The 66,377-nt window shown below is 37.1% G+C and overlaps 2 protein-coding genes across 6 annotated transcripts; both read left to right on the top strand.

The window, feature by feature from the left end:
- The first annotated feature begins 13,426 nt into the window (after positions 1–13,426).
- On the top strand, positions 13,427–31,768 carry LOC132608944 (lysine-specific demethylase JMJ26-like). Of its 5 annotated transcripts, XR_009570625.1 has the most exons (16): positions 13,427–13,892; positions 15,066–15,165; positions 15,257–15,398; positions 15,628–15,691; positions 15,768–16,485; positions 17,807–18,136; positions 18,283–18,669; positions 23,033–23,105; positions 26,168–26,253; positions 26,521–26,640; positions 27,089–27,150; positions 27,867–27,930; positions 28,012–28,188; positions 28,266–28,986; positions 31,340–31,386; positions 31,535–31,768. XR_009570625.1 is itself a non-coding variant. In XM_060322755.1 (15 exons), the coding sequence occupies exons 1-14, from the start codon at positions 13,603–13,605 to the stop codon at positions 28,971–28,973; spliced, it is 3,321 nt and encodes a 1,106-aa protein (XP_060178738.1). In that variant the 5' UTR covers positions 13,427–13,602; the 3' UTR covers positions 28,974–28,986; positions 31,535–31,768. The 5 variants fall into 5 exon arrangements, 4 of the variants coding, with proteins under 4 accessions (XP_060178738.1, XP_060178739.1, XP_060178737.1 ...); XM_060322755.1 differs by lacking the exon at positions 31,340–31,386; XM_060322756.1 differs by lacking the exons at positions 31,340–31,386; positions 31,535–31,768 and having other exon boundaries at positions 13,428–13,892; positions 15,780–16,485; positions 28,266–29,178.
- A 2,609-nt stretch (positions 31,769–34,377) lies between these two features.
- Positions 34,378–43,905, top strand: LOC132609487 (lysine-specific demethylase JMJ26-like). Its single transcript, XM_060323492.1, has 14 exons — positions 34,378–34,797; positions 36,367–36,466; positions 36,555–36,696; positions 36,996–37,059; positions 37,122–37,839; positions 38,680–39,009; positions 39,156–39,542; positions 40,272–40,344; positions 40,449–40,534; positions 40,798–40,917; positions 41,388–41,449; positions 42,444–42,507; positions 42,591–42,767; positions 42,845–43,905. The coding sequence occupies exons 1-14, from the start codon at positions 34,502–34,504 to the stop codon at positions 43,550–43,552; spliced, it is 3,327 nt and encodes a 1,108-aa protein (XP_060179475.1). The 5' UTR covers positions 34,378–34,501; the 3' UTR covers positions 43,553–43,905.
- The last annotated feature ends 22,472 nt before the right edge of the window (positions 43,906–66,377 follow it).

The raw sequence follows: 66,377 nt of genomic DNA, 5'->3' as shown, positions 1-66,377 counted from the left end.
ATAATTAATTGGTTAAATTTTAATGATAAACCCAAAAGAAACCAAAACCTAAAGGAGCTCAAAGTGCTCAGCAAGTTTGCTAACGTCAGTGTATTATTGCTTTTCTTTATAAATCTACTATATCACATACTTTTAATAAGAAAAAAAAAATTATTCACCTAATTTTTTTTGCTAACTACTTTTCGCTTAGGGGCTCATAAATTATTTTCATGATACCTCTTCTAAACTTTCATGTTTTAACAAATTTGAGGTTTATTTGCCGGTTCTAATAAGGAAAACGCCATCAATTGTTTCGATGTTGAAGGTGACAATGAGACTACAAAATTCACTTATATCCTCTCACAAGAGTTGACACAATTAATTAGGGTGGGCATGATACGATAGATATAAAATGAGTTTGACTTCTCCTTAACCGAGATATTAAATAATAATAAGTTTCTTACTTATAGTTTATTTAGTCAAATTTTCAAAATCTGTTTATTTTTAAAAAATATTTTATGCTATAAATGCTTTTCAAAAAAAATATTTTTGGAGAGTTTCAGTTTGTATTTAGCTAATTAATTTGGGAAATATTTTTTCCAATATTAGAGCAACAATTTATGCTTGGCCAAGGTACTAAAGTGTTTTCTCTGGAAAGTAATTCTTTTTTCAACTTTTGCTATCACTCAAAAACACGTTTAGTACTAAAAGCTTGGTCATTAACTTTTCAAAATATGCACTCTTTCTGTAAAAAGGACACTTTTAATTTCCAATAAATTTGGCCAAACAAACTTATTCTTCTATTAATTCTTGTTCCTTTTTAACCTACAATAATCACTCTTTGTAAGAGATATTAACTAAAGGAATTCCTCACATATTCTCTTCTTCTTTTCCATTATTTTTGTACTAAAATGTTTCTCTGGAAAGTTACACTTTTTCCAGCTTTTGCTACCACTCAAAAACACTTATTTTAGTACTAAAAGCTTGATCAAACACATTAACTCTCTAAAATATGCACTCTTTCTAAAAAAAATAACTTTTAATTTCCCAAAAAATGGGCCAAACAAACTTATTCTTCAATTAATTCTTGTTTCTTTTTAACCTACAACAATCATTCTCTGCGAGATATATTAACTAAAGGAATTCCTCACATATTCTCTTCTTCTTTTCCATTTCTTTTTATCATACGACAGTTTCATTAAAAAAAAAATCTGAATTTATAATTTTATTCAATGTAGAATGCATTTATGAAAAGGTAATCGTAGGGTCTTCGTATATTTTGGTTTACGAAGGAAAAGAAATGTTGAAATAAGGCAAAAACTTCGGAAAGAATTAAAGACTTCCAAAATTATGCGACTTGACTTTTTGTATATCAACCATGAGCCTCGTATTGAACCCTTTTAATAACGCCATTAATGTGGCACATATCCTAAAACATTGAAATAATGTATGGTAGTTTTCCACGTAAGGTTCATTTAATTTTATTTTTTATTTTTTTAGTTGATAATTTGGATAATCCTTCAATTATGTAATCAGAACATGTTGTAAAATCATTCTAAAAGAGTTAATACACAATATACCAAAAGATGAAGCAAGAACAATAAAGAGATAAAGAGAGAAAAGAGATGAGAGCTTTCTTATTCATCCAAGTATGTTCAAGTGTGTACAACTATTACATACAACCCAACTATATATAGGAATACATTGAGAACACCAAAGAGTGTGTCATAAACATGGGTAGTAACTATTTGGGGGTTATAGAAATAAAGGGTGGGAGTAGTGGTCATAAAGTAATGGGGGTTATTTCTACAAATATGAACATGAATTAGTGGGAGTTATGTGTAGAGATGTAATAGACATCCACACATTAATATTTTCATAACACTCCCCCTTGGATGTCTATTCTTAGATAATATGCCTCGTTAAAATCTTACTAGAAAAAACCCAGTGGGAAAAAACCTAGTGAAAGAAAAAGAGTACACATATCTTGTAATACGCATTATTTGCTGCCTCGTTAAAAACCTTGCCAGGAAAACCCAGTGGGACAAAACCTCGACTAAGGGAAAAAGAGTGCAGCGCACATTTTACTCCCCCTGATAATAACATCATTTGACATTTCGGAGATGACGCATTCAAACCTTGTATATCAGCTTCTCAAATGTTGAGGTTGACCATGTTGTCGTAACAAATCTGCTAAATTGTCACTTGAATTTCTTGAATATCTTTTCACCATTCCTTTGAAGATCGTGCGTGAAAATAACTTTCAGCGAGACGTGTTTTATTTTATTCCACCTTCAACGTATCAATTCTTTTAGATGATGCCTTTCAATGATCTTATATATCGGCTTTCCAAGTGTTGATACTAGTCATGTCTTTGTGACCAACTCACGATGTTACATCCTTGAGCTCATCCCGAGATCAATATGTCATTTGCTTGCTTTATGATCATTTTTATCCTTGCATGATTTGTGTAAATAGCAAATAATTGACTTTAGAAGAACAACATAAATACGACAACACCCATATATAAATAAAGAACTTGCGTGCCATCGGATGTTACATAAAGCATATAATCTTCCTTCCAGCACATTAATAAAAATATTATCTCATGAATTATAAGAGTAAGAAATTTAAGTGCACCAATTACACAAATACATGGTACTTTCTGACCATTTTCATGAGATCGAAATTGATCTTTCTTAATGTTAAGCGATGTCATGGCCATTGGGGTACTCAATGGAATCACTTTAAAACTTTTTAAATCCTTGAAGGATTTTCATATAAACTTCATTGTCTAGCTAGACATGACAACAATTCATTATATGCATTCAAATATTTCATGTATTGCCAGACTGGTAAGAAACCTCATTGCATCCACCACGGGAGAACTTATCTCTATACAATAATGCCAGGATTCGCGAAAAACCTTTATGCCACAAGGCACAAGTCGTACTTTATATCTTACGACTTTATTATTCATTTTACTTTTCGCAGAAGAATCCATTTGTACCCTACTGACATTATACCTTGAGGTCCTTGGACTATAGGTCCAAAACATCACTATTCCAAGTGAAAAAAAAAAAACTTTAACTGCGCATTTTATTTGGCCAATCATTATATATGTCCACATTCTTTGACAGATTTGAATTCAAGATCCTCGTCACCATTATAATGTTGAGCGCTATGTTATTTCAAAGATACCGTCGACGGTCATTTGATATCGGTTCCAATGTGACATAATTTATCGAGATCTCTTCATTTTTCATCAATTTCAGGTACCTCAACCTTTCCCAAGGTTTTATAAAGTATTTATGTCGTAGTGCTCTTTTAAAGCACCTACCTCATTATTATGACCATCTTTATCATTTGCTCCTCTCCTTCTTCAAGGAGTTTTATCTGTGGAACCGATTGGTCTATCGTCATAGACATTGTCCTTCAAGGACTTTAGTTCTAATTGGAGCATTTGCAGCTGGAATATAATAGTGTCTTTTGGGTCAACAAATGCGTCTGGCAGTTAACTTGAATTATCTTTTCGACGAGGATCATAACTATGATAATTGATTAAATATACATTATTTCTAGCCACCTATCATCTCTCCCCCTAATGTTAGGAAATCTAACATTTACCTTCCAACCTTATTTAGGGACCCATCTTTGTGCGTTGTGGTGGAGCAATTAAATTCATACATTTACGCACATTCAAACTGTTAGATGAGAATTATTTGGTTCCTGACCCTGAACCAATAATAGGGGAACTTATTATAACTTGTTGGCTAGATGCTTACAAGTGCTACTACATATTAAATAACCTATCTCAAATCAAATTTCCTTTTGGGAGATTTGTTCTCATAACCAATTGTTTAGCTATAATTGGAGACATACAATTTCTGCTAAACCAACTTGGATACAAACCAGCATATCAACATAATTTTCATAGTTTAGAACTGTGCTCTTAATTTAATAATTTGAGCAAACAATCTTGCAATAACCAAATCACAAATTGATACCAAATGCACATGTGATCACAACACCATATAATAGTAAACCGGTCTACATAGCAGGTGATTGGGCCCATACATATATCACCTTTTATACGTTCCAAAATCATGGGATACAATCCCAACATTAGCTGGTAAATTAACCAATTTGTTATCATGAGAACAAGCAGCACAAGAGAATTCTTGAAGAATATTTTATTTCTTCAATATATAACCACATGAATTCTCAATTATTTTCGCATTAGATCTGAACCGGGATAGTCAACCGGTCATGTCAACCTCCATAGCATGTGATTCCATCATGCTTATATTTATGTGGTACAAATTCAAAGGAAAAATGGGCAACATTTCACATACATTTTGTTCCCCTGCTATAGTTGTAGTAATATGAAGTTATTAAAACTTCCCATAACTTATAGTCTCAATATAATTCATTTCTGGCCAATGTCTTTGAAACTTAAAAAGTTTCTTTTGAGACTTACTACAACACCAATATTATGGACAATTTCATTCCTCCGGGTAGTAACATATTAGCTTTTCCAGAGCTCCCAATTAATTATGTACACATATTTCATAATACCATCTATATGGAAAACATCTCCTTTTAGGGAGTAATTGTCATTATAGTCACGGCCAAAATCTTTATAAGCAAGATTTATTTCTTGTCTTTACCCTTTGGTAATTCATGATAGAACACGCCACAATATTTGTGACGTACTAAAAATACGTGACGAATGACCATTTATGTCAATATAAATTTTCTTTACTTTTCTCAAACCTCCCGTAGAAACGAGTTGCGGTATTTATCCAACCATACATGAGCACGTCCTTATCCATAATGTATATATTCACATTTCACTTTCAAAATGGGCGAGCATTCACGATGCTCATCACAAGTCACAATATTATGCTCAAGGAATGGACTATAGTTATATATACGTGCTTCATAAATTTTCATTATAAGCCCATTGTCTTTATCATATTCATAGACCCACCTCGACATCACTTTGAAATTGTATCTTTTGCTTTAATGGAGGATTTATAAAATTCATCAAGTTAGGTTGCACGACAACCGTGTGCCCAAATGACCTTTCATACCACATCTTGATGGAAAAAATTACCTTCACCTTTTGAAGGACCATTTTAGAGAACTCATAATGTTCTTCCACTTAAATTACCACAATGACGATTAACATTATTTTGTCCTTTGCCACGTCCACATTCATTCGTTTAACCACTTATTTTCATTTAGACTTATTATGAACTGCTACCACATTCCCCTCACGGAATGGAGCATATCAAGTGGGACGGGCTTCACGATTTTTCATCAAATGCACATTATTTTGCCTTAGTCATCATTACATCATCAATATAGTGCATCGGGACTCAAACCCAACGTCTTATCATACAAAAGTGTGTTAGGCCATAAATCGATGGGACTTGAACCCATTATCTTATGTTATCATCATAGTGCACCAGGACTCAAACCCGATGTCTTACCCTCTTAGTGCGACAAGACTTGAATCCACCATCTTTCCCTCAACCAATGACATAATAGCCAAAGTACAATAGGACTCACCCTTGAGCCTTTAAAAATTACCACTTCATGATTATATGTATAAGTGAATTAGAAATGAAGCAAATGTTATCAACTAAAAAATAATTAATAGACCATCTTTATGCAGATTGTTTAATCTACTGCACTTATCTATTGTAAATATTTCTAAGGTATATCAATACTGGACAACAGGCCAAGCAGAATAATAAAATGGCAAACAATAAAATAATTAGCTTGATAAGTTGTCCAGTTTCCCTTTTGTTTATGTTGATAAGTAAAATATTTTTAGAAAAGAACTTACTCAATAATATATACAAACCTTTGAGGAAAATTACTTTCCTACATGGTTCAAAGAATCAAGAGTTATTGGGTTTCATTACTATAAATCAAGGAATCTGCGAAGGCAAGCTATTGATATTAATTTTCTTTTATAAACAAAATTAAGTAAACTTTCCTGGAAGAGCAAAAGAAACCGTCAAAGCCTTAATACCAAGTTATGGCATTAAACCAAGGAAAAGCAGAAGGCTAAAATCACCTTACACATTTGAAACGGAGACACTGAATGGTTTTGACAAATAGGGGTAGGGAGGCACCAATAGGGACACAAACTTCACTAAATCATAGTGGTCTTTCCTCTAAATGCAAGAGAGCTTATCAATAGTATGAATTTGAAACAAACCTGAAATGATCATGTTAATATACGAATTGAATGTTTATGTATTTGTGTTACCAATTACCATACGTACTGAGCCTTCCCGAAAGGCTTTTGCTGATCTGCTAGGCATCGCATTAACATTTAAGAGAATTATCAGTCTGCAAGCACCATCAACAAACCATCGTTCTTGACAAAGAGTGAGCATTTCGTGCTGATAACGTGTTGTAAAATCATTCTAAAAGAGTTAATACAATATACCAAAAGATGAAGCAAGAACAATAAAGAGATAAGAGAGAAAAGAGATGAGAGCTTTTTTATTCATCCAAATATGTTCAAGTGTGTACAACTATTACATACAACCCAACTATATATAGGAATACATTGAGAACACCAAAGGGTGTGTCATAAACATGGGTAGTAACTATTTGGGGGTTATAGAAATAAAGGGTGGGAGTAATGGTCATAAAGTAATGGGGGTTATTTCTACAAATATGAACATGAAGTAGTGGGAGTTATGTGTAGATATGTAATAGACATCCACACATTAATATTTTCATAACAGAACATCAATTATGTAAATCAGAACAATAGCTATTACATGAATCCTCGTGCAAGTAAAATTGATTTGCTAACTAAATACTTCTTCTTATATTAATTGAACTTTAAAATCTTAAATATTGAATAGTCCTAAATAATAGTTTGAGAAAAATAGTCATAATATGACATGAAAAAATCATTAGTATTCAAAGAATGAAAAACAACATCACTTAGACGAATTGAACTCAAATTTTCGCATGAAAAAAACGAATAGCAGCTTCAATCTCTAAAAAAAAAAAAAAAAAAAACACAGTCAAATAGCAAAAATATATTGTGAAGTATAAAATTACAAACTTGATTGACGAGTGTCTGGCGTATATATATATTTTTACTCGTACTCTGTCAAATTATAGTATAGAAAGATGTTGAACCCACAGAGATTGGTTTATCTATTCTGCAGACGTTTCTTATTTTAATTACTATTTGAGAATATCAGAAGAGAGTTGATTGGTGAACTAATTAACTAAAAATATGTAAATAAAGCAATGGAGAAATATTTTAATTTTTCACAAATGTAATAAAAGGTGTTGGGATCCTGACCTCACTTGATATTTCTATTATAAAGTAAATTCTTTAATCTTCAATTTCTATTTCTCATAAATGTATAAATGCCTCTCACGATTACATTTATATATTATTAGTTAAGTTGAAGAATTAATCGCACTCCTCTTGGTTATACAAATTAATTATCAAAATAGTACTATTAAAGCACCAGAAATATATGCTTGAACTGAAACGTGCTCGTTATAGTAAGTCCCTTTCGGTTACCTTACTTGCTATAACTAATCAATACACTTATCTGCCTCTCTCGATTACAAATAAGTGTAAAATTAATTATAACATAAAAGAGATAGATGTCACTAAATAAATATTAACATCTATCAATACGACAATTAACTATGTTACTTCTTCCGCCTCTCTCGATTACAGAATTAGTAACAAATTAATTGGTAGTATAAATTAGATAAACGTTAACAAATAAAATAACATCTAACTGTAAAACATATAAAATTTAAATAGGAAGCTTCCGCTCAAACATGTGAAATTGAGGAATAATATTATCTACTATTAACTAGAAATATCAAGATCCGTCATTCTTCCAACTAGGGGTGCTTATTGGGCGGATCGGGCGGATAATTATGCTTAACGGTTCGACTTATCGGTTATCGGCTTTTAAATGTACTAGTCCGCTAGCCAACCGATAAGATATCGGTTGGTTCGGTATCGGGTTAGCAATTATCGGGCGGTTATTAGACGGTGTATCGGCTAAATCTAAGAGAAAATGAATTTAAAATCACTAACACGTAATCCAGCTTCCACCAACAAAATTAAGATCACTACTTCCAATTCTTTTGCATAAGTGCTTTTGCAAAGATAAAATGATGGATTGTGCAAGCATATGTTTTTATTTTGCTTGAAATCACAATATGTAATCCAGTTTAATGATGGATTCAGGGGAAAGAGTAGTTAGTTTACTTATGCACTGTGCAAGCAGATAGTTTAATTTGTACACCTACCAAATTGCTTGATTAAAAGATAACAACTAACAGAAAATACCAAAAGGATGATCAATTGCAGCTAACTAATGGAGTAGTACTGATTTCATATTCACTACAAATTCCAACTTTGCCTGCATTTCGAAAATTGAAACTTTCTGAAGACAACTACAGTCTCACTCCACAAACAATAAATATGGAGTGCAAAATGAGTATCCACACAAATATTCCAAATTTACAATACAGACCACCAACATCACTCTCAATAAATACTTTATATACCTAGAGGTTAAAATATAAATATGATAATTCTTAACGGGTTAACGGTTTACCCTATTAGGAAATTGAGTAATCCGCCCCCGCACCGATAAGCCGTTAACTATAATATTTTAATCCGTTCACCAACCATTAATCCAATAACCCAATACCAATAGCCCAATAAGGCAATTTTGCGGTTGGGTTATCGGTTACGGTTCGATTTTGAACAGCCCTACTCCCAACACAAAAGAAAGTTATTCCATATTGGAGTTAATACATCTAATGGAAATATTCTTATCCATTAATAAGAAAATATAAGAAATATTCAAGAAGAATAATTCCGCTATTTAATTAAAAGTTGGACCTAGAATAATTTCCTAAAATTAAATAACCAAAGAAGCTATAAGGAAAAGGCTCTCAAATGGAAACAAAGTATTATTTTGCTTCCTCTCTGTTTTTCTCCCTCTAAGCAGCTTCAAATGTTGATATTTATAGAGTTTCATTCTTTAGCAAAATCTTCTCGTGTGCACACAAGCTTTTTGCAATACTTTTCTTCCAATTTAGCTTTCTTAGTTTCAATTTTGATGGGTCCCACATTAAGGAAAATTTGCACAATTGTTTTCATCTTTGCCGCACTTCCTTTTTCTTTCTTTTGCTTTTCCTTTTTTGGATCTTCTTCTTCATTTTGCTTTCTTGATTTATTTATTAAATTATGATATTTCCTGCAAATAAAATATAGAAATATTAATATTTAAAATTAAATAACAACTTAATTTATATATGGATTTTTGTCTTATCATTGATCCATTCTTGAAATACATAAAAATACGAAACCAATTGTGCAGAGGATTCATGCATGGAAGGTTACAAATAATTACAAGAGAAAATAGCCAAATGAGCCTCTAACGTTTGGCCGAAATTCCAACTGAACACTCAACCTTTGCGGGGGTCCTATTACCCCCCCGGACAAATTTAAAATAGAATATTTACCCCCTTAAAAAATCACACCCACATATGTGTTTGCTAGTGAAGCGCACGCGCTTGACACTTGGAAATTTCATTTTTTTTTTGTGGATCTATTATTCTGTTTTTTAATTTCTTTTTCGTTCCTTCAATTTCATCTTCAATCATACAATCTTTTTCCAGAATTCAACCGGTGTTCATACAACTCTATTTGGGTTCAAGAAATTTTTCAATTTTCAAGCCAAGCTTTGAAGCTTTTTTTAATGGCTTCCCATGGTAATTTAACCTCAATGGCTTCCCATGGTGATTTAATGTCTTTCCACCAATTTTGACTTCCAGAAGTTCTCCAAGTTTACAAACAATAACAAGAGTGAGATTTTTTATTTCAAAATTCAAACAGTGATTTTTTATTTTTATTTTTGTTTTTGGATTTTCATATTTTTTCGATTTTTTTTTTCAAATTTGATTTGGGAAATGTGGAAAGAAAAATCCCCAATCAAGGGGAAAAGCTTGAGTCTTGGAAACCCTTTCCATACTCATTTATAAAATTTGGATTCTTTTTTACTGAAAATTTTGGTAGAAGGAATTGTTGAGGGTTCGTGAATGTCACGCCCCGAACCATGGCCTGGGCGTAACACGACACTCGGTGCCTGACTGCATGTGACCGAGCGAACCACATGACTTGCTAAATCATCATGGGGCATACATGAGCGGAAATATAACGTGAAGTGCATGATGAATTTTTATAAAACATAGTAAGTCATAATATTAAACATAAGTACTTGGTTAAGTCATGAATGCGGACAATATCATAAATGAGCCAACCGGCTAACCAACTCTGGAAGTCTAACATGACACATGTCTTGTCTATGAAACCTCTAACATGAGTCTGAAACACGTAACATACTTGCTGGGACAAGGCCCCCAGCATACCTTTAGATGCAAAACTAAATAAAGAAAGACAATGTCTAAACCCCGAATGAGATGGGGCTCACCAATAAGCTGGTACGTACAGATCCTAATGAGCAGAGGCGTCGTCCTGTAAATCTGTACCTGCATCGTGAAATGCAGGCCCCCGGGCAATAAAAGGGGACGTCAACACATTGAATGTACTGGTATGTAAAGTAACTGAAAGAAATAACATGATAAGAACTGAAACTGAAAACCTGGATATAAACATAAGCATGAGCATGGATACATATATATATATATAACATAAGTAAAACATGATAAGTAGGGAGAGCATTTCATAACCCGATAACATGATATCACCACGTGGGTACGTGAAGTCTGGTACCTCGCCGGACCAGCAGAGCCCCCATACCTTGCCAGGGTATAAGGTGGTAACGTGCCTGATGGATCCATTCAATGTGAAATTAAGGAATCGTCCTAACTGGGCGGAGCAATCCTTGTCCTACGGTGGCTACGTAGTTTCAGGCTATCTGAGCCTTCTCGGTAATTCGTGCAACTCCCAAAAACATGAATATGATATAATTGGCTAAGAAACCCATGATTTTCTTGAATTAACTTGTACTTATATTGTAATCATGATTTCACGAAATAACTTGTAAACATGGTTTTATGAAATAACTTGTAAACATGGTTTCATGAGAGAACTTGTATTTAGCATGTATGTATCTTGAGTCATGGCATGAAGATAGTTTTATAATACAATTGCATGAAAACTTGTAGACATGTAGGATATTCATGAAATAAGCATTTTTATTTAAAAACATGCATGCAATAACCCATGGAATACAAGATATGGGTTTTCATGGATTACGGACGGATTCTCAATAATCATAAAGAAATATTAAGAACTCAATGATAGAATTATAACAATTCATACATAATATAATCATGGACATGGACCTAGGGTTATCATGAGCATGGTATAGAAACTCTAATTTTAGTAGAGAATCATAATTTATGGATTATGAGGCGTGGGGAAGAACAATGATATTCCCACACATAGATAGTAACTCTACATACCTGGTAATGCCCCAAACTTAAATTAAAGACTCTAACTTTGAAGAGGATTTCCCAAATCTTGAATTCTTGAATCTTGAGATGGGTTTTCTTGAAAACCCTAGTTTAGGAATGATGATTTCTTGTTTAGACTATAAGGATATGTATTAGAATTGACTTGAAATAATTAGAGCAGGCTTACCTTGGTATTCTTGATGATGAAAGAGGGTAGGAGGTTGTTCTACGGCTTGAAGGAATGAAAAATAATGATTTGAACTAATATGGACGAATATATACTGTTCTGGAAAATTGAATTTTACGCCCAGTTAAATACTGGCCGTATTTTGAAAGACGGGCCGTATTTTGAAATACGGTCCGTATTCTGTATGGACTACACTACGTCTCTTCAGTAAAATGGCCATAACTCTTTGCACAGATGTCTGTTTGACCCCCATAATATACCGTTGGAAAGGTATTTCAAAGCTCTACAACTTTCATCAAGGAAATTTTCCCAAATTCCAAATACATTTTGAAATACGGGCAGTATTTTGAAATACGATCCGTATTTAACAATGTAACATTCAAATGCCAAATTCCAGAATACTCAGAAATCTTTGGTACCAGTTTACGACTTGAAATACGACCCGTATACTGAAATCCGGTCGCTGTTCATGGGTGTAAACTCCCATCTTACAACTGAACAGGAAAATTCCAATTTCCACATTCTTTATCTGATTTTCTAAGTCTAGGATCATGGTCAAAACTTAGGTTAAAGGTACGAGGTGTTACAGTGATGATGGGGGTTGTGGTGCCGTTGTGGTGGTTGGGGGTGTTGTACTTTTCCGGAGATGGGGTCCTTTGTTAGTCGGGGGAAAAAAAAATGAGAGAGGCTCCTCGCCAGAGCAGTTTGGGGTGAAGCTCGCCGGAGCTATGAGTTCGCTGTGGTGATGGAGAAAAGGAGGGAAAGAGAGAAGAGGAGGAGAAAAGGGGCAGCGACGGTGAGTTTTGATGGTTTTGCCGGAGCTCCGCGGTGGAGGGTCGGCGGCGGCTATGAAAATTTGGAGGAGGAGAATGCTTTAGTGAAAAAGAAAATAAAAAAGAAAGGGAAATGTTTAAAAAATTCAAAAAATTAATATTAAATAAAATATACTTATAAAAATAAAAATTTAAATTTAATAATTTATTTTTGCCAAAGAGAGGGAGATATACTTTCGTTGCCACTTCATGCCACCTCAGCATTTAGGGAGCAATATATTCTATTAAATTAGTCCAGGGGATAATAGGACCCCCGCAAAGGTTGAGTATTCAATTGTGATTTCAGCCAAACGTTAGGGGCTCATTTGACTATTTTCTCTAATTACAAACTTGATTCATTCTCAAACTACCTATAATCAATTTGTGAGAGAAAATTTGTGCGGAACCTTTATGATCTATTGAATATTAAGATAATAATATGTAGTACAACAAATTTTTACAATTATGCGAGAAACATACAACAATAAATAGTCTAAATTCCAAATACAAAAACATAAAAAGAAATTAAATACTTACTATTAACAAGGGGTGCTACTTTATACTCAGGAAAATGAATTTTCGGAATAATGTTGAACCTTAAAAATAAAAATAAAAAAATTCAAAAATAGATTATGTTAGATTCTCCGTAAAGTCAATAAAAATATATTATTAGCTTTGCTACATGATGAATTGCAGTGGATATGAGGTAAAGATTTTATAACCAAGAAAAATGCTCCTGGACGCAGGAGTCCCTTGGTGCTCGTCCTAATATATAAACAAAAAGACTCCTAAACCTAAAAGGATTTTTAAGTACTACATATATAATTAAATAATAATTTGAAGAAAATAATAAAGCACTTTTAATTAAATAATAATTTGAAAAAAATAATAAATTATAATTTTATTTATTGTACTTTTAATATACAATAGACTACCTCGTAATTGGGAATAAAGTCCATTTCTTGAACAGTCTCTATTTTTAAAATATGTATCTGACTCTTGTACTGTACTTTGTGTTGGAATTTGGGAGCCTGACAGTAGTAGAAGTGAAAAGAAGCTAACTGTAGCTAAGCAGTTTCTTGGAAAAAAAGAAAAAAGAAAAAGAAAAAAAGAAAAATGCAAAACAAACCAAAGAGAGGAAATGATATGATCCCAGTTGTGATAATAGAAAACAGCAGCAGTGAAGAAGAAGATGATGTTGATTACGATGGTGACGGTGATAATTCCAAGAAGAGGAAGAAAATGGGGTTTTCATGTAGAGCTAACCAAACTACAGGTGGAGAGAATAGTAGGAAAAGGGAGTCCAAAATGTGGTGTCATCAGTGTAAGATGAGTGATAAAGACAGAATGGTGTGTTGTTCCAAATGTAAAGTTAAAAGATTTTGCCTTCCTTGCATCACTCGATGGTAAGTGAAGTCTTTTCTTTATTTATCTTCCTTATCACGAGGAGACTTGATTGGGATTTTTTTAGCCAAAGATAGACACTTTTGATGATGTAGCCGATTTTGGAAAGAATATAATTTGCATAAAGGCAACGGGGATGGGCAGGGGCAGAGAGAAGGGGTTTGGGGAAGCTGTCTCAGGAGCAAACAGTAGATACGAGACGGTTAAAACATAAATGGGGCAGGGCAGGGCAAAATTGTGGAGAAAAGCTAAATGGAGCAGGGTATGTCTAACGGAAACAGCCTCTCTACCCCACAAAGGTAGAGGTAAGGTCTGTACGTCCTATTCTTCTAAGACGCCACTTGTGGTACTACACTGGGTATGTTGTTGTTGGGGCAGGGCGGGCTAAAACTTTAGAAAGTTTAAGGCACGCCCTTCCCGGTCCCACCCCACTCCGCCTCTGTACTTATATCCCCATTTTTTGCTAAATACTTGTGTGTGTTTTGTCCATGGTAGTATTGATTGAGTATTGGCAGTATTAATTTTTTGGTCATTGAAGTTGTAAGCATATGTAAAGTTGCCTCCAGGTGACCAGGAGGTCACAGGTTTGAGCCGTGGAACAGCCTCTTGTAGAAATGCAAGATAAGGTTGTGTACAATAGACCCTTATGGTCCGGTCCTTTCCTAAACTCCGCGCATAGCGGGACTTAGTGCACCGAACTGTCATTTATTTATTTATTTTTTAAGTTGTAAGCATAATGGCCAATTCTTGAAGATTTGGATCTTTGACAATGATGTGATATGATAGTGTTTATGGGAACTCTTTGGTGATATATATCCCAGTGAACAAGTTCCTAGACTTGAGCTCACCTTGGTGGATGTTTTAGAGAAATATCAATATTGACACTATAGTTTTTCTGGTGGTTTTGAAAGACCTATTCTAACAACCTTGATAACTTTAGTACTCCATCAAGGTTGATTTCGAGAAACTTTTACTCATCAAATTAGACATTAAGCAACATTACGTGGAAGTAACACTTGGAAAAAACTTTCACCTGAAGCGATGTGGTACCATGCTGATATACGTTGTAAGCTAATATGAATTGAGCTGTCTAATTTTATTGTTTTAGCAAATTTGAGTATAAACAGTTTTTAAGCACCGGTAATCATCAAGTTTTCTATTTCTCGTCTATGTAGGTACCCTGGGATGCCAGAGGACGCCTTTTTAAAAGCTTGCCCTGTATGTCGTAACCTTTGCAACTGCATAGCATGCTTGCGGTTGGATGGGTTAGCTAAAGTAGGATTCTTTTAATTCTTCTCCGTGTCTAATGCTCTAAAATCATTTCGTTATTGTTGCAAATTGAGTGGTAATCTTGTTTGCAATACAGCATTTGACGAATGTAGAAGTGAAGTTCAGTGATGAAGAAAAACTCGAGTACTCTAATCACATCGTACGATCACTTTTGCCTGCTTTGGAACAATTTAATACAGTGCAAATGATTGAAAAGCTGATTGAGTATCAGAGTCAAGGTATTAAATCTCTCTATTTGATGGTAAGAAGGTTATAGATTTATAAACAGGTTGTGTCATTTTATAGATTGTCATATACTGTTGGTAACACAGATTATTGGTAACAGATTATATCATTAATTCTTATTAAATGGAATGATATCCAATTAAGAAGACTATGAGTTTTGCGGCTGTTATTCTTTGAGCAAAAAGATTGTTTCATTGAGTACCATTTTCTTTCTTTGGGCAGCATTTCCAGATTCAAATGTTAATATACAAAAAGCAAAATACGAGAAGGATGAGCGCATTTATTGGTGAGCATTCACATTTACCTTAGACTGCAATTAGTTGATAAATTCACAGAATAATGAATGCACCCGTTATTTGCAGCAACTATTGCAGTGCTTTTATTGTTGATTTTCACCGGAGTTGTTCTAGCTGTTCCTATGAACTTTGCCTTACTTGTTGCAAAGAGTTAAGGAATGGCAACCTGCAAGCAGATGCATCCGAAGTGAGGATGCAATATATTGACAATGGACCAGGTTATTTGCATGGTAAAGGTTGTAGCATAACTTCTTCAGCTAAGAATGGAACTGCTGAAGTTAAAATAAGGGATAAGACCAAAGGGGCAATGGCATCTAACTGGAAAGCCAAGGAAGATGGTACCATTCCTTGCCCACCCAAAGATATGGGAGGTTGCAGTAAAGGAACCTTAAAGTTGAGATGTATATTTTCTGAGAATTGGATATCACAGCTGTTACAGAAAGCTAAAGAAATAGCACGAAAGTGTAAATTGAAGGAAATGCATAATGATTCAGAACTGCACTACTCCTGTTCAAAATCTAAGGGTGCAAATGGTGGCAAGCTACGTAAGGCAGCTGCTCGAGCAAATTCTGATGACAACTATGTATTTTGTCCAGCAGCTGTGGATACTCGGCGTGCAAATTTCAGGCATTTTCGGCTTCATATGCTTAAGGGTGAACCAGTTGTTGTAACTAACGTTCTTGATAATGCATTGGGATTGAGCTGGGAACCTATGGTAATGTGGCGTGCTTGCCGACAAACCAAGAAGGCTTCTGATGTCTTAAATTGCTTAAATTGGTGTAAGGTTTGTCAAGTCATCTATTCTTAAACTGTGAAATAAGCTAATGTTGTTACATCTTATGCTATGCCTGTATATCCTAATGCCCCACAGGACTAGGCAAGCCTATTAGATGTCATGATTGGGATCTATTGTGCTATTTATGGTCTCTTTCTTGTTCTTTGGTAGTTTCTATTTGATATAGTTCGGAATTTGATCTCATTGTTATATCTGTCAGCTTTATGACATGTTCATTACATCGTGTGGGAGTGAAGTTCCCAAATCAACTAATTATTAGAAACTGGAGTGAGAATATTTTACTCCCAAGAGGACAAATGTTTAGATCCAAAACTCAAACTAGATACGTTCTGGTTACTTTCTGGATGACTTTGTGGTTTAAAAGAAGCATGTCAACAAGCAGGATCACTTAATCCGCAGATTAGTGTTATTTTACATTACTTTGCATGGTGGGTAACTCCTGCTTCTTGACATGTTGCTTTCCATTAAGTCTCAAGTGCAGAGTCTCATTTACAAATTCTAAATGATATGTAATTAAAAAATGACTATTTGAATTGTGTAAACATGCTATCAAATCAGAAATAATTGAGGCGTAGGTTATGGTACATTATGTTTTTTAATGACAAGGGAACCCGCAGCCGCTACCCTTCGGGTGCTTAGGGGGTAAACCCCGCTCCTATGCAATAGCCCACAAACCACACAAGAGAGATAACCTGCACTAGGCAAGCCCCGTGCGACGAGCTCAACCCAGAAGGCAAATCTCCTGCTATCATAGGCAGGGGGTTTCGAACCTGAGACCTCCATTATGGAAGCCCCATGCTCAACCAACTGAGCCACCCTTGCGGGTTGACAAACCCACAAAATTAGCACCCAAAAAGTCTGACTTGGCTTGCACTTAACAACACCGTTATCTGCAGCCTATTTTTGTAGTAATATGTAATGGAAGAATATTGTCGAAAGATAACATCACAATTTACAACTACATGCTATATCTAATCTTGATGATCACTGCGTACACTATGTATGCAGTGAAAAGATAGGATTAGAGATTTTCTTAGGACAACTACAACTCTATTCAGAAGCTGAAAATGAATTGTTTGGTGTTGTAATATTTTTGGTGTAAACAGGAATACATGGAAGATCTAGATTCATTTATGGATGTTTTGGAATCCTTGTATTTTTTTTAATTTAGGACTAGAAGATCTTCCCTGTATTCCCTTTGTAAGTATGGATTCCTGCAATTTTGAAGCCACGAGTTTTCTCAAAAACCCGTACATTATGTTTTCCATGTTCTGACTAGTTTACTTTATTTATTTTGGCTACCATGCAGTTGGAAATGAACATACACCAGTTTTTCAAAGGATACATGGAGGGTCGTTTTGACAGTTATGGGTGGCCTCAACTCTTAAAGTTGAATGACTGGCCGCCATCAGGTCTATTTGATGAGCGGCTGCCGCGTCATGGTGCCGAATTTTCTAGTTGTTTACCTTTTATGGAATATACGCATCCTCAATATGGCTATCTCAATCTCGCTCTAAGACTTCCTGATAACTGTTCGAAGCCAGATTTGGGGCCTAAGGCATACATTGCTTATGGTTTTCCTGAGGAGCTTGGACGTGGAGACTCGGTCACCAAACTACACTATGCTGTGACTGATACGGTATGTTTGACTCCTTCAAATATTAACATGCACTCTGATCTTTTGGGTGCATTTTGGATGAAGTTACAAAAGAGAAACTTAAAGAACAGCCATATCCAAGTTCCTGCTCAAGGTCTTATTTTTCTTTTAAATTATGTATGTTTTAGGTCAGTGTGTTGATGCACACTCAAGCAGTGGTCCCAACAGTTGAACAATTCTCGGCCATAGAGAACTTGAAACAGATTCACAAAGCGCAGGATCAAAGGGAATTTGGAGCTGATGCTAACAGGATGCATGAGAGTAAAGCTGAGAATAAGAAGTATAGCCAGGAAAGTGTAAAAGCTGAGTGTGAAACAAATACAGAGGGAGAAGAATACCAATACAGAGAAGATAGTATTTCTCTTTTTGGGCAGGATATGTCTGAAGGATTTGCAGAAGCCGATGGTGGTGCTTTATGGGATGTCTTTAGGAGGCAAGATGTTCCTAAATTGGAAGAATATCTCAGGAAGCACTTTAGGGAATTTAGACACACATATGGCTCACCATTGCCGCAGGTAAATATAACTGGACAACTTTCCTATTTTTGTTTTTGATAAGGAGTGGGAATCTTTCATTTTCTTCTCCATTTTGAAATTTCTAGAGTAATTTTATATTTATCCATGTGTTGCCTCCCCCATGAATATTAGTGCATGTTTTCATTTGATGTTGTTGAGTGCTGTGTGATAAGAAGGTGCTACTAAAACTCAAAGGCAGGTTCTACAAAGTGGTTGTGAGACCGACTTTGTTGTACGGGGCAGAGTGCCGGGCAGTCGAGCTCTCACGTCCAAAAGATAAAAGTTGCGGCAATGACAATGTTGCGATGGATGTGTGAGCACACCGGGCGAGATAGGATTAGGAATGATGATATCCCGGATAAGGTTGGAGTAGCATCAGTGGAAGATAAGATGAGGGAAGCGAGACTGAGATGGTTTTGGGCATGTGAGGAGGAGAGGCACAGATGCCCCCGTGCGGAGGTGTGAGAGGTTAGCTATGGATGATTTCAGAAGAGGTAGGGGTAGGCCGAAAAAGTATTGAGGCGAGGTGCTGAGACAGGACATGGCGCAGGTTCAGCTTACCGAGGACATGACCTTAGATAGGAGGTTTTGAAGGACTCAGATTAGGGTAGAAGGCTAGTAGGTAGTCGCGGTTTCGATCTATAGCTGTTGTCCTTTATTTCTTGCTACTATATGTTGTTTCTTGTACTTTGATTATGTCACGCCCCGAACCATGGCCTGGACGTAACACGGCACTCGGTGCCTGACTACATGTGACCGAGCGAACACATGACTTGCTGAATCAACATGATGCATGACATAAGCGGAATATAACGTGAACGCATGATGAGCCTTTATAAAACGTAGTAATTCATAATACTTAATAAAGTACTTGTTTAAAACATGAGTGAGCCAAAATGGCTATACGACTCCAAATGTCTGGCATAACATAACTGACTGGTCTAGTCTATGAAACCTCTATCATGAGATGGGGCTCACCGATAAGCTGGTACGAGTAAATCCTAATGATCAGAAGCGTCGTCCTGTAACTCCGTACCTGCATCGTGAAATACAGGCCCCCGGGCAATAAAAGGGGACGTCAACACATTGAATGTACTGGTATGTAAAGCAACCGGAAGAAACAACAGGGGACATGGAATAACATGATAAGAACTGAAATCGGAAACTTGGACATGAACATGAGCATGAGTACATATACGTATACATAACATGAGTAAAACATGATAAGTAGGGAGAGCATTTCATAAACCGACATATCATATCATATCATATCACCACGTGGGTATGTGGAGTCTGGTACCTCGCCGGACCAGCAGAGCCCCTATACCTTGCCAGGGTATAAGGTAGTAATTTACCACGTGGGTACGTGGAGTCTGGTACCTCGCCGAACCAGCAGAGCCCTCATACCTTGCCTGAGGTAGTAAGGTACCTGATGGATCCATTCAGTGTAAAATTAAAGTATCGTCTTATCTGGGCGGAGCGATCCTTGTCCTACGGTGGCTCCGTAGTTTCAGGCTATCTGAGCCTTCTTGGTAATTTGTGCAACTCCCAAAAACATGAACATAATATATTTGGCTAAGAAGCCCATAACTTTCGTGAATTTACTTGTACTTGTCTTGAAATCATGATTTCACGAAATAACTTGTAAACATGGTTTCATGAAATAGCTTGTAAACATGGTTTCATGAAATAATCTTGTAAACATGGTTTCATGAAATAACTTGTAAAATAGTTTCATAAGATGACTTGTCATAGTCTTGCAAACATGTTCTTGATTCATGAATAATACAATAGTTCATAATCATATATTTGTAGTTGACTTGAAAACATGTTTATAACTTGCAAAATAACTCATGCAGTTTCATATGAACATAATGAGAACACATGAGGAAGAATTCATGATTCATGGATTAAGCTAGGATCCCTAATGTCCGTAATGGAAGATTAGGAATACAATAACGAACATAGATACGGAATTCATGTACATACATACATAATTACGGGCTACCAATATGTTGGGTTTAATGCCCTAGGATTTGAACTTCATAGATTTTACGAAACGGATCATGGGGAAAAACGTAGAGGTTCCCACATGTAGATGGAAGTTCTACATACCTTAACCTCCCGCTTTTGAGCGTATCACAATGTCTTTCAATCCCTTCAACTTCAATCTATAGCAATACAAGTCATAGGGATTCTATATTAGCAACCATATCCATGTTTTGTTCATCTAAGCATTTTATCAAACACTTAATAGGCATGAAGCTTTATAACCCTCATTAATGGTGTTTTCTTCACCAAATCCCCATCCTTTTACTTCTAGCTAATTCTACAATCCCATTAGATGTAATTAACATCATTTTTCATCAACCATATGGATACAACAATCCCAAGTCAACAATCCAACAATTCTAGCATAATTCATATAATCATCTTCAACAAACCCAATTATTATTCTCCCAAGAATTCATCAATTCACAACTATAAGTGATTAGGGAGTAGAAATATTACCTTTTTGGGTAGTCACCACGAAATCAACACCCCCAACTCCGATCTTTAGCTTAAAATGACGACCACAACTTGTACTACAAATTATCCTTCACGAACTTTGGGATTTGGGGCCTTAAAATTGGTTGATTTTCTCCTTCTTCTCTCTAGATTCCCTTCTCTCTCACTTCCTCTCTCTAAAATCTGAATTTTGGAGAAAAAGTGGGCTGCTAGGGTTTTATTTTCTATATATACCAAGGGGAAAATGGGTTGACCCAACTTGAAAACGAGTCGGGACTGTTCTGTCTTAAAACGTCCATATCTCCCTATCCCGACGTCGCCTGTGAACCTACAACCTATGGTTGGAAAGGTATTTCAATTATCTACAACTTTCATTCTTTGAGTTTTCCCAAATTCTCAACTTACGATGGGGTTATGGCCTCCCGAAGTCAGGTGACCCGAAACTCAACTGCGGACCAAAACACGCCCATGTTACGGTCCCGTAACACAAGGGACGGACCGTAACGTGGCGTCGTACCTTGTCGAAAATTTCCAGAAAGTTTCTGGAAATTCTCCCTGTGTTACGGTACACGGTACACTGTTACGGTCCGTAACACAAGGTACGGCCCGTAACACAAGGGACGGACCGTATCCTGGGACCGTATCGTGAACGAAATTTCCAGTGAGGTTCTGGAAATTTCGTCTGTGTTACAGCTCACTGTTACGGCCCGTAACACGAGTTACGGTCCGTAACGTCACCGTAACGCAGACGACTTTTCCAGCGAACAGGCTTCACTCAAATGGGCATAACTCTTTGTACAGATGTCCGTTTAATCCTCATAATATACCGTTGGAAAGCTATTCAATAGGGCTACAACTTTCATCAAGGAGGTTCCTCCAGATTCGCAATGGATCAAGGAGTTATCGCTGCCCGAAATAAGCCTATCAACCATTTTTGCAAACGCTCAAACCTACAGTGTTTTCACTAGACTTCTAATGATATGAGCTTAAACTTAGTTCCAAGATGTGGGGTGTTACAGATTATCTTATTTATATGTGGTAGCTACTGCTCCCTTTTTTAGACTGCTCTATTTTGACTTATTCGCTTTCTTTAGTTTCATTTGCATTTTGCTTTGAACTGCTTGTGCTTATCTAACCTTTCTCGTTGTGTTTTCTCTTGAGCCGAGGGTCTTTCGGAAACAACCTTCCTATCTTCCGAGATAGGAGTAAGGTCTACGTACACTTTACCCTCCCCAGACCCCACATTGTGGGATTTTACTGGGTATGTTGTTGTTGTTGCTGTCTCCCGGCTTGTCACAGCTCCATAGGACGAGTTTACTTTTGAGTCTCTATTTATTATATCATCTTTTACTTGAAAAAGGCAATTAAAGTTAAAGCTCGACCTCTATACTCATCACTAAAGACTTTTGAGACCTTTTCGTTTAGCTTTCTCATAAAAATGCTAATTCGTGACTCGGGTTTAACTAGCAACCAACCATTTATTAGTATACTGAACCATTAATTGAGTGTCTGATATTTTACTATGTGATGGCCTTATATTTTTCTGTCTTGGTGATTTTTATTGTAATTGCTATAATGGTATGATGTCAGGTATTGGTAATTCTCATAATAATCACTTTGATGCTTAGTGTGAAGATATGTAATGTACGTTATAGTACTCTGGCTTTGTTGAATTGATGTTAGCTATGCTATGGTTTCTTATCGTTTATGGTTCAGAAATTACATCTCTTAGCTGGCCAAAGTTGCAATGGAAATTTGATGCTGCAGTAAACTCCAATATATTTCACCTAATATCCTCATTGATTAATCCGAAAACATATTGATTAAACTCCAATATAATTTTTTTCCATTACAGGTTGTTCATCCCATTCTTGATGAAACTTTCTACTTGAGCACTGAGCATAAAAGGAGGCTAAAGGAAGAATATGGTCATCTTATTCTCTTATTCATTGACATTTCGTTGCATGTCTCTGTCAATTTGCTGAATGAGTCTCTCAGATTTGAGAGTTCTACAATTAAATAGAAAGAATGTTGATTTTACATCCCTAAAGATATGCTGTATTCCTATCCCTGAATATCATCTATTCCTAGCGGTAACATCCTCGTAGATATGATATAATCATTCCTACATATCTTTTATCTCTAAGTATGGAAAGCTAAATCTGTACAGATATTACATATTTATATGATGATATTCCTAATATCAGTAGACACAATCTGAATAGATATTCATGATCTGATCATTATGCTTACTTCCGCCCTCAAATTGATGCCGGTGAATCAAGAAGCATCAATTTGCCTACCAGAAACTGATGACGTTGCCGTGTCATAGATTTTGTGACCACATCAGCTATCTGGAGATTACTAGACACATGTCGAAGAGTAATGACTCCCTTATCTACAGCTTCCCCAATATAATGACAATCCACCTCGATGTGTTTGGTCCTTTCATGATAAACCGGGTTAATGGCAATCTGAATGGCACTTGTGTTGTCAGCGTGGAGAGGTGTAGGATTAGATTGAGAAAATCCAATCTCTGCAAGTAGACCACGAAGCCAAACAATCTCGGAGCAAGCAGCAAACATGGCTCGATATTCAGACTCTGTTGAAGATTTCGAAACGCGAGTTTGCTTCTTGCTCTTCTAAGGTATCAAGGAATCCCCAAGAAACATGCACCAACCTGTGACGGAGCGGCGAGTATCAGGACATCCAGCCCAATCAGAATCACTTAATGCATCAAGCCGTATTGGAGAACCACTAGGAAAGAATAATCCACAAGTAGATGTTCCCAAAAGATATCGAATGATGCGATGAACAACCACCAAATGTAGATGAGGGGGAGCCTGCATAAATTGATTCACTTGTTGAACTGCAAAAGAGATATCAGGCCGTAATAGTAAGGTAATTTAGGCTCCCAACTAATTGCTGAAACAAAGTTGGATCAGGAAGAGGATCTCCTTCCTCATGACAATACTTTACATTCAATTCCAATGGAATATCTATAGAGGAAAATTCTTGAAGACCAGCCAACGCAATCAAATCCTGAGTATATTTGTGCTGGTTTAAGAATACACCTAAAGAATCATAATGAACTTCTAACCCCAAAAAGTATGGAAGAGTGCCAAGATCTTTCGTATGAAAAGAATCCTTAAGCTGCTGCTGGAGGCTAGTTATTAATGAAGAATCAGTTCCTGTAATAATAATGTCATCTAAATATACCAAAAGAAGAACACAACCTGTAGATGTTCTATGAAGAAAGAAAGAAAGATGAGTCATATTTGCTCTACTCAAAAGAGAATTGAAGCAAAGTAGACCGAAACTTGTCAAACCAAACTCTAGGAGCTTGTTTTAATCCATACAAAGACCGCTTCAACTTGCATACATCTGATGTAGGGGATGAGAACAAGCCAGGTGGAGGTTTCATATAAATATCTTCTTTGAGATCACCATGGAGAAAAGCATTTTTGACATCCATTTGATGAACGGGCCAGTTTTGTGAAGCAGCAATGGCAATAATAGTTCGCACCGTAGTCATTTTTGCTACTGGTGCAAAAGTCTTGTCATAGTCCACACCATACTCCTGTCTGTTACCAAGGACAACCAATCAAGCTTTATACCGATCAAGAGTTCCATCAGAATGAAGTTTAATAGAATAGACCCCTTTACATCCAATTGGGCAGACATCTGAAGGACATGAAATAATGTCCCATGTGCCATTTCCTTTAAGAGTCAAAAGTTCTTCCTCCATTGCTTTCTGCCAACATTCAATCTTGGAAGCTTGTGAGTAACAAGTTGGAACAGAAATGGTGGATAAAGTAGAAGAAAAACCATACCAATTAGGAGCACGGGATACCCTGTAGATCGCCGAGTAGGCCTCAAAGAAATCTCAGGTTCTGGTTGTGGAGCAGTCTTGTATGGCCTGAGATTAAGAACAATCAGAGGATCAATTGACCCTAAAATCCATGTCATCACCTGAGCATCTTTAACCTTCCATTGGCCTAACTTTGTTGGATCAGTAGGAGCAGGATCTATTCCATCAATTTGGCCCCATAATTCTTTTCCAGTGACAAATAGTTGAAATTGAAATTCCAGGAAAAATAATTTTTTCCAGTGAAACGAACATTGAAGGATTCAAAATGATGTGACGTCATGTTCTTAACTAGCTAAGAACACCAGAAACGCAATGATCCAAGAAAATAACTAGAATGACCAAGACCAAAAGCCCTAGATGTGTAGGACTGACTCTTGATGAACAATCAAGAGAACAAAAACTTCCAAAACAATTTTTTTTTTGAAAGAAATCACAGATGAAAGAACTAAGACTCAACGGTGAAAAGTTGGCTCTAATACCATGTCAATTTGCTTAATGAGTCTCTCGGATTTGAGAGTTCTACAATTAAATAAAAAAATGTTGATTTTACATCCCTAAAGATATGCTATTCCTATCCCTGAATATCATCTATTCCTAGCTGTAACATCCTTGTAGATATGATATAATCATTCCTACATATCTTCTATCTCTAAGTATGGAAAGCTAAATGGAAAATACCTAAACATGCCCTTAAACTTGGCCTCAACTAGCAAGTATGCCCTCCAACTTTGGGTGTGCACAAGTAGGCACCTCAACTTGTATAACATTAAACATGTAAACACAAATGCTGACGTGTCACATAAATTTTGAAGGGTCATGTCAATGTCATGTCAGCATTTGTGTTTACATGTTCAACTTTATACAAGTTGAGGTGTCTACTTGTGCACACACAAAGTTGGAGGGCATACTTGCCAGCTGAGGTCAAGTTTAAGGGTTTGTTTATGTATTATGCCAAGCTAAATCTGTACCGATATTACATATTTATATGATGATATTCTAATATCAGTAGACACAATCTGAACAGATATTCATGATCTGGTCATTATGCTTACAATCTCATGCCAAAGGCAGTTTCTGAGACTGCATTTGTATTCACTATGCTGTCATTTCCTTGTGCAGGCATTGAACCATGGACTTTTGTTCAAAAATTAGGTGAAGCTGTTTTTGTTCCCGCTGGATGCCCTCATCAAGTCAGAAATTTAAAGGTATGCAGTTAATTCATCTCTGTATCCCATGTCATCCTATCGTCCTTTTTATAGCAAATTTGTGTAGTATTAGGGAAGTTCAATAGCACATAGAACCATCATTTTCTTTTCTTTTCCAGAAACGTCTGCTTTTAAATCCCTGTCATAGTCTTTAATATTTCTTTAGCTGATATGATTTACAATAATAGGATCTTAGCTTAGTGAACCATAAGTCTGGTACTTTTATAAGCTCAGATCGATGACTTCTGACGTGTTCATCTTTTACAGTCCTGTATCAATGTTACTGTTGATTTTGTATCTCCTGAAAATGTGAATGAGTGCATTCGTTTGACCGAGGAGTTTCGCAAGCTTCCCAGAAATCATGGTGCTAGGGTAGATAAGTTGGAGGTATATGGATCCTTATATCTTCTTTTTACTCCTTTATTACTTTTTTTTTTTGGGGCGGATAAGAAGTGCTCTTGACATGCTTCTGCTCCTCTTAAGCATCTGTCACTAGAAAAGTTTCTTGCTTTTGGATATTGTGGTATTTTCCTCAAAAACATGGTCAAGAGAATATCAATAAATGTGGATTTTAACCAGAAGCATCTAAAGAGCACCACCTCGTCGAAAAGTTTATGGAAATGTAAAATTCTAGTGCCTGGAAGTATAATCGTCTTGTGTCACATGTTCTTGTTTCATTGTTGATGACCTTTTTCCGGACCTTGTTTTTATTCATTGGTTTATTTATGATTTTTATTATTTTGTTTTTGTTTCGGTATTGAAATATTACAGTAATCTCGCCGAAAACAGTATTTGCATGTGTAAAGATTACTTTAATCTGCCTGTGCCACTTCAGGTAAAGAAAATAATTGTTCATGCGATGAGCCAAGCAGTGGATCAATTAGAGAAGACTTTATTGTAAGATTGCTGCTCCTTGTTTTCACTAAGTTATGCCCTTATTTGTTTAAACATGAAACTTATATATTTCACTAAAAGAAGATCTTATATAACCTCTTTTTCTCCTGTCTCATAAAGTTTTCCTGCCATCTCTCTGTGCCCTGCGTAAATCATTTGAGTTTAGGTCTTATTCTGGATATGCTTAAAGCATAAGTTCATTCATACTATTGTCAGCTATGGAGCTTTTATCATATGGTGTTCTCATTCTGGACATGCTTCTATCTTATGTCGAAACACATAAGACATAACCATTTAAAGACAAGGTAAAAGATGCTAATTGCGTTACGTATTTGTTGGGAAAAACAGTTGGGAACTCTCCTCTGTGAATTTCAAAAGATAAACACCTAGAACCTCCGTCCCAATTTTTGTTTCACACTTTCCTTTTTAGTCTGTCCCAAAAAGAATGACACCTTTCTATATTTAGAGATAATTTAACTTTAAAATTCCTGTTTTACTCTTAATGACTTCTTTGGCACCGCGAGGTTCAAAAGTTTTCTTTCTTTATTAAACTCCGTGTCCAGTCAAACGAGGCCATATAAAATGGAATGGAGGGAGTGTTATTTGTTGCTCCAAGGAAACCCCAGTTGTGATGCCATTGCTTCTAGTGCTCTTCAGAATGCTAAGTACCCTTACATTTTTTTTATCTTTTTCTCTTTTCCTTCTCTGGATTCATGTAGGAACTCCGAAGCAAGCATCGCTACAGGATTATCCTCATCAAGTGCGATCAGGAAAAGTATAAATGTGAGCCACAGACTCAACAAGTTCATTTCTATGTCAAACTTCATTATTTGGCTTGATTTTTTTTCATATCCTCTTTTATAGGCTGTGCCAGGACCAAGTTTGCCAAAATCTCTCTCCTTTTCTGAAGATCTATCCAGTGGCAAGACAGCTAAAAGAGAAGAATATGTTGCTCCAAGTGAGGATGAGAAACCAAGAATTGCTGAAGCTAATCTACATTCTCCGCTTCCTGTTCTTGATCATTTATTGTCAGCAAACAAGGTTTACTCAATTGATTACTGATATCTTTTCTGGTTTAGATTACTCAACTTACCTAGAACTATGATTTGTATTGGCAGGATCACGAAAGCACATCAGTTCCTAGTGAAAAATTGAAGCAGTTCATCAATATAGAGGACGTGGAATCAACTTTCCACACGGTTAAATCATTCTTGAAGTCTATACCAGAGCAGTGCTCGAGCCAACAATCAGGACTCAAGAGCAACACTGCTTCAAACCAAACACTAGCAAGGGTAGCATTTGAATGCTCAATCAGACTGTCACTGGAGGCATTGGCTTATGACCCAATGCATGAAAAAGAAATGTATGGTGCAATTGCTGCTTTAAATGAAAATTCCTCATCATTCTTTAGCGATGAACAAACCAAGCAATTGGTAAAACTTAAGTATGAATTCCCTGTCATGGTTAAGAAATGGAGGGACTTGGCACGAGCTGAATCAAGTTTCCAGGAATTCTTGACCAGCTTCGAAGAGGATAGGAAAAAACTGGATGATTGGATTAGATCAGAGGCAAGGTTGAAGTCGGAGTATGTTAAAAAGGAGCAACAAGCTAGAGAATTGGAAGCAGCCCTTCAAACTATAAAGAACCGGCAAAAAGAAATCATGGATGAAAGACAAGATGCGTCTCTAGCAGCTCAGAAAATCATGTTGTTAGCTCAAGAAAAAGCTGGCAAGGTAGAAAGCACTAAAACTGAATTGGTAACAACAAAGATGCAGATGGATGGCTTGCAAAAATATTGGTCCAACTTTCAGTCTAAATTCCCCTAGGTGTTACTTTCAGGTCTCTCCTTCTATTGTCACAAATCACAGTTGTTTAACTTCCTTGGCTTTATGTTTCCTAGGACTAGATGTATTTTGGAACGTGGAGATTTAGTCCATGTGTACATATAAATTGTGCATATAAACGTGGAGTTTTAGGGTTTTAGGATGCTATAATGTTGCCATTGTTTTGTCAAAGATTTTAACTTCAGGATTTTAGAATGCCGCAAATTGCTCTGTCAAAGATGTTAACTTCAGGGTTTTAGAATGCTAAGGGATTTTAGCGTGTTTTCAATTGTGTGCATTGGAGCAGAGATTGGTTAAGTAAGCCAGTTTTGTATAGTCTTAAGCGCCCGTTCAAATTTGTCGAGTTTAGAATTGCAATCTTTGTGCTAATAAGAGAATTGGGGTTTAGCGTCCTATGTAGTTAAAAATTGTTCAAGAATAAAGTTGTGAATTTTTGGTGAAGTTCGACCAAATATACCAGTTTGTAATGTGGAATTGGGAAATTTTTAATATTGATCTCAAATCCATGTCCTTCTAGTGAGTTAAGAAATGCATGTTCTTGTCGACTCTTAGCCTCTTATCCTAGTACATCATACTAACCATTGGATTTTATTATCATGGAGCTGGGAGTTGGCACCACCATGTTAATGTAGTAAAGTATTATATGGTCAACTTGGCATATTTTTGCACTTAAATTCACCCATTGGGATTGTGACTTTAGTTTCATTACTTTAAGCATCTTCTGCTTGCTATAGAACTCAAGTGTGCTTATTGGTTATTTGTATCAATACCTGCAATAGTCTGATGTTGCAATACGTCTTCATTATTACAAGTTAGTTTGACATATCATGAGTATATTGATAGTACAGATCTATAAGTTTAAATATGAATTAAGAAATTTTTCTGTAGCTTCCCTAATTCTTTGGCTCCTTCTTCTGTTATGTGCATGAGGTCCTGTACACGAAAAATGCAGCTTCTCCTACTTGGAACTTGGGTCTAATTTTGCCATCTACTCTTCACGTCCACTTGGTTGGGAGTAACTACTAAGTTCTGCACAGATTGTTTCATTCATCTGTGAGCTCTGCACATGTTTATTCTCACATTCTTTTAGAGAGCATTGATAGTTATTGAAATCGGAGGTTTAGGATGCTTTTGCCAGGTATATTGACGGTTTAGTAGAAAATTTAGTCCCAGATTGTAGTTTAGTCAAGCAGGTGAAAGTTAGTATTCCATGTTAGCTCTGCATAATGTTAACTCCTAAATATTGATGGCACATACTTTATGCCATTTGAAAAGGTACCGTCCTGCCTCCACTCTCATATCTCTTGTTTGAAGGACTATTTATCACTCCTCTGTTCAACAACTTCCCAATATTTATTTAACTGCCATATATGTACCACATTTTGGCAATTTAAGGCCTGATCTGTTTGTCTTTGGTATCTCTATTAGAGTGAGGATTTAGTTTATTTTAACACAAACCAAGATGACAAGAGTCGAAAGTTCGCAGTCCGTCTATATTAGACGATTAATGTTGTTATCTTTCATGGTCAAAGAAGTAATTTTCAGACCTTTGAAATTGGATAATATATAGTAGTATTATTTTGGGAGCCTAATTTTATATTTACCAAGTGCAATCAAAATATTTACACAAAAGGCCCTCTTATCTCATCTTATCCACGGGGAATGGAAGCAGCTGTGCTCTGAAATCACATGGATAAAAGAAGCAGATTTGGTTGGGTGGGGGTGGGAGTTGGGGGGGCTGAATTCTCACATTTGTTCTGCCTTGTTTGTCTAGTTGTCCCATGGTTTTGGAATTGTGGATGATGGTACCTGTTTGAAGGATAAGGAAATTGAATGACCAGATTACAAGTTATTTGCATATTCTCTCTTACAGAATCTGAAGGAGACTATTGTATTATACAGCAAGAATTTCAGAAGTGGACACCTAAAGCATGCTCCTGAGCGCAGTATCTTTGCATTCCTTGCAGCTTTTGTTTTGCAACGTTATATGCAGGCAGATTCATTCACATATTCTTTTAGGGATTAGAAAATGATAATGGAGGTTTTAGGCTGCATTCATCTGCTGTATTTGATGAGTTTGTACAAAATGTCGCTTCTCTAAGTCGTTTAGCTCCATCAGGTTAACGTTATCTGCTACAATTTTCCATGTTAGCTCTGCATAAAAGTTGAGTAACTCCTAAAGTTTTAATGGGACGCAGTCTGTCTGCAATTTGAGAAGTTCATGTTCTAAAAAAAATCATGTCCACCCCCACCCCGGGATGCAGAAAGGTTTAATTTTCCTAGTCATGTGTATAAACAGAGTATTTTAATCAATCCTCTGATCAGCAAATTTCTGATTTATGTTGCAGTAACGAAACTTGATCAGGCATTGCTTAATGGAAACAATATTGCTATCGTGAGAATAATCTAACCTTTCCGAATATAATCTTTCTTCATTTGTGTCCTTCTCTTTACTGATTTTTGTTTCTTTGTTATTCTCCTGTCCAAGCATGAAATATATCGATCCAATAACAAACCTTTTCTTTTCTTTTTCCCTAATGCAGCTGGTTCCGGTGGATCACCACCTGATGAGTGATAATTGCAATGCAATTTTTTCAAGCGGTGTTTTCAGTATTTATTTTCAGTTATTTCGCTGTACAAGCTTACACTGAATCGGCATTGGTTCGGTTTTAGTAAATTATGAGTGTGTTCAGCTAGGCTCTACTACAATTGTAGTTGCATTATTTCGAAAACATTATGGTGATATTGAAATGGTACTTTGACACTGTTGTTGCTAAGTTGTTAGCTTTAGAGTATGGAGTTTTTTTTTCTAAGAATCGTAAGATCAATTGGATCTTTGATTTCTTCGTTTTCTTCTCTACGCCGAAAAATATTGTGTGCGCCCTTCCCAAGATAAAAATATTAGGGTGATATCTTCTTACTTATTGAGTATCATTGAATAAAGTTGAGCTTTGCCTATGACTGACTGGTTTTCTAATTGAATGTCCAGAAACTGAGATATATTGAGAATGCAAAAATTTTGTTCATCAAATTTACACCTTTCTTATAATGGTTTTGCATCCTTTTACTTACCTTCCAACTAAAAGATTTCCAATCATCTGCCTAAGCCTTGACTATCTATAGTTTTAGGAAAGGCTTAATACCTAGATGGATCCTTAAACTTGGCATGTTTTGTAAGATAGGCATATAAACTTATAAGGTGACCAGATAGACACTTAAACTTACTCAAAGTGTATTTTTCAAGTTTTTCAGTTGTTTTGAAAACAAAAACTATATTTTTCAAACACTCACAATTTTCATGGCCAAACAAGCCCTAAATATATCACAAAATATTTTTTTTTTAAATGCAAAAATAAGGCAAACGCATATACATGAGACTATAAATGTGCACTTAAACCAATAAATACTCGCTAATCGCAATTTTGCAGCTTTCAATTAACTCGGATTTTTTTTTTACACTTGAATAATTAAAAAACAATAACTTTAACCAATAAAAATCCTTAAAAAAAGAAATTTCAAATTAAGAAATTTCTAAGTTCAGTATTTCAAGTGTAAAAGAAATTTCAAATTAAGAAAACTGTAAAGCCGAGAAGAAAATCCTTAAAAAAAAGAAATTTCTTAATTTGAAATTTCTTTTTTTAAGGATTTTTATTGGTTAAAGTTATTGTTTTTTAATTATTCAAGTGTAAAAAAAAATCCGAGTTAATTGAAAGCTGCAAAATTGCGATTAGCGAGTATTTATTAGTTTAAGTGCACATTTATAGTCTCATGTATATGCGTTTGCCTTATTTTTGCATTTTAAAAAAAATATTTTGTGATATATTTAGGGCTTGTTTGGCCATGAAAATTGTGAGTGTTTGAAAAATATAGTTTTTGTTTTCAAAACAACTGAAAAACTTGAAAAATACACTTTGAGTAAGTTTAAGTGTCTATCTGGTCACCTTATAAGTTTATATGTCTATCTTACAAAACATGCCAAGTTTAAGGGTCCATCTGGGTATTAAGCCTTTTAGGAAAAGTAAAATGATACTCCCTTGTTCCAATTTTACTTGTCCTGTATACTAAAAGTAGATGTTCACCTTTACTTGTCCAGTTTGAATAATCAAGAGATAATTTACCATTTTATATCCACTTTACCTTTATTATTAATTATTGGGTTAGAAACTTCAAGAAATTGTTAGTGGCTGCATAACTTTTAAAGTATGTTTAATTGATTTCAACCATTAGACAACTTAGTAATAATTAGGGGTGATATAATAAAATTGTCATTATATTTATGGCTCCTTATGGGGTATGCCAAGTCACTACATGACAAGTAAAAATGGATGGATGGAGTAACATTGACAAATTAACCTTTAACTAACGTCATTAATTAATTTTCCCTTCTCTCTATTTTCCCTAAGTTCTATTTTAGATTAGGGACACATGACATGGGTTAGAATTAATGACTAAGATTTAATTGACTAAAATAAGGCCCTAACCATGATTTACATAGTTAATAACTTATCTATAAATACATATATTAAAATATTTTCTCTCTTTTCCTATTTTAATTTCCCTACACAATAAAATATTTTTGCTCTTTTACCCTGATTCTTTCTCCCACTTAATTTTTTTTTCCTACGCAGAAATAGATCCTATTAATCAATTGGTGATATTTTTCATGTTTCTCAATTATGATGTTTACTAATTCACTGACTATAGACTCCATTATTCAATTGGTAATCATATATTTCTGAAAGAGGGTAAACAAATTCCCTTCGTTTTCTTTATCCACATAGCAGGGTTGAAAATCCCTCTGTCAAAATTTGAAAGATATCTATAGCCATGATTTTTGGGTGTTGCAAAAAAATTTACACCAAAAATTGCTTTGGCGCAAAGAGGGAGAAAAGAATGAGTAAACTGATAAGGAGCAAAGATGTTTTACTGTGTAGGAAAATTAAAATAGGAAGAGAGAAAATATAACAATATATTTATGTTTAAGTTTTTAATTATGTAAATCGTGATTAGGGCCTTATTTTAATCAATTAAATTTTAGCTATTAATTCTAACTCATGCCATGTATCCCTAATCTAACGTAAAACTTGAGGAAAATGGAGAGGAGCCCACTTTATTTATTTTGGAATGGAGTAAGAAATAAAATTAGTATGGACGATTAATATATCCTGGCCAATCAAATATGGTCTTGCACGTTTCATGTGACGCATATTGGAATTCAAATGAACCTATAAATTAATCAAATTATAAAACGTGACAGACGATCAGAATATATGCATAGTAACTTTGAAAATTATGAAAAAGAGGTTTCATTACGATTGTCACACTGTGACACAAGCGTGCTTAAGAAGATTAAAATTTGTACCTCGTAGCATGCAACTTTATTGTAAAAGCCCGCGCAAAAGACGCTTAGTCTTTCACTCTACTTTGCATTGGGATTTGGGAGTAACAAATAAAGAGAATAGAAGTGAAAAGAAGCTCAGAAGTTTCTTAGACAAGAAGGGGAAAACAAAATGAAAAACAAGCAAAGAAAAAGAGAGGATATGATCCCAGTTGTGATCATAGAGAGCAGCAGTAGTGAGGAAGAAGACGATAATGATGTTGATTATATTGGTGATAGCAGTGATGAAGATAGTTGTGGTAAGTCGAAGAAGAGGAAGAAAATGTGTAACCAAACTAGAGGTGGAGAAAGTAGCAGGAAAAGGGAATCCAAAATGTGTCATCAGTGTCAGAGGAATGACAAAGGCAGAGTGGTGTGTTGTTCCAAATGTAAAGTTAAAAGATATTGCCTTCCTTGCATCACTCGATGGTAAGTAAGCATTTTCTCTAGTTGACCCCATTTATCTTGAGATGAGACACTTTTTGATGATTAAGCCGATTTCAGGAGGGAATAGAATATTTGACTATCATAGATTTCTTGATGAAATTCTGAGATGATCTTTTGCATAAATGGCAATGGGGCATGGCAGGTCAATGACTAGTTAAGCTCCCGTTTGGCCATAAGTTTTTTTCAGTAACAGTGTTTGGTTATAAAAAGTGTCCAGTTTTTGACCATTTTTTGAAGATGAATTTTTCAAGTTTTAGAAAGTGGTTTAGACTAGTTTTTGAAGTTTTCTCAACTTCTTTTAAAATAAAATGCATGTCCAAACAAAATTATAACTTCCAAATATCATTTTTCATCTCATCTTCAAAAACACTTTTTTTTTTCAAGTTTCAACCAAATCTATGTCCAAACACTAGCTTAATGGGCCAGCGCAAAAAAATATTCAGGTCATGTCCGCGCAGTAGCCTTTGTACTCGCAGCCAAGTGTTGTACCTCCCTTTTGAAAAGAGCAGCTTACACACATTGGAATTAATTACCAAATCTATGGTTGTGTGCTATGATGGGTAGCTGGTGATCTCAAAGAAGTTGCTTTTCTTGTTTGAATAGTTTTTCAATGTTTAAGAGTGGTAGGTGTGTTATCAATGATTTTCATTTGCTTGTAAAGTGTATGCAAAGAATGAGGACTTTGCAGCACAGATGCAAACACACAGAGGTAGAGATGTAAAACTAATATCTGCAAATAATGTTTTGGAGATCTTTTTTTTTGTGCTCATAATTTTTTCCTTTCGATATGTTAAGTGATCTAAATGGTACTTTGAAGATAGCTGCTTTTTGTCTTTGTACGTGGCCTATGCCAAATCAGTTCTTAAAGTTGATGTGGAAGTAACACTTGGAAAAAGTTTTCACCTGAAGCTATGTGTTACCATGCTGATTTACGTTGTGAGCTAATAAGAATTGAGCTGTCTAATTTTATCGTTTTAGCTAATTTGAGTATAAAACATTTCTGAAGCATTGGTTGCTTATTTTCTAAGCTATTCTCTTTATAAGTACTCATTTTCAGTTTTTTCTAAGATATTCCTGGTACCATATGGTTATATTGTGTTAATTGTGCATGTAAAATCTGTAATCTGGTTAGAGATGAAAAAATAGTGCTTTTCTAGAGGTGGTAAAGGGGCTCAACAAACTCCAGTTTTCTCTTGTACACAAGTAACTTTGAGATTTGAGATGTGCAACTTCTTGGATAGTAAATTAGGTTTTGCTTTCTCCTGCCTCATAATTTGTTTTTGCACTTGTTTGTACAGAACAGCCACCCAGTTACGCCATTTTTTGACATGTTCAAAAGATGTGAAGGGTTTATGTAGCGTCTTGCTTTGATGAATTAGCATATTTATATGATCAATTTCAATCAAAGGTCTAGTTTAAATCTGTTAATAATTTTCCTTCACTCAGCATTTTTAGCTTAGATACCTGTTTATGTAAGACCTCCTTCTATCATGTTAATTGTTACATGTATAAAATATATATAATTTGTTTTTCTATTTGTCCTCTATGCAGGTACCCTGGGATGTCAGAGGAGGACTTTCTAGAAGCTTGCCCTGTATGTCGTAATATTTGCAACTGCATAGCATGCTTGCGGTTAGATGGGTTAGCTAAAGTAGGATTCTTTCAATTCTTCTGTTTGTCTAATGCTCTAAAAACATTTAGTTATCGCAAATTGAGTGGTGCCCTTGTTTGCAATACAGCATTTGATGTATGTTGAAGTGAAGTTCAGTGATGAAGAAAAACTCGAGTACACTAAGCACATTGTACAAGCACTTTTGCCTGCTTTGGAACAATTTAATACAGAACAAATGATTGAAAAGCAGATTGAATATCAGATTCAAGGTATTAAATCTCTCTATTTTATGGTAAGATAGATTTATAATAAAGGGGTTGTGTCATTTAATAGGTTGTCATATACTGTTGGTAATACAAAATGTTGATGTGAGTAACTCAATGTGATTTGGCATATGCTGGCAGCATTTGGTGAAGACAAAAATCTCTAAGTTGAATTGTTTTCACTTTCACTTTTTTAGATAAAAAGGCTGGTCATATGTGCATTTTATTCAATGACAAGAAAAAGATTGATTCATTGAGTAACATTAGATTGATTCATTGAGTACCATTTTTCTTTCTTTGGGCAGCATTGCCAGATTCAAAGGCTTATATACAAAAAGCAAAATACAAGAAGGATGAGCGCATTTATTGGTGAGCATTCACATTTACCTTGGACTGCAATTCTGAATACTGAATGTCACCGTCATTTGCAGCAACTATTGCAGTGCTTTTATTGTTGATTTTCACCGGAGTTGTTCTAGCTGTTCCTATGAACTTTGCCTTACTTGTTGCAAAGAGTTAAGGAATGGCAACCTGCAAGCAGATGCATCCGAAGTGAGGATGCAATATATTGACAATGGACCAGGTTATTTGCATGGTAAAGGTTGTAGCATAACTTCTTCAGCTAAGAATGGAACTGCTGAAGTTAAAATAAGGGATCAAACAAAGGTGGTAATGGCATCTAAATGGAAACCCAAGGAAAATGGTACCATTCCTTGCCCACCCAAAGATATGGGAGGCTGTACTAAAGGAACCTTAAATTTGAGACGTATATTTTCTGAGAATTGGATATCACAACTGTTACTGAAAGCTAAAGAAATAGCAGAAAAATGTAAATTGAAGGAAATGCATAATGATTCAGAACTGCACTACTCCTGTTCAAAATCTAAGGGTGCAAATGGTGGCAAGCTACGCAAGGCAGCTACTCGAGAAAATTCAGATGATAACTATGTATTCTGTCCAGCAGCTGTGGATACTCGGCGTGCAAATTTCAGGCATTTTCGGCTCCATATGCTTAAGGGTGAACCAGTTGTTGTAACTAACGTTCTTGATAATGCATTGGGATTGAGCTGGGAACCTATGGTAATGTGGCGTGCTTGCCGACAAACCAAGAAGGTTTCTGATGTCTTAAATTGCTTAAATTGGTGTAAGGTTTGTCCAGTCTTCTATTCTTGAACTGTGAAACATAAAACACAATCCTGCATAATATAGCTTTAAATTTTCAACTTGATGAGACTAGAAGTCATGATTGGGATCTATTGAGTTGTGCCATTGTCTCTTTTTTGTTATTTGGTAACTATTATTTGATCTAATTCAGAACTTGATCTCATTGTTATATCCGTCAGCTTTATGACTTGTTCATTACATCATTTGAGAATCAAGTTCCCAAATCAGTGAATTATTATTAGAAACTGGATTAAGAATGTTTTATTCCCAAGAGGACAAACGTTTATTTCCAAAACTCAAACTAGATGCGACTGAATTTCCACTTCAATATACATTCAGGATGAATTTGTGGTTTAAAAGAAACACGTGAACAAGCAGGGTTACTTATTCCGCAGATTAATGTGATGATTTTTTACATAACTTTGCATGGTGGGTTACTCCTGCTTCTTGACAGGTTGCTTTCCATTATGTTTGTTTTAGCTCAAGTGCAGTGTCTCATTTACAAACTCTAAATGAAAGTATGTAATTAAGAAATTAACTATCTGCATTGTGTAAACATGAAAAAATAAGGGCAGCCCCGTGCTCAAAGAATCCCGAATTAGCAGGGTAGGGGGAAGGGCCACACCCCACGGGGTTTGATGTAGACAGCCTAACCTAATGCAAGAATTAGTGGCTGCTTCCACGGCTCGAACCCGTGACCTATAGGTCACATGGAGACAACTTTACCGTTGGAGACAACTTTTTGTGTAAACATGCTTTGTCAAAATTAGAATAATTGAGGTGTAGGTTCTGTTACATTATATTTTCCATGTTCTTACCATGCAGTTGGAAATGAACATACACCAGTTTTTCAAAGGATACATGGAGGGTCGCTTGGACAGTTATGGGTGGCCTCAACTCTTAAAGTTGAATGACTGGCCGCCATCAGGTCTATTTGATGAGCGGCTGCCGCGTCATGGTGCCGAATTTTCTAGTTGTTTACCTTTTATGGAATATACACATCCTCAATATGGCTATCTCAATCTCGCTCTAAGACTTCCTGATAACTGTTCGAAGCCAGATTTGGGGCCTAAGGCATACATTGCTTATGGTTTTCCTGAGGAGCTTGGACGTGGAGACTCAGTCACCAAACTACACTATGCTGTGACTGATACGGTATGTTTGGCTCCTTCAAATATTAACATGCACTCTGATCTTTTGGGTGCATTTCGGATGAAGTTACGGAAGAGAAACTTACAGAACAGCCATATCCAAGTTCCTGCTCAAGGTCTTATTTTTCTTTTAAATTATGTATGTTTTAGGTCAACGTGTTGATGCACACTCAAGCAGTGGTCCCAACAGTTGAACAACTCTCGGCCATAGAGAACTTGAAACAGATTCACAAAGTGCAGGATCAAAGGGAATTTGGAGCTGATGCTAGCAGGATGCATGAGAGTAAAGCTGAGAATAAGAAGTATAGCCAGCAAAGTGTAAAAGTTGAGTGTGAAACAAATAAAGAGGGAGAAGAATATCAATACAGAGAAGATAGTATTTCTGTTTTTGGGCAGGATATATCTGCAGGATATGAAGAAGCAGACGGTGGTGCTCTATGGGATGTCTTTAGGAGGCATGATGTTCCTAAATTGGAGGAATATCTCAGGAAGCACTTTAGGGAATTTAGGCACACATATGGCTCACCATTGCCGCAGGTAAATATAAGTGGGAAACTTTCATTTTTATGGTTGATAAGGAGTGGGCAACTTTCATTTTCTTCTCCATTTTGAAATTTCTAGAGTAATTTTATTTATCCATGTACTGCCTCCCCCATGAATATTAGTGCATGTTGTCATTTGATGTTGCTTTCTCTCGGCTTGTCACAGCTCCATAGGACGAGTTAACTTTTGAGTCTCTATTTATTATAATCATCTTTTACTTGAAAAAGGCAGTTAAAGTTAAAGCTCGACCTCTAGACTCATCACTAAAGATTTTTGAGACCTTTTCGTTTAGCTTTCTCATGAAAATGCTAATTCGTGACTCGGGTTTGACTAGCAATCAACCATTTATTAGTATAGTGAACCATTAACTGAGTGTCTGATATGTTGCTATGCGGTGATGGCCTGATATTTTTCGTCTTTGTGATTTTTATTGTAACTGCTATAATGGTATGATGTTAGATATTGGTAATTCTCATAATAGTCACTTTGATTCTTAGTGTGAAGACATGTAATGTACGTTATAGTACTCCGGCTTTGTTGAATAGATGTTAGCTATGCTATGGTTTCTTATCGTTTATAGTTCAGAAATTACATCTCTTAGCTGGCCAAAGTTGCAATGGAAATTTGATACTGCAGTAAACTCCAATATATTTCACCTAATATCCTCATTGATTAATCCGAAAACATATTGATTAAACTCCAATATTTTTTTTTCCATTACAGGTTGTTCATCCCATTCTTGATGAAACTTTCTACTTGAGCGCTGAGCATAAAAGGAGGCTAAAGGAAGAATATGGTCATCTTATTCTCTTATTCATTGACATTTCGTTGCATGTCTCATGCAAAAGGCAGTTTCAGAGACTGCATTTGTATTCACTATGCTTTCAATTCCTTGTGCAGGCATTGAACCATGGACTTTTGTTCAAAAATTAGGTGAAGCTGTTTTTGTTCCTGCTGGATGCCCTCAACAAGTCAGAAATTTAAAGGTATGCAGTTCATCTCTCTATCCCATGTCATCCTATCATCCTTTGTCTAGCAAATTTGTGTAGTATTAAGGAAGTCCAGTAGCACATAGAACCAACATTTTCTTTTCTTTTCCAGAAACGTCTGCTTTTAAATCCCTGTCATAGTCTTTAATATTGCTTTAGCTGATATGATTTACAATGGTATGATCTTAGCTTAGTGAACCATAAGTCTGGTACTTTTATAAGCTCAGATCGATGACTTCTGATGTGTTCATCTTTTACAGTCCTGTATCAACGTCGCTGTTGATTTTGTATCTCCTGAAAATGTGAACGAGTGCATCCGTTTGACCGAGGAGTTTCGCAAGCTTCCCAGAAATCATGATGCTAGGGTAGATAAGTTGGAGGTATATGGATCCTTATATCTTCTTTTTTCTCCTTTATTTCTTTTTTTTTTTTTGGGGGGGGGGGGGGGGGGGGGGGGGTTGGATAAGAAGTGCTCTTGACATCTTCTGCTCCTCTTAAGCATCCGTCACTAGAAAAGTTTCTTGCTTTTGGATATTGTGTTATTTTCCTCAAACACATGATCAAGAGAATTTAATAAATGCGGATTTTAACCATAAGCATCTAAAGAGTACCACCTAGTCGAAAAGTTTATGGAAAAGTAAAATTGTAGTGCCTGGAAGTATAATCGTCTTGTGTCACATGTTCTTGTTTCATTGTTGATGACGTTTTTCCGGACCTTGTGTTTATTCGTTGGTTTATTTATGATTTTTATTATTTTGTTTATGTTTCGGCATTGAAATATAACAGTAATCTCGCCGAAAACAGTATTTGCATGTGTAAAGATTACTTAAATCTGCCTGTGCCGCTTCAGGTAAAGAAAATAATTGTTCATGCGATGAGCCAAGCAGTGGATCAATTAGAGAAGACGCTATTGTAAGAATGTTGTTCCTTTTCTTCGCAATGCTTATCTATAGTATTCTGTCATGACTTTTTTACTTTCATCAACTCTTATCTGACCTTTTTTATCATGTTTTCTCTTGAGCCGAGGGTCTTTCGGAAACAGCCTCTCTACCTCCCAAGGTAGAGGTAAGGCCTGCGTACACTCTCCCCTCCCCAGACTCCACTTGTGGGAATACACTGGGTATGTTGTTGTTGTTGTTGTAAGATTGTTGCTCCTTTTTTCACAAAGTTATGCCCTTATTTGTTTAAATATGAAACTTAAATATTCCACTAAAAGATGATCTTATATAATCTCTTTTTCTCCCATCTCATAAAGGTTTCCTGCGCCCTGCGTAAATCTTTTGAGTTTAAGTCTTATTCTGGATATGCTTAAAGCATAATTTCATTTACACTATTGTCAACCATGGAGCTTTTATCAAATGGTGTTCTCATTCTGGACATGCTTCTATCTTATGTCGAAACACATATCACATAACCATTTAAAAACAAGGTAAAAGATGCTAGTTGTGTTGTTGCAGCATAACGCATTTGAGGGGAAAAAACAGTTGGGAACTCTCCTCTGTGATTTCAAAAGATAAACACCTAGAACCTCTGTCCCAATTTTCGTTGCGCACTTTCCTTTTTAGTCTGTCCCGAAAAGAATGACACCTTTCTATAGTTAAAGATAATTTCCTGAAAAGAATGACACTTTTCTATAGTTAAAGATAATTTAACTTTAAAATTTCTATTCTACTCTTAATGACTTATTTGACACCGCGAGTTTCAAAAGTCTTCTTCTTTATTAAACTCCGTATCCTGTCAAACAAGGCCATATAAAATGGGATGGAGGGAGTATTATTTGTTGCTCCAAGGAAACCCCAGTTGTGATGCCATTGCTTCTAGTGCTCTTCAGAATGCTAAGTACACTTGTTTATGCACACTTCACATTTTTTTCTTTTTTTTCTTTTCCTTCTTTGGATGCAAGTAGGAACTCTGAAGCAGGCATCGCTACAGGATTATCCTCATCAAGTCCAATCAGCAAAAGTAAAAATGTGAGCCACAGACCCAACAAATTTCATTTCTATGTCGAACTTCATTATTTGGCTTGTTTTTTTTTTCATATCCTCTTTTACAGGCTGTGCCAGGACCAAGTTTGCCAAAATCTCCCTCAATTTCTGAAGATCTATCCAGTAGCAAGACAGCTAAAAGAGAAGAATATGTTGCTCCAAGTGAGGATGAGAAACCAAGAATTGCTGAAGCTAATCTACATTCTCCGCTTCCTGTTCCTGATCATTTGTCGTCAGCAAACAAGGTTTACTCAATTGATTAGTGATAGCTTTTCTGGTTTAGATTACTCAATTTACGTAGAAATATGATTTGTATTGGCAGGATCACGAAAGCACATCAGTTCCTAGTGAAAAATTGAAGCAGTTCATCAATATAGAGGGCGTGGAATCAACTTTCCATACGGTTAAATCATTCTTGAAGTCTATACCAGAGCAGTACTCGAGCCAACAATCAGGACTCCAGAGCAACACTGCTTCAAACCAAACACTAGCAAGGATAGTATTTGAATGCTCAATCAGACTGTCACTGGAGGCTTTGGCTTATGACCCAATGCATGAAAAAGAAATGTATGGTGCAATTGCTGCTTTAAATGAAAATCCCTCATCATTCTTTAGCGACGAACAAACCAAGCAATTGGTAAAACTTAAGTATGAATTCCCTGTCATGGTTAAGAAATGGAGGGACTTGGCACGAGCTGAATCAAGTTACCAGGAATTCTTGACCAGCTTCGAAGAGGATAGGAAAAAACTGGATGATTGGATTAGATCAGAAGCATGGTTGAAGTCGGAGTATGTTAAAAAGGAGCAACAAGCTAGAGAATTGGAAACAGCCCTTCAAACTATAAAGAACCGGCAAAAAGAAATCATGGATGAAAGACAAGAAGCGTCTCTAGCAGCTCAGAAAATCATGTTGTTAGCTCAAGAAAAAGCTGGCAAGGTAGAAAGCACTAAAACTGAATTGGTAACAACAAAGATGCAGATGGATGGCTTGCAAAAAAATTGGTCCAACTTTCAGTCTAAATTCCCCTAGGTGTTACTTTCAGGTCTCTCCTTCTATTGTCACACAAATCACAGTTGTTTAACTTCCTTGGCTTTATGTTTCCTAGGACTAGATGTATTTTGTAACGTGGAGCTTTAGTCCATGTGTACATATAAATTGTAGATGTTGGTGCCAACCAACAGGTGTTGTGGTGGAATGGTAAGTAATCATGCATCCTTAAATAGAGGTTTCGGGGTCGAGCCTTGTCGGTTATGAAGTCGTCTTTGTTAGGGAGGGCTTTACCCCTTGGGACTTCCTGGCGCGAATATAGATTTAATCTAGCCCAAATTTAGTACCTGAGGACAAACTTCATTTTTTTTTGCACGGATGCCCTTCAAAGGCGCTGGACTTTAATTTTTTTTTCCTTTGCTTATAAAAGTGGCCGAAAATATCCGAAGTTTTGGGTTCGAACCCTTCTCACTCAAAAAAAAAAAGAAAATTCACAAGACAAGGCGTTGCGATTAAAAGTCTGCCTTAAGGCAAACGTTTGCCTTGCGTAATTTGCAAGGTAGATTTTCTTTTTACTCTTCTAATAGGCCTAATTTTGCTACGAAACTTTGCCTTGCGAATTGTTTTTTGATTGAGCTGGGGTTCGAACCAAAAACTTCGGGGTAATTTTTGTAAAGAACAAAAATTAAAGACCAACAATTTGAGGGGCAAAAATTAAAGACCACCCCTGAATAAGGGCTGTCACAACCCGAATCATAGCCTGGGCGTAACACGACACTCGGTGCCTTACTGCATGTGGCCGAGTGAATGGCTTGCTGAATCAACATGGGGCATGAACTGATGCAAAATATAATATAAACATGCATGGTGTGAGTAAAACATGGGATTTAATAATCATAAGTTCTGAAAATACTATTATATCATGAATGCGGAAATATTGTGATGTAGCCAACGAGGCTAACTCAACTGAACATTTGAGATGATATAACTGACTAGTCTATGAAACCTTTGAACGTGAGTCTTACTGCTAAACTGTTTACCAGGACCAGGCCCCGGCATACCTTGATTGCACAACCAACATGGACATGAAATATAATTAATGACAAAACCCCGAATGAGATGGGCTCACCAAAAGCTGATACGAGCAATGTCCTAACGAGCAGATCCGATGTCCTATAGATCACTACCTGCATCGTGAAATGTAGGCCCCTATGCAATAAAAGGGGAAGTCAGTACATTTGAATTGTACTGGTATGTAAAACAACTGAATGAAATAAACATGACACATGAAATAATAGAACTGAAACTGTAAGCTGAAGCCTGAACATGAACATGAGCATCATCTGACATGAATAAATCTATAATTTGCGTAAAAACATTTTAAGTACATATGTATCTTAGGGGAGAACCGCAGTATAACCGACAACATGGAATCACTACGTGGGTACGTGGAGTCTGGTACCTGGTCTGACCAGCAGAGCAGCCCCACGGCTTGCCAGGATGTAAGACATAAGCATGACATGAAAGGATCCAATTCAATTGTCTGAAGGTGTCGTCCTAATCTGGGCAGATTGACCCTTACCCTGCGTTGGCATACGTAGTTTCAGGCTTTCTGAGGCTTCTCAGTAAACCTATGCTACTCCCAAAAACATGAACATGGATATAGGTGGCATCCGAGCCCATGGTTTGCATAACATAACTTGTAAGTATGACTTGTAGACATGATTCGTAAACATGGCTTGTAAACATGATTCGTGAGTATAATATAGCATGAATATAAGTATATAGTATAACTTGTAGGAAAACATGTAGATTTTCATGAAAATAAGCATAATAGTACATATCTTGCATGTAAGAACTCATAGAATGCAAAGCATGTGTGTTCATGAATTACGTACGGATTCCTAATAACCAAAATGGAATATCAAGAATACAATAACGAACTATTAATATGAACATGGTATGTCATGGTACATGTAAATTAAGGTCATCATGAATTAGAGTAGAAACCCTAGGTTTGTGGAACTTCATATTTTCATGGATGAACGTAGAGTGGGGAAGAACAATGATGGCCTGCATTGGCATCTGCGCCGCAGATGGCCTTCTGCTCTCGCACATGCTAAAGCGTATCAAAAACAGAATGCTGGAAACTTTGGGGCGGAAATTTTGGCCCAAATGGGTTGGGAAATGCGTCGCAAATGGCCATCTGGGTCACATTTTGCATTCGGCATCGCAGACGCTTGCCCAGCGGACTGTTATGCGACCCTTTAGTAAAACGGCCATAAATTTCTGTACAAATGTCTGTTTGACCTCCATAATATACCGTTGGAAAGATATTTCAAAGATCTAAAACTTTCAGGAAGGAAGTTTTCCTAAATTCATTATATATTTCGCGAATACTAGCTTGAAGTGAGACTCTGTGCAAACTTACTTGAAAACAGGCTCTGTAGGGTAGCTTTTGACTTTATTTTGCCCAAGGACTCTCTTATGACTTGATTAGGTTTCAAACACTCTTTCGACACAACTCATATTGGGTTCATTATACCCCCATCTTACAGTCAAATCTTAGCCCGAATGCACGAGGTGTTACAGGGCAATCGTAAAAATTGCCCGCCAAACTTTGGCTTCATCATTGCGTTTTACTGGAGCACCAAAGTCTTTAGAAGAATGGATTATGCGCCTTTCAGTGATTACAATTTCTTTCAAAATTACATAATAATATTTTCAAAATATTTTTGAGTTTAAAATAAAAATTAGAGGAGGTAATTCAAGTCGCTAAAAACAATGAAATGTTGATGTTATTCAGCAAACTCAATTTTACTTCATAGAAGTCCTTCGATGCCTTATTGAATCACGTACATATTATTGAATTTCACTTTAAAATAGCGCATAAACTTCATCTTTTTAATAATTAATTAGCTTCTAATTTTTCAGTCAAATGAAAACATCACCTATAAATATGTGAATTCATTACACAAGTTTATAACGAAATATATCTCCTTACTAAGACCAGAACAAAAGTAAAAATCAAAAAGAGGTTTAAATGTCTTAATAAGAATTTATCATTTGAATCTGATTACTAGAATTATCGATATCGTTTAGAGATCTTTTGATTGTTGATTAGAGTTATATGTAGATATTAGTGATGCAGATTAATGGTGTATCATTTAGTTCTGCAGAGTGTTATTCATGTTAGTTATTTTATCTTGGACCCTGCATAAAATAATACATAAATTGACTCATAACTTATATATATTTTAGTTATGAGAGATTGTAAACTGGTTACCGAACATCGTACTTTGTATGGTAAATTTTATAAATAGCAACTAAAATCTTACTATCGAATCATTTACTAATTATGTAGGTTTTAATACATGGATAATTAGTTTCCTAATTTGGTTGATGGTTAGAGTTATGCAGGGCTTAGTTACTCATGTACAATTGGTTATCTTAATAATTAAATGAGCAGGGACGATTAACAAATCTCGGCCAATCAGATAATGATCTTGCCACACGTTTCATGGATGCATATTGCAATTCAAATGAACCGATTTTTTTTTTTTTTTTTTGTAAATTGTGTTTTGCAGTGTTAATAAATATCGATTGGGTGGGGTCACCATTCATCAGTTTGTACTTGCATTTTTAGCCTTTAAATTTCACGTACTGCATCGCCTATTCTATATATTTTTTTAAAAACATTTTCTATTTGATTAGCATGGGACACACCGGGACAAAAACCTCTACACCTGAAGCTTTCTAATTATAGTCGACATTGCTTATATTCACGTGTAAACTACACGTCATTGAGACATAAAAATGACGAACGACATTTTGCTAAATAGTTTCGTGCTTTTAATACAATACAAGTGAATTTAAAATTAGGGTTGATTATATTAACATCCCCGTAATATAGCATAGTGTTAGATATAACCCATGTACTGTAAAACTAAGTTGCTTGGACTTGGGTGCCGGTATCCTATACGGATACAGATCGGAGTGTCAGATTCAGTAAAATCTAAATTTTAAGATTCGGGGGTGCAAATCTAGGTATGGATACGGGTGCGGGGATTCAGCTAAGAACATTCAAAATTATAAAAATAGAGTTATAAAGAACACGACCCATTGAATTCTTGGTTTCTCTCTATTTGGCCAGAAACATGAAGCAATGAGTATGAGACAAAAGGGCTATAATATTGAAGGTATGCCATTACCCATGTCTTAAATATGTTTTATCTTTCTTTTTGAGAAATCAAAATCTCAATTTTCCCTTTAATTTTGTCCATGGACTCCGGTCAAAGTATCCGTAGTTGGTTGACCGTATCCTACACATATCCCGCTTCCGCGCCCGTCCCGTGTCGAGACGGGTGTGGCATAAAAAAAGAAGAGTTCGCGCAACTCAGCTATAAAAATCCAACACTGACACCTCCTATGAGGTTTATATGTAACTAAGTATATATATTTATATAATTATTAAACAACAAACTAAAACATGTAAATAGAATGTCTTTACGAAGTTATTTATGAATTTTAATACAGAGTTAAAGAAATTTACCAAAAAACATTATTCATGCCTTTGACCGAAAAACGAATAATTATTTTGAAACATTTATCTTTAGAAACTCATAAATAGAAAACGAACACAAATTACTTAATAAGATATATCAATTATTAGTAATAAGTTTCTTGCACTTTAACTATGTTATTTATTTCGATTTTTATTTAATTATTATATCTTATTTTACTGCTTTAAAATTATCTTATTTGTACTTAGTTATGAAGTTCCGTTTATGTAGAGTTTTTCATTATATAAAAGGTTTAAATATTTTCAGAAAAATAGGGGTAATAAATGTAGGATTTCTATAATATAAGGTGTAAAATTTAAAATATAGAGTATTTATCTGTAACTGAGTCATAATACTTTTTTGTTCTTCGATCGATGTCAAAAAAGTGTTTTAATGTTTCTACTGTAAAACAAACGAGTATTAAATTGAGTCCCTAAATCATAAAACATTTATGGTCATGTTTAGAAGATGTTCGAGCTTCAATAAAATAGTATTCCCTATTCCATAACAAGTATAGTCCTTCCTTTGTTTATTTTTCCTTGTTCATTATACTAGGTTAAATTTTCACTTTTACTTGACCACTTTAGCATATCTAGGAAAAGACAATTTTATTTTTTCTATTTTACCCTTAACATTACATATTCATTCCTCAAATAATTTCCCAACTTCATTGAAACTTTACACTATTAAAATGGATATTATGATAAAATATGCATTTCATTTATTATTTTTTAAGAGATGTGCAAACTTTATTGTGGACAAATAAAAGTGAGCAGATGGAGTATTTAAATTCTGTTGGAAGACACAAACAAGAAAAGTCCTAAATATTGGATTTAATGAAAATAACGTGGAAGGAATTATAGTAATGGTGGATAGTTTTTTTTTTTTTTTTTTTTGGCTAGAAAGACGGAAGATTGTATTAAAGACATAAGGAAACATACATAAACATAATTTACATAGGTACACAAAATCTAGTTTTTTTGCCATCGTAAATATTAGGAAAAAAATAATTAAAATGTCTATCTCTAAATATTAGGAAAGTAATTATCGATTGACAATTCTATCCAGTATGAAATTTATTTTAAAGGGCAAAAAAAGCAAACGACATTTCGCTAAGATACTTCGTGCTTTTAATTAACTAGTCTCTATTGATGTGCTTCACACGTAACGCTTTAAAAACCTATTATTAAAAATTTAATCAGGCGCTAGACATGATTAGAATTAGAATTTCATGCAGACCGATAATCTTTTTTGTAAATTTTGCTTTTACAGTGTCAATAAATATCAATTGAGTGGGTTCACTATTCGTGAGTTTGAACTTGCATTTTTAGCCTTTAAATTCCGCATAATGCATCCCTTATTCTAAAATTAAATATATCGTTTTCAATTGTTTTCAATTGATTAGCATGGCGCTGGGACAAACTTCTACATGTGAAGCATTTGCAAGTATAGCCGACATTGCTCATATTCACATGTAAACTATATGTCGTTGAGACATAAAACAAAATAAGAAAATTATCAAGTTGAATATTTGGTATGACAATTATATTTATGTAACTAAATTTAGGTGTTCAAACGGTATCTAATCACGTACAACTATTAAGTCGACATAAAACAAAATAAGAAAATTATCAAGTTGAGTGTTTTGTATGACAATCATATTTACGTAACTAAATTTAGGTGTTCAAACGGTAGCTAATCATCTTATGTTCAATTATTAAGTCGGTCAAATAGATTCATCGGTCATCAATTTGAGCTTGTATTTTAACTCGTTAATCCCTCGGTCTCAAATTATCGGCTGCATTTTAATTTTACGCGCCTTTAAGAGATATTAATTAAAGAGGCATTTCACTAACTTTACCCTTATTTATGTCTTAGTTATAATTTCTTTCCATTAAATATTTACTCTATTTATGTGTCATCTTCATTAATGAAAAAAATTCTACTAAGGATAAAAGGAGAAAAAATAATTAATTGTGTCTTGAACTTCTGAAACGACAAATAATTTGAGATACCGATTTTTAAAAATTGCAACAAATAATTTGAAACGGAGGGAGTAGTACTAATAGCATGGAGAACACGTGCAACCAGAGAGAAAATTTAAACGTGACAGTACAGACAGTTTTAAATCATCAGATTACATGCATATTTTGACAATCCAGACATATACTTACCCGCCTAGAAACAAACCACTCTGTATCTGACTGTACAACTGTGGGATTTAAGGAGTGTCTGACTAGACGTGAAAGAAGCAGAACAAAGGTATCTCTGAACCTTCTTGGAGTGAAAGAAAATGCAAAGGAACGAAGGAGAGGCTACGATCCCAGTTATGATCATAGAAAGCAGCAGTGAGGAAGATGTTGTAGATCTCGTTGGTGATAGTAGCGATGAAGAGAGTTGTGGTAATTCGAAGAAAAGGAAGAAAACGGGGTTTTCTAGAGCTTGTTTACCCCGAATTTAGGTAATCAATTAAATTTATGAGTGAGGTATAGGATATGTGGTTGAGCTTTAATCTATTTGGTTGAAAAAAGATATATATGGATCTGCTATGAGCAAGTGAATAATAATCGATGGTTTACACTAAATGTATGTATTAAATAATGTATGAGTATTGTTTGATTGAATAAAGCTAAAGTAGAACACACTAAATCCGGACCAATATCAGAGAACGAGAGGGAGAGATTTTATATATTCTACTATTACGATGTTCTAGATCTGAAAAAACCAACCCTGGAAAGTAGGGTAATGCCCCCTATTTATAGTTTTGCCTTGTGGGCCTCATACAACATAAAACCCTTTTGAATAAAGAAAAACCCTAAAAGAATAAGGTTGGGTCGTACGGTCTGACACCCGTACGACAGGCAGTACAATGTGGCAGAACGGTCTTGACGCGTGACAATTATGTAACAGATCACCCAGACCAACGGCCATGAACAACCGGGCCAACGACCACGACCAACCGGTCCAACGGCCTCGATCAACTCGGCTATGGAGAAACCGGGCCAAATTATTTCCTTCGCTTTCTTCGAATCAAGCACTTCTCCGGTCCGAAAGAAAGTCTTCATGCTCATGCTTGTTCCTCTCTTCCCTCGATCTCCGGTCTCACTGGTCTAGCATATGTCCGATTTTTACCGTATACAGATAGTCCCCACACTTTCCGGACCTTAGTTTTATCGGAGTAACGGGAAGTGGATGAATCAAGAAACCGGTGGTTTCATATGCTCGTTATTATCTTTTCATTTTGGCAGGAACAGTTGCATCACGTCCCTCTGTCATCAGCCACATGTCTCATCCCGGATGGTCAACTCTGACAACCGCCATAACGCACGTCGTTTCAAGTCACTTCTCATTAATTGTGGGACACGTGGCATTCCCCGGTTGGCTAGGATCTGAAACCGCCTCGATCCCCATATCTTTATAATGCCTTTCACCTCTTCATTTTTCCATTTTACATCTTCATTTCACTTCACTTCTCTGTTTTATTTATTCACTTCATCACTTCTAATCATCCTCCATCTCATATTTCTTGCTGATTCATTGTTTATATTGCGTGAGAGGAAACCATCTCCACTAACTTCTTTAGCTGTTTTTGTTTTAGAAAGTGCTGCTTCTTTTTCTTCCTACTCTTACCATTTTGAATATTTTCTTGACTGCTCCCTTATTCTATTTTTTAACTTCTTTTTCGAATTTGCCAAATCTCCTTTTCCATAACTTACAAATGTCTGCTAACACCGAAACCACCTCCCATGATGTTCCCTCGGTTTCTTCTCAAGGAACCGAGCCAACTTCTCAACCCAAGGGAAAAATCGCCTTTGAGCCCACTGCTTTGGACATTGTACAGTCCAAACCCAACTATAACAAGGATTTCGAGGTTGAGAAACCTTCTCTGGTTTCCGATAGAGGGTTTGATGTAAGACGGTACCCCTCGTCCATTACTGAGGACAAACTTGATCTAGTCCGGGCTGATTGCGGCTGGTAGGGTTGTTCACAGTTTTGGTTAAAACCAAAACCAAACCGAAAATTTAACCAAACCGAATAAAAAAACCGACATTTGGTTTGGTTTGGTTTGGTTTTAAATTTGAAAAACCGATAATATTTGGTTTGGTTATGGTTATAGTAAAAAATAACCGAATAAATAACCGAACCAAACCGATAATTATATACATAAAATTTATAATTATTTATATGTATAATATTAGCTTTTCATAAATAATTAAAGATATTTTATACCTTTTAATTATTAATTTAATTTTGATCTACTTATTTTTAAGGCCCATGTCTTAAAAGAATATGTCCAAGTCCAACAATCCAAGCCCAACTCTAATAAGTCGTAAGCAACATAAGGGTAAAAAGTAAAAACCCTACTATCTCTTTTCATTTTACATTTCTGATTTCTGTTCCACTTCCAGCCTAAGAACAAGAGAAGCAGAAGCTCACGTTTCTCACAAAGTCACAGTCATAGACTCATAGTGAAGGCTCAAGAGAAACCTCAACTCCTCAAGTACAAGACTGTCAAATTTTGAGAAGGTTTGTAAGAAATTTTTCGAATTTTAAGCTGATTCGAAAAATGTTTCCTTATTTTTTTCGAATGTTTAAGTTGTTTCCTTTTCTGTTTCGAATGTTTAAGTTGTTTCCTTTGCTAGCTACTTGATTTTAACTTAAGTTGTTTCCTTTTCTGTTTCGAATTTTTACCTTTATTTTTTCTTGTCCGAATGGGTCCTAAACTTCTAATATTTTTTAGATGAAAAGGACAGAGGTTGAAGATTTGGAGGTTGAACATTTGGAGGTTCCTAAAGATAGTTCAGTAACACCAACATCTGCTGTAACTCAAGCACAAGGTAATGCTCCTAATACTTCTTCCGTGTGTAAACCTCCTCAAAAGAAGAAAAGAACTACTACTTGTAGTCGAGACCCTAGCCCTGGGGATAATGGTAGAAGAACATCTGAAATTTGGGATCATTACACACAGTTTACTAATAAAATGGAGGAATTGCGGTCAAAACGCAAGTACTGCCCCAAAGACTTGGCTTTCCCTTCTAATTATGGGACCTCTAATCTTTGGGGACATTTTCTTAACAAGTGTGAGAAATACCCTTTTAAGACCATTGATAGGAAGCATACAACACTCAATATTAAACCTATTAAAGGAGGGGGACAATGAGGTTTGGAAAAGGCTGTTTATAATGTTGTCGAAGTTAGAAGGGCCATTGCCGAGTTTGTTATAATAGATGAACAACCGTTTAGAGTCGTTGAGGGGGAAGGCTTTAAGAGGCTAATGGCAGTTGTTTTGCCTAATTTTGAGTTACCTTCTCGCATTACTGTTGCTAGACAATGTTTAAAAATTTATGAAGAAGAGAAACAAAAGCTTAAAAGGCTTGTTAAAGATCAACGTGTTTGTCTTACTAGCGACACATGGACGTCAATCCAAAATTTGACTTATATGGTCATTACTGCTCACTGGATTGATGATCAGTGGAATTTGCAAAAAAAAAATTCTTAACTTTTTTCAAACTCCAAATCATAAGGGTGAGAAAATTGCAAAAGGAATTGAAGCTTGTTTGTTAGATTGGGAGATCGAGAACATATTCACGGTGACACTAGACAATGCATCAGCTAATGATGTTGCAATCAGGTACTTGAAAGGGATAATTAATGATTGGAATGGTGTCATCTTGGGAAATGATTTTTTACACGTTCGGTGTAATGCTCATATCTTGAATTTGATTGTAAAAGAAGGATTGAGTGAACAAAATGAGTCCATTTCTCGGGTAAGGCGTGCTGTGAAATATGTTAAGTCTTCTCCTGCAAGATCTGCTTCCTTTAAGTCATATGTTGAGAAGGTAAAACTAGACACCCATGGCCTTTTGAGTTTGGATGTTGAGACGAGGTGGAACTCTACATACTTGATGTTAAATACAACTGTACAATTTGAAAAAGCCTTTTCGAGAATGTATATTGATAATCATAAGTACTTTAACTATTGTCTTGAATTGAGTGGAACAGCAGTGCATCCATCTTTGGAAGATTGGAAGAATGTGAAAGTCTTTCTCAAGTTTCTTGAGATTTTCTATAAAACCACTTTGAAGTTTTCGAGTACTTTGCATGTTACTTCAAATTGTTTCTTCCATGAGCTTTTTAATCTTTAAAGCATAATTGTCCAGTATTCGAATTGTAGCGATTCAATTTGGACTGATATAGCTAGGAAGATGAAAATTAAGTTTGATAAATATTGGGGTGATTTTGAGGATATGAACATGTTGTTATTTGTTGCCGTTGTGTTGGATCCTCGCTACAAATTGAAGTATGTGAAGTTCCATTTTAACAATTTTTATGATCCTTTGGAGGGAAATGGAAAGTCTACTAAAGTGGTGAACACTTTAACTCGCTTGTATAATCATTATAAGAATTCTATTTCTGGGCCTTCTAGTGAAAATATTGGAGATCAAACTAGTGTGATGAGTCAAATTGGTGCAATGAACAATTCTGATGTGTGGCAATCGCAATGGGAGAAATTTCTTGAAGATGAAAATGATGTTGATAATAAGTCTGATCTTGAAAAGTATTTGATGGATGATCTGGAGAAGATTAAGGATTTCAATATCTTGACTTAGTGGAAATCTTCATCTGAAAGATATCCTATTGTCTCTAGGATTGCAAGATATGTGCTTGCTATTCCTACATCTACTGTTGCCTCGGAATCAGCTTTTAGCACCGGTGGTCGGATACTTGATTGTTATCGAAGTTCTCTATCGACAAAGACAGCTGAAGCACTTGTTTATTGTCAACAATGGTTGCGGTCAACATCTAAAGAATGCAAGCTTGAAGACCTTTTAGAAGAAATTCAAAAACTTGAGATCGCTGAAAAAGGTAATTTTACATAATTAACTATATGGTATTTTAGCTAATTGTTGCCACTTTAATATGTGTTGCTACACTTTAATATTGAGAGCTGGTTACTGGTTTTGAGCCCAAATATATTAATTTGTACGTTGTTTGTTGCTGGAAACTGAGCTGTTGTCGCTGCTAAACTGTGCTGCTGCCACAGTTTCAGCAGTGCTGCTGCCGCTGCTGAACTGTGCTGCTACCACAGTGTCAGCAGTGCTGCTGTCGCTGCTAAACTGTGCAGTTTCAGCTCATTAAAATGGCTATAATATCCATTTTCCTCCATTTGAACATGTTTTATCTCAATATTGAATAATTTAGATTCAAGATTGTAATGAGTTTCCTAAAGGTATAATGGCAACTAAACTTGGTATGATGAGTTTCTTTGAGGAAACAGGTACAGTTGTCCATGTAACTGTTGTTGGTTTTCGGGAAGGTAATATTGTTACTCAGATTAAAACTGAAGCTACTGATGGTTATAATGTTGTACAAGTTAGTTATAGAAGAGTGAGATAGAAAACTTACTAAACCTGAAATGGGACATCTTGAAAAGTCTGGGATTATTCCTTTGAGACATTTGCAAGAGTTTAGACTTCAGGATGTTGATGGGTTTGAGGTTACTCAGAAACTTGATTTTAATGAGGTTACTCAGTCTGGGATTATTCTTTTGAGACATTTGCAAGAGTTTAGACTTAAGTTTTGGGGAAAAGTTGTTGCTATATTTGTTGGCTGAGCTGCTATACCTTTATGTTTTTAGACATTTAATGCCTAATATCGTGATTTCTTTTGCAGATTCTCCGGGCACTGTTTTGAGCATTGATTAGTTTGGAGCTTAAGCTAAGGAAGATGGTCGAAGTACTTTTGATTATATTATGGATTCTTTAGTTAGTTTAGTTTAAATATGTAATTTTTTCATTTTAATGGACAAAGTTGTTTGTATTTTGGAACCTCTGTTTGACTTGTTCTTTTGAATCTAAACTGCGTTGCAAGTTTTGTCCACCTGATTTGCCATCACCATGTCTTTCCCTCAATATGCAGCAAAGTTCGCCCTTGTGGGCCGTGAGGAAAAAAGAGCTTCATCCCGGCTAGTCATAAACCGAAAAACCGAACCAAACCGACAATAACCAAACCCGTGGTTATTATTTTACTTGGTTTGGTTATGGTTTTAGATATTTAAAGACTGACTAAATTGGTTTGGTTATGGTTTTAACCAATAACCAACCCAAACCGAACCATGAACACCCCTAGCGGCTGGGATAACCGTCTGGTACAAATTTTTGCCCTCGAACCTGATGAATCAATCACCGACCATCGGGAGGGATTCTTATACATTTACACCTACCCTTTCACACTCAAGCTCGACCCCCCGATCGACCCGGTTATTCTAGATATGTGCCGGACTTACAATGTAACCCTGGCCCAGATTGGTCCGATTGTATGGAGGACTGTGGCCTGCCTCCGGCTGTTGGCCAATAACTTGAAAAAGGAGTTCACGCTGGCTCACTTCATCCGATTATACTCCCCGGGGTTGTTCCGGGGGGGGGGGTGTAATAAAGCTCGCTAAGCGAAGCCGGAACCCAATCTTTTCGAAGATGGACGAAGATAGACACTGGGGTTGGCTGGAGCGTTACGTCCGGGTAAGGACCGCAGACATTAATCCGGCCAACTACATGCCTTTTCCGGAGAGGTGGAATGATAATCGTAAGTCCCAGTTCTTTTAATAATTGCTTTTGACTGCTTTGTCAAACATTAGTCCTTTCACATTCATTATTTGTCCCCTTCTTTATACCAGCCGTGGCGTGGATACCTCCGGCTGTCCGGAAAATCAATGAATGGGTTAGTGCTCTTCTTAGTCAGCACACCCACAAAGCACGGACATGGGGACTCCTGTCGGTATTCACTGCATTTTCTACCTTTCCCTTTTGTAACATCTTCGGCACTTAGGTTTACCCAAGGGCTCGGTGAACCCAAGATCGGAGCCAGCGGTCGAACCCGCTGCGTCGGCACCCGAGTTCGATTCAGCGGGTACATCCCGTATCATTGCTGCCGCTAACAAGAGAAAAAAGCCCTCTGACAAAGGGCAGAAACCGAAGAAGAGGGCGAGGAGCATCGTTCGGACTCTAAGAGATGAAACAGAGCCTGAGTTCCTCATTCGGAGGATCGGTGTGATCCCTCCCGTTGCTTCTATTCCGGAGGAGGGTACCACCATTTCATCACTTCCTTCAACCGAGGAAGGACCGTCAGCTCCGGCCTTGCACACAGGTGGGGAAGAAGTTCATTACCCGGCTCCTCTAAGGTCGATTGAATTTGTCGATATTTCAGGTGATGGTTCATCCGAGGAAACCCCCCTGCAAAGGACCAGAAGGTCCGGGCGTGCACCCGAGACCGATCTGAGAGCTGAGCCGGTCCCCGAGACCGAAGTTCCAGTGGATGTGGGCCCACTGCCCGGCTATGAGACTGCAGCAACTTTCGAGATCCCTGCCCCTACCGAGGCTGCTGAGGCCGGCCCGAGTTCTCCTACTCCAGCTTCAAGGTCGGATAATTTTGATGACATGTTCTCGGATACTTCTCCTGCTACCGGGGAAGCTGCCGGTTTTGGACATCTCCCAATCCCTCGAGTCACGAGGGCGGCTAGCCAGACCACCGAGACTGGAGCTAGGGATAGCCTGGTGTGTATCTTCCCGACCCCAAGTATGGAACCTAGGAGGACCAAATCGGCCGTAATCACCGTCCCCGAGGACTGTATCTTTTTGTGTCATCCGGTGGGAGTAGCAAGCTACCTGAGGCCGCTCGTCTAGGACTCGGACAAACGGAAGATGAATGGAGTCCCCTGGCAGTGTCTCATTAACAAGGGCATGCATGTGGGCAATCGCGTAAGTTTATCAGCCATCCTTGCATAATTCATTGAGAATTTTAGTTTCTCGTTTATCCGAGTTTTAACTTGTTTCTTTTGCAGAGTCTGGTGCTTGTTAACGAAGCCTTCGTCCGCGTTCAGCAAGAATTTGATGATCTCAAGGGCCAGCTGGATGCTCAAGGTCGAGAAACGAAGAAGTTCCAGCACCTTTTGCGGGTGAAGGAGGATGAATTGAACCGAGCAGTTACTCTTTCCAACCTTCAACCCGAGATCGACGCGGCGCAGGCCGAAAACCTTCGATTAAAGAATGAGTTGGCTGAGATGGTCGAGAAGAACCGACTTTTTGAAGCGGACAAGGTCGGCCTTAGCCAGGACAACGCTCGTTTTTCCTCAAGGCTTGGTGAGCTTGAAGCCACTATCGCTCAACTCCGGGAGGAGCTTGACTCGGTCAAGTCCGATGCCGTGAGCATGGCCGAAAGGCATCGGCTGCTTGAATCTTAGAGTGCCAAGTACAAGGAGCGGATGAGGGTGTTTGAGCGAAAAGCAGAGGACAGGGCCCGGATATGTGATGAGCTGAAAACCGAACTCGAGGAGACGGCCGAAGATAATGACCTTCTCAAGGCCGAGCTCGAGTTGGCCAATCAAATCCAAAGGGTCTTCGATGAAGAGCGGGATGAACTGGTGGCAAAGCTAGCCCAGGCTGAGGCCGATTTGGAAAAAACCCTTAGGAGTGTGGAGGCTGCCGAGGCTCATACTACGATTGCGGTGGAGTATGAACGGTGGAAGTCTCGGAGGGTCACCCTTGAGCAAGCCGGGCATGGCTTTGCGGATCATCCGGCCCTGATACTCGAAGATAAAAGGGTCGAGTAAGAAGCTAAGAGAGCCCTCGATATTGATTCCGAAGATTCCGAGCGGATAGTGTCTGAACACTCCGGATCCAGCCATACCGGATAGACCAGGGCCTGTATTTAGCCTTTGTTTTATTTTTTGCCTTTTTAGCTTGATTTTTGTTTTTCGACTTCGTAGGGGTCTCCGGTGTAAAAACCTTATATAAATGGAACATGCATTTTTCCTAATTTTCTTTATTTCTTTTGCTTTAATGCTTATGACTTTTGCCCCAATTGTCGGTCCGTTTTAAGGACAAGCAGAGACTCGGAGTCATTATTTTGGACTGTGACTAAGTATTGGCTTTTCTCTTCGTCTGGTACATTTTGTCCGGGAATTTGACCGAGTGGTTTGCCCGTGGGACTTATCTAATGCTTTGTGAATTCAGACGTCTCCGAATCACGTTAGGCATTTTTAGGCCGGTATTTTTTGACTATTTACTTGTCATAGATTAGGTTCGGACACCTGAATCCCAGCCTTAGAAAATTTTGATGTAGTGGTCCCCATTCGAGGGAGTTTAAAGATTTTGGCTCGGTTCATTGTGACCTTGTTGCCTTTGTCAAATTTCTACCGTAGTGCCCGGAATAGGGTATATGAATGAAGAAATGTCAAAATACGGCGATAATCACCGGGGTAGGGTGTTTTAACAAGAAGACATCTGAAATACAGTAATCCGAACTTTCAATAATCTTTGTATTGCAAGTATTTGTGCATACATGATATGAGAATTTTTTCCGCTTCCTTCTGCTTTTGCCGCAGCAAATACTAAATGGACACGATTCATTCTGATCGTTTGGTCCTTACATCGAGTAAATATTGAGTGGACACGATTCATTCTGATCGTTTGGTCCTTACATCGAAACCTAATATAGAAGGTCCGATATTGATTTGTTGAGCTCCTCCGTTTTCCACTAACCGGGGTAAACCTCGATGTGGGTACAATAGTCCCCTAGTGCTTATCCGAGCTGCAAGATCGGGTAAGCGCTATTAAGTCCCCACTCGTAGGGTGTGACCTCAAGTTTCCGGGCGTTTGTCCTTGTCTTTGTCAAGTAACACGTTGTACTTGTTACCTCATTAAAAACCTTGTCGGAAAACCCATTTTGGGACAAAATTGTACTAAGGAAAAGAGTGCAACACGCGTTTTCAGACCTAGATCCTAACTTTATCCGGTATTTGACTTCCTGCAAAAAAGAAAAAGGTTAATAGATAAACACGAGGTGTCCATACCTCAGCAGTAGTATCTCTTCAAATGAGCCACATTCCAGTTATTGCGCAACCGTTGCCCGTCCATGGATTCCAGCTGATACGATCCTTTGCCCGTTATCTCGGTTATCTTGTACGGTCCTTCCCAGTTCGGACCCAGTTTTCCTTCGTTGGGATTCTTGGTGTTCAAGGTAACTTTCCGAAGCACTAAGTCCCCAACTTGGAAATGTCGAAAATTGGCTCTCCGATTGTAGTACCTTTCCATTCTCTGCTTCTAGGCTGCAATACGGACCAACACGTTTTCGCGAAGTTCATCCGTGAGATCGAGTTTTACGGCCATGGCCTCTTCCTTTGACTCCTCGGTGGTATACCTGAACCGGAGACTCGGTTCACCAATTTCTACGGGAATGAGAGCTTCGGCCCCATAGACCAACGAGAAAGGTGTTTCTCCCCTGCTTGATTTCGATGTGGTTCTGTAAGCCCACAATACCTCTGGTAGTACTTCCTTCCAGTGATGCTTTGACGCTTCAAGTCTTTTCCTCAGATTTTGAATTATTTTTTTATTCGTGGATTCCGCCTGTCCGTTCGCACAAGGGTGATATGGAGTTGATACGATTTTCTTGATCTTCAACCCTTCGAGAAAATCATTGACTTTGCCGCCCACGAACTGAGGACCATTATCACAAGTTATCTCGGCAGGGATGCCGAAACGACAAATAATGTGGTCCCATATGAAGTCAATGACTTCCTTCTCTCTAATTTTTTCGAAGGCCTGCGCTTCAACCAATTTGGATAAATAGTCAGTCATAAACAAAATAAAACGGGCTTTACCTGGTGCCCATGGCAATGGACCAACAATGTCCATTCCCCACTTCATGAAAGGCCAAGGCGACACCACCGAATGCAGCAACTCCCCGGGTTGATGAATCATCGGGGCATGTCTTTGACATCCGTCGCATTTCCGGATAAAATTCTTCGAATCTTCCTCCATGCGGTTCCAGTAGTAACATGCTCTGACAATTTTTCGGACCAGGGCTTCAGCACCGGAGTGGTTGCCGCAGGTCCCCTCGTGTACTTCTCTCATCACATACTCCGTTTCTCCGGGACCCAAACACTTAGCTAGGGGTCCTAAGAAAGACCGTCGATACAATTGGCCGTCTACCAAGCAAAAACGCGCAGCTTTTGTCCTTAGTGACCGTGATTCTTTTGGGTCACTCAGGAGCTTTCTGTCTCACGAGTAGTCGACGTACTTGTTGCACCAATTCCAAGTTAAACCCATTGTGTTTATTTCGGCATGTCCGTTTTCTATCGCTAAATTCATCAAGTGCACCGTAGTCCCGGGGTTGATTTCTTCCCCTTCGACCGAAGATCCCAAATTGGTCAATGCATCGGCTTCGCTGTTATGCTCTCTCGGTACATGCTGCATGGTCCATTCTTTAAACTGGTGTAGTATCACTTGGATTTTTTCCAGATACCTTTGCATCCGTTCGTCCTTGACCTCTAAGACGCCATTCACCTAGTTAACGACCAAAAGAGAATCGCACTTTGCCTCGATTATTTCGGCCCCCATACTCCGGGCTAATTCCAAACCTACAATCATAGCCTCATACTCGGCTTCATTGTTAGTCAATTTAACAGTTCTTATGGATTGTCGAAGGGCGTCCCCGACGGGGGTTCTAAGGACGATTCCTAGCCCGGAACCTTTGAGGTTCGAGGCTCCGTCCGTGTGTAGCGACCAAATACCCGAAGCTTTCCCCGAGGTTAACAGAAGTTCTTTCTTAACCTCAGGGACCATAGCCGGGGTGAAGTCCGCCACAAAATCAGCCAAGATCTGGGACTTTATGGCCGTCCGAGGCTTGTATTCGATATCATATACGCTAATCTCTACGGCCCATTTAGTTAGTCTACTCGATAATTCCGGTTTATGCATGATGTTCTTTAGGGGGTAAGTAGTCATTACACATATCGGATGATATTGAAAGTAAGGCTTGAGCTTTTTAGAAGCACTTACCAATGCCAATGACAACTTTTCCAAGTGGGGATAACGGGTCTCCGCATCCCCTAAAGTTCGACTCATATAGTATATAGGGAATTGCGTACCTGATTCTTCTCGGACCAAAACACCACTTACCGCTACCTCGGAGACGGCAAGGTAGAGAAAAAACTGCTCGTCCGCTTTTGGTGTGTGGAGTAGCGGCGGGCTGGACAAGTAGCTTTACAATTCTTGCAAAGCTCTTTGACACTCCGGTGTCCAAACGAAGTCGTTCTTCTTCTTTAGTAAGGAGAAAAAGTGGTGACTCTTATCCGAGGACCTCGATATGAAACGACTCAGCGCCGCTATCCTTCTGGTGAGCCTCTGCACTCCTTTAACGTTATTTACCACCTCAATATCGTCGATGGCTTTGATCTTATCCGGGTTGATTTCAATCCCCCGGTTTGACACCATGAAACCCAAAATTTTACCGGACCGGACACCGAAGGCACATTTTTTCGGGTTAAGCTTCATGTTGTACTTGCGGAGTACATCGAAGGTTTCCTGCAAATGCTTTAAATGGTCCTCTGTTTCTAGGGACTTGACCACCATGTCGTCAATATAAAATTCTATTGTTTTCCCTATTTGTTCTTCGAACATTCCATTAACTAGGCGTTGGTAAGTTGCACCGGCATTTTTTAATCCAAAAGGCATAACGTTGTAACAGTAAGTCTCATACCGGGTAATAAAGGATGTTTTCTCTTGATCCTCCGGGTGCATCCGGATTTGGTTATACCCGGAGTAAGCATCGAGAAAACTTAACATCTCATGCCCGGCCGTCGCATCGATCATTCTATCGATGTGAGGCAACGAAAATAAATCCTTCGGGCATGCTTTGTTTAGATCCTTATAATCAACGCACATTCGAAATTTATTACCTTTTTTCGGTACCACTACTACGTTAGCTAGCCAGTCCGGGTACTTTACCTCCCGGATAGAGCCTATTTTCAAAAGCTTCATTACCTCATCCTTTACGAAGGCGTGGTTTGCCTCTGCCATGGGTCTTCTCTTCTGATTCACCGGGGGAAACCTCTCGTTTAAGCTGAGCTTGTGAGTTGTTACTTCCGGTGGCACACCTGTCATATCTATATGGGACCATGCGAAACAATCGGCATTAGCTCGAAGAAATTTAATTAACTTGTTCCTGAGCTCCAAGGTTAACTCCGTGCCCAGGTATACCTTTCTGTCCGGTAGATATTCGAACAAGGTGATTTGCTCCAACTCCTCTACTGTTGACTTGGTTGCATCCGAGTCATCCGACATGACGAATGATCCGGGTACACCGAAATCCTCCTCTTCATATCCCGGATCCAACCCCGTGTGCTTTAGTTGCTATTTGGTGCCCTTTTCCCCGGTTGAATCTTCTTCCTTTTGATCCAATTTTTTGGCTGATGTGTCGCTTCCTTTTGAGAATTCGTAGCTCAATGTCCCAATTGTCAACAAGTGAAAATCGAGCACCAAAAGCCGGGTGGATTGTTTCAAGCTATAGAAATCCCAACTTGGAAATGGGAAGTGATTAACATGGACTTCATTTAGGGCTTACCCCATTCTCAACGTAAGTATGATTCCATATGGGTGGTTGTGGATAGACTCACAAAGTCAGCTCGTTTCTTACCGGTCAGATCGACCTATGTAGCAGAAGATTATGCAAAACTTTATCTTAAAGAGATAGTGAGACTCCATGGTGTTCCAGTTTCTATTATCTCAGACAGAGGGACTCAGTTTACAGCTAATTTTTGGAAGTCTTTCCAAGAGGGTCTAGGGACCCAAGTGCGCCTTAGCACGGCCTTTCATCCGTAGACTGACGGGCAAGCGGAACGCACCATTCAGACTCTTGAGGATATGCTACGGGCATGCATGATAGATTTTGGAGGAAATTGGGAAGATCATTTGCCACTCATTGAATTTGCTTACAATAACAGTTATCATTCTAGCATTCAAATGGCACCGTATGAAGCTTCATATGGGCGAAAGTATAGATCCCCAATTGGGTGGTTTGAAACAGGAGAGGCTAAATTGATAGGGCCAGACTTGGTCCAGCAAGCCATAGAGAAGGTTAAGCTCATACAAGATAGATTGTTGGCAGCTCAAAGTTGTCAAAAGTCCTATGCGGATAATCGTCGAAGAAATTTAGAGTTTGAAGTGAAAGATTGGGTATTCTTGAAAGTGTCGCCTATAAAGGGGGTAATGAGATTTGGCAAGAAGGGGAAGCTTAGTCCCCGGTACATTAGGCCATATGAAATTGTACGAAAGATAGGCAAAGTGGCCTATGAGTTAGACCTATCTCCGGAATTGGAGTCAGTCCATCCAGCATTTCATGTCTCGATGCTTCGAAAATGTGTTGGAGATCCCACTAGGATCGTCCCAGTAAAGGTCAGTGGGCTAGGCCCAACTCGGGGCCAACCGAGTTAGGCCCATGACAAAAAAAAAAAATTGAGGCCCAAATAAAGGGGGTGTCCGGCCATGGCTTGGCAAGCCCATGAGATTTAATTAATTTTTCCATGTGCTAATTAATATAAGGGTCATATATGAGTCATAAACTCATAGAACATTCAAGAAAGGGGAGAAAAACAAAAGAAGATGAAGAGCAAACATAAGGCCATATCCTAGAAATTTTTGCCCTTGAAAATCTTCTCCCAAAAATTATTTTCTTGTGGTATTCCTACTAATTCAAGGGTCCTTTACAACTTGGTGTAATTATTTTGGAAGAAAGAGCACTTGTTTCTTCAAGTTGGCAACTTGGTCAAGTGAAGAAGATTGTAGAAAAAGGTAAGAATTAATTCCTTTTTATTATGTTATGAAGGTTGGTTTATGTTGTAGTATGTATAAATGAGTAGAATTTATGGAAATATGGAAGTTTACAAAGTGGGTTTGCATGTGTGCATGTGTATGTAATGTTGTATAAATAAGATGAGTTGAATTTTATGTTGTATTCTAGTTGTAGTTGTGGTGGACCTTATATTGGAAATGAAAGAAAATGGTTCAAGTTGGCATGGAAAATTATTGGAAATAGTTATAGGAAATTATGTGATTTTAATGAAGTTTTTATGTAATTATGGAAGTGGAGTTCTAAATGTGAATTATTATGTTAGTTGGTGAATTTGGAAGGATAATAGTCCATATTGGCATGAAAGATTGGTTGTTAAGTGGTTATGAGAAGTTTTGTGATTTTATGGTAGATTTATGTAATTATGGAAAAGAAATTGTTAAGGTGCAAATTATGATTATGGTTGATGAAATTGGAAGATAGAAATATGTTATGAATATGTAGATTGAAGATTAGAAGTTTTGGATGGATTATGGTTTTGGTGGAAAGTTTGTATATTTTGTATATTTTGTGAATATTTCGTAGAAATGATATGAAACATTTCCAAATTGTATTGTAATGATTTTGATTAGTAATGAATATGAGAAAGTTGGTATTGATTTGAAAATGTGAAGTTGGGATGAAAACTATTACACTATTGTTGGAAAGGAGACTAGTTATGCTATATTGTGTTTTGTGATGATTATTGGTATTGTTGTTGGTTTGGTTGTTGATATTTTGAGCCGAGTTATATTCTCGGGGCAGCGAAATTATAGGGGAAATGCTGCCCAAATTTTTGTAGACAAGTGGTGAATTAAAGATTTGAATGCTAAAAGTCTTACTATTGACAATTGGTAAATATGACCATTTGTAGATTTTGGGCGAAACGGAAATTGAATTTGAGCGAGCGTAAGGCGCAGCTAAGGTATGTAAAGTCTTGCCCTTCATTCTTTGGCATGTTCTAAACATAATAGGCTCGGCCGCGAGCCTTAGATACGACCCTGTTCCTAGAAATCCGAGATTGAAATTGGCTCCATTTCATTTAATGGGATTGAATTGGTTTCTTAACATTTCGTCGGCAAAATGACCTATATGTATCCAACTTTCACAAATGAAGTCGGAACGCCCTAAAACTCTCACGGATGACTCCATAAGACATATGATCCATAATTTACGTACGCCACCTCGGTTCGGCCCAAGGTGGGCCCACAAATCCTGATGCTTTCTGTATGGCTTTAGCTAACTCATTTCTGTCCGGAATTCACGGGTAGCTTTTGGTTATTATTTTTTTTACTATGCGATAAGTGTTATGACTACCTTTATGAGTCTTATAAAATATTTTTGACATCTGGAACGTTTCTGGAAATCTTATTCTGATATTCTGGATAAGCTATGTACCTTCGGTATTTTTCTGATATACGATTTTGGCATATATGAATCTTGTGTGATGCATGATCCTGGCATGTGTGATTTATGTTGGAAAGTAATAAATTTGGCATTATGTTATTACCTCTTTTGCCAAGTCCCGAGCCGGTTATATTATTGTGCGCACTATGTGATATCGACCACTGGACCCCTGACCGCGATATGTCCGACATTGACCGCTGGACCCCTGACCGCGGTATGCCGGATTTGTGATATTG

The sequence above is a fragment of the Lycium barbarum genome, chromosome 9 (assembly GCF_019175385.1).
Source record: "Lycium barbarum isolate Lr01 chromosome 9, ASM1917538v2, whole genome shotgun sequence".
NCBI classification, from domain to species: domain Eukaryota; kingdom Viridiplantae; phylum Streptophyta; class Magnoliopsida; order Solanales; family Solanaceae; genus Lycium; species Lycium barbarum.
The sequence above is the reverse complement of the archived record's forward strand: the minus strand, read 5'-3'. Positions and strand labels throughout refer to the sequence as shown.

Bases quoted from the DNA above. Each gene is read 5' to 3' on its own strand.
- LOC132608944 (XM_060322755.1), top strand. From the start codon at position 13,603: ATGCAAAACAAACCAAAGAGAGGAAATGATATGATCCCAGTTGTGATA. The intron at 18,137-18,282 runs GTATGTTTGACT...TGTATGTTTTAG, and splicing joins ACTATGCTGTGACTGATACG to GTCAGTGTGTTGATGCACAC. The intron at 26,641-27,088 runs GTATATGGATCC...GTGCCACTTCAG, and splicing joins CTAGGGTAGATAAGTTGGAG to GTAAAGAAAATAATTGTTCA.
- LOC132609487 (XM_060323492.1), top strand. From the start codon at position 34,502: ATGAAAAACAAGCAAAGAAAAAGAGAGGATATGATCCCAGTTGTGATC. The intron at 36,467-36,554 runs GTAGGATTCTTT...TTTGCAATACAG, and splicing joins GGTTAGATGGGTTAGCTAAA to CATTTGATGTATGTTGAAGT. The intron at 40,345-40,448 runs GTCATCTTATTC...TTCCTTGTGCAG, and splicing joins GAGGCTAAAGGAAGAATATG to GCATTGAACCATGGACTTTT.